General features: G+C 40.0%; 1 protein-coding gene across 2 annotated transcripts; it reads right to left on the reverse strand.

The window, feature by feature from the left end:
- Positions 1–36316: 36316 nt before the first annotated feature.
- Mid1ip1 (MID1 interacting protein 1) lies at positions 36317–38605 on the reverse strand. Of its 2 annotated transcripts, none has more exons than XM_051141000.1 (2): positions 38404–38605; positions 36317–38121 (listed from the first exon to the last, which is right to left on the reverse strand). In XM_051141000.1, the coding sequence occupies exon 2, from the start codon at positions 37875–37877 to the stop codon at positions 37326–37328; it is 552 nt and encodes a 183-aa protein (XP_050996957.1). In that variant the 5' UTR covers positions 37878–38121; positions 38404–38605; the 3' UTR covers positions 36317–37325. The 2 variants fall into 2 exon arrangements, with proteins under 2 accessions (XP_050996957.1, XP_050996956.1); XM_051140999.1 differs by having other exon boundaries at positions 36317–38124.
- Positions 38606–72089: the final 33484 nt, after the last annotated feature.

Consider the following 72089-nt stretch of genomic DNA (forward strand, 5'->3'; position numbering starts at 1 on the left):
GGGGGATGGAGAAATAGAAGGATCCAGGGGGTCCTAGAAACCTACAGGAAGAACATCAGGACGGGAGGAACTGAGCTCAGGGGTCCTGCTCAAACTACTGCACCAACCATGGACAATACATGCAGTAAACAGCGAACCCCTACTCAGATCTAGCCTATGAACAGGACGTTCTCCACACTTGAGTGGAGAGGGGGAACTGACTCTGACAAAAACTCTGATGCCCCATATTTGACCACTTCCCCGCTGGTTGGGAGGCCTGGTGGCATTCAGAGAAAGGATAGACAGGCTACCAAGATGAGACTTAATAGCCTATGATCATATAGTGGAGGAGGAGGAGGTCACCCTAGGTCACTGACATAGGGGAGGGGAGTAGGGTGAAAGCAGGAGGGAGGAAGGAATGGGTGAATACAAGGGATGGGATAACAGTTAAGATGTAATCTGAATAAATTAATTAAATTAAAAAATAAAGTGACCTGATACTGTGGGACCAATTGGTTTGTGTTACGTGACTGTTAGCAGGCTGGGCTCCCACCAGGATATGCCCGGATGGACCATGCTGAGTCATTCCTATGCAGAAGTGTTTACCAGAGACTGTTGCTGAAACTCAAGCCAGGCTCGGTTCTGTCCTCAAGGCCTCAGAGGGCTGACAGATTCGGCGATGGGGCCCAACACTCACTCACTAGCTATGATACATTCTCCTAGTTCTAAAATTCACAGGGGGAACGTCAAGAAGTACATGTCACTCATGTTGCCCACTGAACATATGGGACCAATTACCATGCAACATGGAGTAGACCTTGTGTTCAATAGGTCTGCTTGAAAGCATCCTAACCAGGTGTGGATTCAGCCATCTTACTCCCTAGGAATCAGAGGCAAAGAATCTGTCAGTGAGTCTAATCCAATGAAACACCAGATAGCTGTGAACAGAGAACTCCATGAAGTATAAATGTAGACAATTCCCTAATGATGATATTTCCTGATGATATTCCTAGGGTCTGAGATTTTGTTACCACCAGCTCTTGTTTAGACAGTCAGACTTGACAGGTAGTAGCCACAGCCTGATGAGGGTCTACAGAGCTGAGACACACTGTCAGGTCTGTGGTTTGAGGTTATCAGTTTAAATTGCTAGATTATGTCATATAAGGAAATTCAATGAACTCCTCTGAGACCATGTACTTAGTTCTTCCAAACTGCACTCTCATGAAAAGGCTCAAGAAAATCGTCATGTTTCATAGGAAATGAGAGATGGTTTGCCCGTGGCATTCTCCAAGCTTGTTTTTTTGTTTGTTTGTTTTTTTTGTGTGTTTTTTTGTTTGTTTTGTTTTGTTTTGTTTTTTTCAGAGCTTGGTTCAGGTAGTGTAGGCTCTTCCCCAATTAGCTTTGGTGGTCCTGTGGGGATTTCTAGGCCTTCTGGGGACTCTGTGAAGGCTTTAATTACAGCCCACTCTATGCTGTCACGGTCCATGTGTATAAATCAAATTGTCCATATCAGATTGGCACGTCCAGTGGTATGCCTATTGACAGCATTCTTCTGAGAGGATCATCATGATAGAAGACCTTTCAAAATCCCCCAAAGACACTAGCACTGTCCTGCTATTCATAGACGAAGCCCTCTGATGCTCCAAAACCCACATTCCAGCTGAATTCTCCTCTCTCTTCCAAGAGCTGTTGACTTCCAGTAATTTGTATCTGGGGTTTTTAGTTTTTAAATAAACTTTCCTTTTTCTAACTATTTTAGACTTAGAAAATTGCAACTACTGTGTTACAAATAATACAGAGTTCCCATGTATCTCATATCTAATTTCCTTTATTATATTTTCCATTAGTGTGGTATATTTGTGTGGTTATAGCTTATACACTGATGTTGATATATTAATGTTAATTGGTGGCATATTTTATTTAGATTTCCTTTTATTATTATAGAATCTCATCTATGATTACAGGTTACATTTAATTATTATGTATTATTTTGTGATTTTATTTCTACGTGTGTATTGGTGTGTGCATGAGTGTATGTGCACCTGTATGTGAATGTGTGTGCTTGTGTGTTCTCAGAGAGCAGAAGGGGACATCAGACTTTCTGAACTGGAGTATAGGCTTTTCTGAACTGCCCCACTTGTTATGTGACTTCTGAGATCTGAATCCAGGTTCCCATGTTTGCTCAGCAAGTGCTGTTAACCCTTGAGCCCTCTCTTCAGTTCACATCCCTCATGCACCTTTAAGTTCCTCTTGACTGAGCCAGGTTATCATATTTGTATTGACTCTCATGACCCTAGCAGTTTTGAAGACCAGTGGTTATGTATCATGCACAATGATCCTCTATAGAGAATTTGCCTGATGTTCTCTCATCAATAGACTGCAGTTCTAAGTTATAGGAGGATGACCACAGATGTTAATTGCATTGTTAGCACATCATATCACATCATCAAGGAGACTTATTAACATGATTGATCACTGTGGGTGTTGCCATTGATCACCTGGCGAAGATGATGTTAGGTGTCTACACTATAAAGTTACTCCCCTCCCCCACTTCTCCATATCACACTCTTTTAAAGGAAGTTATGCAACCTCCATCTAAAAAAGAGGGAATTGTGTTCTGTTCCTTTAAGGGAAGAGTATTCATGTAAGTTATTTGGAATTTATGCAGTAGATTTGTCTCTTCTCTCCCATTTATTTGTTTACTCAATTATTTATATCACCGTGGGCTCATGGATATTTATTTTATACTTTTGATTCCAATCAATATTATTTATCTTGTTGTTCAAATTTTCCCAGTTTGTCCACTGAGAGTTCTTTCAGTTGGCTTTGTTTCTCTTTGATGTACTCCCATAAATGGATTTTTTTTTAACATTTCATTTCAGTCTTTTTTTCCCCACCACAAAATGCTGTTCCCAGCTCAACTTGTACATTTCCTGTCCCACTCCAAGAGAACTCTTCTTCTCATTTCATTTCATTTTTGTGGGTTTTTTTTTTTATAATTCTAATTAGAAATGGAGATCTTGGCACTAGGTATGCTTTCACTCCTTGGGTTTCATTGTTTTAGATGAGAGGACAAACAAATTTAATGTACATGAAGCAATGTATATTTACATTTGTAAATATTTCTATTTGTAATCACACAGACAAACATATGTTTATATGAGAGAGAGAGGCGGGAGGGGGGGTGTAAAACATGAGTTCATGTTGAAATCACCAACTGTAACCTATTAGAACATGGATCATTTAGGTTTCTCTCTTTTTTCCCCTGTAGATTTCCAGTCCAACAGTGGCTTCCACCATCCACCATCAATTTGATAAGTCGCTATGTCCAGTTCTAGTACACACTAGAGCCAGAGTCAGAATTGTTAACTTAGATCACTGAGGACTCAGGGTTTATGTGTAATTCTTTATCCCTTTGTCCTATGGATTCCAGCCATTTTTAAGTGACTTAAAAAGCAACGCTTTCAATAAAGTCATTTTACACATTTGTAGTAGAGTTAGTGTGCTTCAGTGTTGACTCTCTCCCTAAATACCTTTCAACAGTGACTTAACTGGCACTTTTTAAAGACTGGCTCTTATTATTCTTAATATTTTATTTATTTGATCAAATGTAGAATGTACAAATAATTCTAAAATTGTTAACACAACTACATAAAACAAACCTACTATATAGAGTAAAATGCTTTGATGGCAAGGGTTTGGTTTTTTTCACTGGTTTTGGAGGTAAATTTGTTTAGACTAGACACAGTGAGCTTACATGCTTGATTGGATGAGGTTTTGACAAATGCAATGGATAATCACATTAAGATACAGAATATTTCCTACATTCCAGAAAGTTCTTTAGGCTTCTTCACAGTTAAGTTCTTGCTCTAAACATAGCCTCATCCTGACTTTTATTTTTTCAACACACTTCTAGAACTTGATGGAAATGGAAATAACACGGTGCAGGATATTTGGGACATGGCCCCTCTCACTTAAACTGTCTGTTACAGTCACCCATGGGTTTTTCTTTCTGCAGCCTTTTGATCCGTGGTTTCTGCAAATGAACTCCAGCCAGTGATATGCTGGCAATGTTTAACCACCATCTCTCTGAGAAGAAAAAAAAAAAAACCTGATTTGCAGCATTTGCTAATTTCTGCAGTGTAAATATTCTCACCACTGCCAGTTCTAGCTACTCGCAAATTTGTAACAAATGGCTCTTGAGAGCAAGTATAAGCCAGCTCTAGCACATTGCCTAAGGCACAAGCTAGTGCTATTGTGTTCTTTTCTGTAGTATTAGAGCAAAAGCGGTGGGAGAGGAGACGAATAAGAGAGGCAAACAGCGTAGGGAGCAAACATGATCAAAATACATTTCATACGTGTAGAAAGTGTCATAATGAAGCACATTATATGCACAACCAATCTATGCTAATAAAACATTTTTAAAGTTTGTAAGTCTAAAAATTCTTTTGCTACTAGTATACAGTCACACATTGAAGACCTACTATGTACCTACTAGCCTCAATTGGGTTCATAATTCTGAAAAGAAAAAAAAAAAGGTGTTCCTCTCTCTATTGGGTAGCTATTCAATTAAGAGTCAGACCCCTTTTTCTGTGAGATTCATAGAGAAGTTCAAAAACAAAACCACCTTGTCCCACTGAAATTCTTAGCCTTGCTTATATTGTTGGAGTTCTGTCTTTTATGAAGTCCGCAGCATCTACTTAGGAGGGTACTAATCCAAATGGGTGACATTAGGAAAATATATCTACTAGCTCCTGCTGTCAGACAAGTGACAAAATAAGGGCCAGGAACAGCTTCAGTCAGGTAAGAGGAAGAAAATACAGCATGGTTAAGTTGAGGAAAATTTCAAAGAAATCTTCCTAAATGAAATGCTCAGATACTTGAGCAAGCAAGGGTTCGATCTATGAGGCCTTAGCTCACTTAATACCTGCAGCTTTTAACAAAGAACACTCAGGAAAGACTTCCCCCTGGCTGCTTTTATTTAGTATTTTTCTAGGTGCTTTTCTGAAAGACGTTTAGAGTGAGGAAAGTGAAGGGAAAATAAATAGGAGAGGAGAATGCTTCAAGATCCTCCTTCAGCTCCAAGTCCCTTTCTGCTTGGGGGCATGCAAGAAATGGTCACTTGAGTTTGTCACACACTCTTCGTTATAGTAGCACAGGAAAATAAAACCCTCTTCTCTCCAACTCACCAATCCATTTGGCTTTTGTATGTTTATAGGTTAGTGTGTAACCAGGGCCTTCTGAAGTCTGGTTAAACAGTAGAATAAGCAGCTAATGCAATCCAGCGACCTTGGCCGTCTCCCAGGGATGCAGCTTGGTGAATACAAAGCAGTGGTTTCCTATCGTTGTGACTGAGACTTTACCAGCAGGCCTGCCTTGAATATAATCCTTCTTCTGGTTCTTTCATCACGATCTTTGCTGCCTGTCTCTTTCCTATTGTTGGTGACTCAGTCTCACATCAAACCACGTGTCTCTGTTTCCAGTCCAAGATCATACATTACGGTGTCAGGTCCCTGAGCGGCAACCTCTGTCTCTCTCACAATGGGGACTCTGCGTCCTAGAATTGCTTGTTGTCAAACCAGGTTTAATGTCCTCTGTTGTTCCTCTTGCCTTTAACCCTACATTGCACCTGGCCCCAAGCTTGGGCCAAGAACACTTTCTTTCCTCATTCATTTTAGTTCCCAAGATTTCTTCCTTTACTTTCACTGGGAAGGAGAGGGGGCTCTACTCTTCTCCAACCAAGGGGATGATTCCTAAACCGCCTTGTACAAACTCCCATTTTCTAGAGCCCAAAAAGATACCTTCCACTGGTCTTATGTAACAATTTCTAGTCACCTTTTCCTGTAACCATTATCCATCCCTCCTGCACTCCAAAAGCCACCAAAGAGGATCAGTGCTGGACCTCCAAGGCAACTCTAGGTTCTAAGGTTTATGAAATCAGAACTCATACTGAGTGGGAAGCAACTCAATAAAAGGTATAAAAGATGTCTTCAAAAGGAAAGTGCTAGCTCATGGTTATAATCCCAATACTTGAAGGCGGAAGCAGGAGGAGCACAAAGGAGATGCCAACCTGGGCTGTGGCTACATGCCATACACAGCGAGAGGATGGCAAGAAAGAAAGGGAGACAGGAAGAAAATCATCAGCAATAGGTGCTCGCTTGAATGTTGTCACTCATGAGGTTGTGTTTGTAGGGGCAGGGCTGTATCTGTGTACAGATTCACAGTCCAGAGGTGACTATTGCTATTTAGAGAAGTTCACATTCCAGCCCCCATCTGATAACCGAGCACAATCTGCACACTCCCTCTTCTGTTGATAGCATTGAGCTCCCGAGAGACGCAGTGGCAAAAGACCTGCCCTAAAGGTTTCCACAACAGGTCACACAGGGATTTTTTTTTTTAAATGCATCTCCCTCCCTAGTTTAATATATAGCAGACTTTTGCTGCAGTCCTGCGTGTTTCCATGATGAATTTTCATTTTGCCTCGGTTTCTACTGTACTTTTAAATTCATCATTTTTTTTGGCTGCAGCGCTAGCATATCCTTACATCGCATTTTCTGCATGAGTTTCTCGAGGGTTGTGCATAGGTTTTACCTGTCCTGAATCTTCATGATTTATCATAGGTCATCTTCTCTTCATTCACACACACATGTGCCAATAATGATGGAATGTTTCCATCAGGACTGTGTCTAGTTTTTTGTGTGTGAGTCCTCAAAAAAGAAGAGACTGCCTCTGTTTTATTTTTCCATCAAACCCAGCAGAGGCAATGAACTATGTAATCAGTGCTTCTGAAAACTGATGCTGTAAGTTGTCTTGGTTTTCACTACCTGTCTGTGTTTTGTGTGGGGCCTTCTTTGTTAGCCATACACATGTGCATAAAGGTGGAGAAAGCAGAAAGGTGGGGACATCTTGCCCGCTACCTTTGAAAGCCTAACAAGAACAAGCCAGTCAGCCTCTGTGGCATCACGGCTATCGCCTTGGAAAATGAACATCGAGGACCACAGGTTTAGATGAGAAGTGGGTGACATTAAGACCGGGAAAAGCCTTAATAGATGCTTGAGCCCATTTCACCAGCTCCCCCAGGCAGCATGAGAGAAGAACATGCAATAACCCTATCAGCCAGCTTCACAATTAGAATGAATTCATAAGAAACAAAAGATCTTGTTTTCATGGGAAAATATCCTTTGTGATATCCAACAAAGGGAGAATAATTTTGAAAGCATGTGACTTGGGGTCTCATCCTGCAGCTCTTGCACAGACAAAACTCTCATTGACTCTATCAATAGAATTGTTGCTACATAAAAAGTCTTTTTGCAAAATTCCCATGATGCTTCAAAGCGCATTTTAAGTGCATCAGCCCCAGTATCCCACACCCTCCCTATTTTAATAAAGCTGGAAAAGGTTTCTCTTAGATTGCCCTATTGTGCAGCAGGAGACAAATACGGATTGGAAGCCAATGGCCAACCTCACCCCACCCCCATCCCTGCATATATCATCATACCAAAATCCATGGCAATATAGAGGAAGGTCAAATTTCAACTGGATTTCTGAACTTGAATTTTCCATTTCAAATTGCTCTTGCCAGGTAGATAGAAAACGGATTTCTTACAGGCTTCAATAAATACCATCTCCAAGTAAAATCCACATTTTTCAAATAGATAACAGTATAATGATTGGTATTGCTATTCCAGCTATGGCTGAATAGCGAGCAGTCTGTTCCTTTTTATGTAGTATGCTCCTTAAGAGCCTCAAAAGATGAAATTGGGCCTTCAATGCTGCTGGAATGAAGGACAATGGGTCCCATCTCCTCTTTTGAATTCTCTTAGCAAATGTACTGCATAAAATAGAATGCAACTCTACGAAAGGCTTCTGTTCTCAGAAAAAAAATAGAGGGGACCATCTTTTGTAATAGGTTATCCATTCTCACCCTTCCCTGTGTTGCTCATTCAACTGATGCGATTTTAAGTACCACATTCTTAAACTGAGAAAAAAATAATTTAATCTATAAGCTTTTTCTCTGAGGGAAAAAAAGCTAATACTGATAATTTCGCAAATGGGCCCAAAAGTATATTGGGGAGTCCATTACCTTTCCATTAGAACTTTGAAGAAACAGAAAAACCTTCACCAGGACTGAGCTGATGACATGGTATAGGCCAGTGGCCAACCTCCATGGGAGATGTAAGCAAATCGTGTGTCTATTCAAAGGAGAAATTAAATGTCATTATGATACCTAAAGACATATTAGGTATTATGTCTCTGTCTCTGTCTCTGCCTCTCTGTCTCTGTCTCTGTCTCTGTCTCTCTGTCTCTGTCTCTCTCTCTCTCTCTGTCTGTCTCTCTCTCTCTCTCTCTCTCTCTCTCTCTCTCTCTCTCTCTCTCTCTCACACACACACACACACACACACACACACACACACAGAGGGAACTTTTCATTCTTTAGGTTCTTACAAAATGCACTCTATTGTGTGACATCTGGCTTTTAATGTATTCTTATTATAAACTTACTTCATGTCTCTCTTGCCTTGTCTGCCAAAAGAGAACAACTCAAGGTAGAAATTGAATCTTCAATCTCAACTTTATTCACCACATTAATCAGAGTAAACATGTATTGAGTAATTAATGTCTGTTTTTATTCCAAATAGTTTGCATTCATTTTCTCAATACCCATTTCAACTCTGTATCATAGCAGATACAGCTCCATTTTAATGAAGAAAAATTATGCAAATTCAGGTGACCTAAATAAATGGAGCCCAGTGAAAAGTTCCAAAAATTATAAGCAAAGGAGATGTAGCATGTTATGTTTTCTTAAATATTCTGTATTTTACTTACCTTTAGCCAATAGTATAATGGAGATCAGTATTAGCTTTCAATATCCATTTTCTCTTCTTTAAAACGGCTTTATGTATAAGTCTTTGCCAGTGAAATTTGTGTAAAGAAGCATTGCCTTGTGTTTATTGGAGGAAAATCATTTCAATTAATGTGGTATACCCAAATTCTTTTCCTTCCTCTTTTCTACTGCTCGAAATACACATGTAATACTAATATACAGTGACTATTTTGGATCACAAAGTGACCTTGGGCATTAAGACCACATACATCTGAACAGTATAAATTAGTGTTGGTACCTCATATTACAAAGCCACTATACTGCCTCTCATAGCCTACATCCAAACTTCTTTTACAGTATAGAAACTTAGAGTTCTGTTTTAAGCTATTGTCGATACCACTGAGTCTTGAGTAAACAAACAGTTGATACATATACAGTAACAAAAATGCCCTTTGAGATGTAATAAAAGGCTGTCAAGGCTTTCTCTTAAAACCTGACATTGGGTTTACTTTAAGATTAAATTTTCTTGTTTTAGAATAATACGTATTAATATCAGAAAACTTTAAAAATGGAGACAGTGTAAGTGGAAATTTGCACTTATCTTTAATTCTATCAACAAGAACTAGTGTTGCTGATCATTTTGATGTGCGCAAACCTTTAAAATGAGTACACAAGTCATCAATTCTTATTGTAGAAATGAATTTTAGAAGTCATATTGTCTTGCTAGGAGGTGGTGGCACACACCTTTAATCACAGCACTGGTGAGGCAAAGGTGGGTGGATCTCTGAGAGTCTGAAGTCAGCATGAACTACAGAGTAAATTCCAAAACAGCTAGCACTGTACTAAGAAACACTGTCTAGAAAAACCAAAAACCAAAAATAATAATAATAATAATAAATAAAAATAAAAAAGATTAAAATTTAAAAAAAGAAAAAAAAAGAATCATATTGCCTGGCATTTTAGAGAAGCCAGCACTCCTTCCCTGAGGCCTAGCCAGCCTCTTCTTGAATAGTTCCAATGACCAAGTGCTCAAAGATTCATGAAATGGTTGGCTCCATTTGGAGCCAATGTATTCAAAATTCGATATTTTATTAATGAAAATTTGCCACTTGATCTCTGAAGCAACCAAAATTGAATGTACTGTTTCTCTATCTTCGTGTTCAATTTAACATTTTTAGAAGCCAAAACTGTATGCCAAGCATTGTGGCAGGAATGAAAAGAACCCAGGTCACATTAATGAAAAACTTGGATGAGACACAAAGTTGGTATTTCCAAAAGATTTGGTGGCAGGGGGTGGGGGAGTGTGACCAACAAAATGTAGACTGTCAAAACATCACATAGCGAGTGATGATGTCTTCCTTGAAGAACCTATGGGTCATCGAAACAGAGACAGGAAATAGAGTTTTAAAATGTGTGTCTGAAGTAGAAAAGGATGTTCACTCATTCTGTCCTCTCAATGCAGCCGTTTGAGACCATAGACAGATTAGGGTACTCTGCTCTTGGTTAGTGTTCTGAGAAGAGTACATCCTACTTTAAACAGTGCCGTCAACACTGAAAAAGGGTCATAAAAGCAATGCAAGAACAGAAAAACTGAAATAAAGCCATAGAACTTTCTGATGCTCAGAGTGAAGCGGGACATTATCTTTTTCCGGCAGTTACTTAATCTAAGTGCCTCAGCCTATCTTCAAATCTGAGAGCTTACTGTGCTTTGGTCACACATAAAGGAAGAGTAGATTAGTTGGTTGAAAATGCTGAGAGAATGGCAAGAAGAGGAGAATAAGAGAGTCTCCTATGGAAGAATATGTCCTCAGCCTTTCTGCCTCAACAATGTTTCAAAGCCAGCCACACCCAAACATTGACCCATTAACACACAGTGAGTCTTGTACCTACTTGAAAAAGGAGCATGATTATATGCCGGAATCCAGTGACTCCAAAGCAATCTGCCTCTCTTTCCACAGACTACAAGAGACAACAGGCTTTTATGCTTTCACTAATTTATACAATAAAGCAATCATAGCATTTGGACACTTTGCAAACTTGCTGGTTTCTGTTTCGCTTGAGATCAATTAAATCCCCTACGTCATAGTCATAAGAACTTCTGCAATCTCCTCCATTTTATATTTACATAATTAGGATTATTAACCCTTGATGTGAAATTTCCACTTATCTCTGTCAGGCTTACTCCTGTTTCCTTTGCTTCCTAATTCTAATCTAGGACACTATCTTTGAATCTGCATGTTGTACTCTCCAACATCCAGTCTAAGCATCTCTCCAAATGTTAGTTCATTTCTAATTTTAATTCACATATTTTGGATATCTCTACCTAAATAAATGATGAAAGTGAGAAAGCAAGGCAGCTAAGGTAAGACCTTAGATCTCCTAAGAGCATTGGCTGATCTTCCAGAGGTCCTGGGTTCAATTCCCAGCAGGATGGCTCATAATCTCCAGTCTCAGAGGATCCAATATCCTCTTTTGGTCTCTTTGGCCACCGGGCACACACATGGTGCACAGATTTAGAGACAGAAAAAGCCACCCACTCACATAAAACAAAAATAAAGATGAAAATAAAACAACTACTACCCAAAACCCAAGTTAACTGAGATCAAATTGAAGTATGTCTAGTGTTTGTGTGCATTTTTTTTAAGTAGCTAGGAAAATCCTAAACAATAGAATTACTTGAACTTTATTCATTTATGTTGCTTACAAAGACATCTTGACTACCATACAGTACTTTAAATCACACTGTTCTAAATCATGCTGTTCTTTTTGGCCACCCCATTATTCTGTCAATCCTGGGACTACAGGCTTTTTTTTTTCTTCAAAGAAAGCTAAAACACTTTCCTTTTAATTATATATAAACACCATGTCAAAGAAATGTATTAATAAAATTGTTTGTTGCAATTCTTGTCTCCAAGAATCCACTTTTTTCTTTGGATATGTGACAGTTTATATCTCAGTCTGTATGCATCAAATCTGGAACAAAGAAATTTTATAACTAATAACAATATTTTCTTATGTCCACTTGCCACACAGAAGCTTGTATAAAAAAGCAGAGCAATTAGCAATTTTATCAGTTTGTTCACGTATTTGCGTTTTGTATATATTTGCATTTTATATGTGGCACCCCATAACTGTTAAAATTAACTAAACTTGCCACATAGTTTGGCTTACTAATATTCTAAATGATGTGCCCCTAAATTAATAATTCAATTTAAGATGTAATTATTAAACAGATAAACAAAAAGTACAATCAACTGGAAAATTGTTCTTCCATGCAGCTACTATTAAAATTGTTGTTAGTTCAGCATATACATGAAGAAACATGAGATAACGGCACCAAAATACAATATAGTATTAGTAAACATTTTAAATATATCTTATATTCCTTGAAGTATCACTCATTCTAATGAAATTTATAATATTTCTATAAGTACCTTTAAATACTTTTTTAAAACAAGATGTGGTTGTGCTGTGCTTACCACTGAGCATGGATACTGGAGAAGCCAATTTGGATTGTTTTTCTTTTCCTCTTTATTTACTCTTCTCTCATACAACCCAACCCATCCCAACTGCACTTTCTCCTCCCTCCACACCTCCCAGTTCCTCTGTACCTTCGTTCTCTTCCATTTCCACTGCTCCTGTTTCCCTCAGAATAGAGCAGGCCTCCTAAGGATATCAACTGAACACAGCATTAGCAAGATGCAATAAGACTAGGCACATACCCTCGTCTCAAAGCTGGACAAGGGATTTCAAAGGTTAGCCTTAAGTTATTTCATGAGCAACATTAGTGCATATACTGTAGAAAAGCTTAGGAGTAGATAGCTTATCAAAAGCCCATTCAGTGTCCAATCCAGCTAGCTCTGCTTTCCTCATCAATATGCTTGTCCCCTCATTCTCGGTTAAGTATTCGTTCCAGTGCTCATTCAGGCTTTCTCTTCTCCAAGCCTCAGTTTCCCTTATTTATCTCTATTCACATCTGGATAATGGTCTAGGATTCTTAGCGGAAGCAACAAGCCAAAGATATCACCAAGTCCCTTACTGTTTCTCTACCTGTGAGATGATTCCTACACTGCTGATATGTGTAGGATCAAGGTTAGAACAATAAAAGTGGTACCTGGAATTGGCCTCAAACATGAAATATTTGCCAATGTTACCTGTTTCTTAATCTCATCTTTCAACGTTGGTTCTTCAAATCCCCATTGTGTGTACTTAACCTTGGAAATATGCTTTTGAAGCAACTCTCCCTCTGCGCATCTAGAACTGAATTCTAGAGGGATCACAACTACTCCACTAAGACTAGAGTGCTCAGTGATATTTGCTAGTGCCTTGGAACTAAACTTTTTATGGCCCGTTTGCTTTGGGGGTAGTTTATCTACCTAGGATATACATACAGAAGCAGCATATAGTGGTGGTGAGGTGGAACTAGGACTTAAGAAGGCAAACAAAGACTCTCAAGATGGCCCAGGATGGAAAGGACAGGTGCTTTCCCCAAAGCCTGCCAGATTGAGTTTGACCCCAGGTTGGAAAGAAAGAACTGACTCAATCGGGTCTTCCTTTGCCCCTACATGCACTTCACCTGCACCCCATCTTGCCCCACATAATAAGTAATGTAAAAGTAATTAAATAAATGGGGGCAGATGCGGTAAAAATGAACTAAGAAGATTCTGTGTTCACCACACAAGAAATAAAGAAGGAGAGGAAAAATGGAAGCAGAGAAGATAGGAGGAAGGGGGGATTGTCTCAGTTTTTCCTACAATCTGTTCCTTCACCCTTGGCTCTTATTCCTGCTTAAGACACCCTTACAAAAATATGTAGAAAAATTTAAAGATTTCCATTCCCCCACATACCATTAATAAAAAGCAACTGTCATAAAAATGATGAATTTAATTGGGTGAAATGGCTGAGTAAGAAAAAACACTGGCTGTCAAACCTGGCAACTGGGTTAGATTCTAGGACATGCATGGTGCAAGGACAGGACGCAAGCAAGTTTTCCTCTGACTTCCATATACTGACCATGGCACAAGCCACCTCCACCTCAATATAAGTAAACAAATGAACAAAGGAATGAATGACCCAACAAATGAATGAATGACCCAATGAATGAATGAATGAATGAATGAATGAAAAGAAATTTAAAGAAATCATTCATCATATCAAACTTCTAGGATAGCCACAATTCCCTTTTCTTCATCCTCAAGTCATTCTTGAAATAAGGTGGAAGACACTTAGACTCATTACACACACACACATCCTCAGCAAACAATTAAGCCTCAAATGTTTTTGCTTCCTCCTCATTGCCAACAAGAAGCTGAGACAAAGAGCAAGATTAGCAGCATGGAAAAGAAAGCTCTTGGTGGACAGGACAGAAAAGACCTCAGCACTAGCTCTATATAGCTAATCACAAGTTCAGCCTAGGGAAGCCATGAAGCCTTCCTGAGCCTCAGTTTTCTCATCTATAACATGGATTTGGGACCCTGTTCTCTTTGTGAACCTCATGCTCAGACAGGCCATGGAAAGTGCAAACCAAACCTTCTCAATGACACTTAACTAGTCTATTGTCTTCATTCTAGTGACTCCACTTGTCTAGGTCCATCATGACCACACAAATGGTTGATTAGTATGGGCTAGAGATGAAAATCTCACTTTAGTGGAAATGCCTCTCATCTCCAAATCTCCTTGTTACTTTTTTTAACCTATCCCACACTTAGCTTATGCTAGTGAACCCTCCTGTATCTAAAGAGCACCTTCAACAAATTCCAGCTCTCAATAAACCTTCATCTTTCTTTTCCCTTTTTAAGACATGATCAAAGTAAGAAACTTCATTTTTTTCTCATCAAGGTGTTGCATCAACACATTTTGACTGCCAGCTTTTATAAGTCCCAGAATCACTGTATGAATGTGTGTAAAAAAAAAAAGTGTTAAGCACAGCTAGACATGGTGGCACATGCCTTTAATCCCAGCACTCGGGAGGCAGAGGCAGACGGATCACTGTGAGTTCGAGGCCAGCCTGGTCTACAAAGTGAGTCTAGGACAGCCAAGGCTACACAGAGAAACAAACAAAAACAAAAACAAAAACAAAAAAAGTGTTAAACACCATTAAGGCCAATGACATATCAAAAGGCTAGAAAAGTAGCTCTGTGGACAGGACATACTCAGGATATGACTCTGGATTCAAACCTAGGCACTACAAAATATACACATAAATGGATAGAATAAATATGAGCTAGTCACTGCTTCCTCTTGTAAGACGTCTTTGTAAAGAGTGGCAATATCTTGTGAAGTTTGTACTACCTTCCCTCCTTTTCTCCACTCCTCCCCCTCTTTTCTCTCTCTTGAGCAGAGAACACCTGAGATAATTCCGTCTCACCTATCTGTCTGTCCCATTTTGTGTACTTAGTTTTGCATTGATATTCCCTATTTTATGTATTTAGTCTGGCGTTTTGTATGAGGGCGGGGAGGAGTGCAAGTGGAGGACATGTAGCGGGCAAAGGAACACCTGCTGGAGTCAGTTCTCTCCTTATTGCCAGAAATCAAATTGAGCTTGGCAGGCTTGGAAGCAAGTGGCAGCCTTTAGCTGCTAGAGCATCATCACCTTGCCATCCTTAACCCCTACCCCTCTCATCACCCCTTCTTTCAGTATATCCTATTAAGATAAAATAACCCCAAATCAAAAGGACCATTAAGAGAAGTTTGGTCCAAAGTCACCAGTGTATTAAACCACTCAATGAAACTACTGGGAGATGTTCAGACATCCTACATATACCACTGAACATAAAAAGAGACTTTTCACCTCTGCTTCCTCTTGGACTCTTCTACTTGACTGAACTCCAGAGATGACAAAGCTACTACATCCAGTTGCCAAATTAAAGGTGATTTTTACTCTGGAATATAACTGTATGGTAGCTGTGGAGACAGGTAGCTACCACAAGGTGTCTACAGTTAAGTTACAAAATATAAAGCATACTTTTCCATCTAAGAATTCAAACCCCTTCATGTTTAAACCAACTGTACCTCCTTACAATCACTAAAATGGTTTAACTTGGCTTATATTTTTCAGAGACAGCTGGATACTCATCTTCCCTTTGCACCTTTTATAGCAATTATGTCCATGCATCTTGGTTTCAGATATCGATAGATAGATAGATAGATAGATAGATAGATAGATAGATAGATAGATATGAAATTTAAATTCATTTCATAAGGTCAGATGAGGTGGCAATACACCTGTAAGCTCAGCACTTGCGGGCGTGGGGAGGGGCAGCTACAGGTGGATCTCTGAGTTTGAGGCCAGCCTGATCTACTGAGAGAGTTCCAGGAGACTTTGTCTCAACAAAACAAAACAAAACAAAACAAAATGTATACCATGATGGTTCATTTATCTAGGGTATATAATATCTCATCCCACAACTCTGTTGAACGTGCCCTAAGTTAAGAAGTTGTCAAAGTGGTCTTCAGATTAGCTAAAAGAGGCTTAAAAGGTAGAATACTCAAAAGGATTAACTTTATACTAAGGTAGCCATTTGGTACCTAACAAGAGAAGCACGCTCAATAAAATGGTGTGCTAACAGATTTTGAGTCACACAAATTTACCTTCACCTCTCTGTACTCCCAAAATGTCTTAGCATAGATGTTATGTCTGCTGATGGTGTATGTTGGCTGATAGGCAGACTGTTCACAAAAGTAGACAAGCATATGAAAAAACATCGAAAGTTACTAGATAATCAGCCAAATTCATGTTTAAATAAGACACCAATAATAACCTATGGCAGTAGACAAATTATTAAAGTTAAGACATTGTCTCCAGGAGCTAGCTAAAGAGAGGGCTCAGTGGTTAAGGGGACAGACTGCTCTTCCAGAGGATATGAGTTCAATTCCCATTACCTATATGAGGCAGCTGACAAGCACCTATAAATCCAGCTTCAGAGGATCCAACTCCTCTGGTGTCTGAACATGGACATGGACATATACACAACATTTAAAATAATTAAAATTAAAATAAGAAACATTTGCTTTCAAGTGTAGAGCCAGATAATCACAGTACCAAATCACTGATGCCTGTAAGATTGAACAATCTAGAAAGATATTTGAACCAAGTCTTAACAAGGTTCATGTGTTATGTTTCACTGTAAGGAATTTCTCCCAAGAAAATAATCTAAATGCATGTAAACAATCATTCTCATACAAATATTGGAAACAGACTCCATTTCCATCAGCGATTGGGTACTAGTGAATCTATCTGCTTTCACACCTGCCATCTATGGAAACTACACAAGAGAACTGTAGCTCTCACCTAATTCATCCACAAACTATATGATACAGCCAACAATACATTTTGTAGAAAATGAAATTGATATCACTTGCCCTTTCACAGACATGGAAACTGGAGGAATGAGGTCAGCATTGCAATGTTTTTGACCCCAAGGCACTTAGTGCACATAGTACCTCTATTCTAGAGAACATTTCACAGTACAATTAACTTTCAATGGCAGTGTAAAATTTTAATGAATCATGATAGCCTAGAAAATTGGACATAATTGATTAAAATTGTGTCATGCCCACATATTGGGAAAAATGCTTTTATAAATTATACCAAGTACTAAATGTTTGTTTCTGGGGAGTTGCTTATGGAAACCATTATCATCTACTTTATAAGTTAGCCATTTTCCCTAAAGAGAAAGTCAGACATTTTGAGAAATGAAAGATAATAGAGTAGAAATAAAAGAAACTAAAAGAACTAAGTGAAAATGACCTTTGAGAGCCACCTGTGTCCTACAGAGACAAACATGGACGTAGACATTAGGAGCTAGGCTTTGTGTGCTATGCAGCCACCCTCAGAGAGTGCCACCATGACCTTTTGCTTTGTTTTGTTTTCAATTTTGTAGCAACATTTGTCAGTCCAGCATCAGGGTGCTTTTGTTGTTGCTGCCTGATGTACAACCCTACCTCTTGCTGCATAGATAACAAGGAGAAGCCAAAGGCCTCCCTCTTCATTCTAATAAGTGCTGCACACCTTCTGCAGCTTATAAAGTACTGCTTGGTCTTCTATCATCTCACATTAGAGACCCATGATGATGACCTTAACAACAGGGCCAAATTAAGCAGCTCAGACTCCCCAGTCTGAATCACGGCAGGCAAGGCATGTGGGAAGCACCTTCTCGCCAATACAACCAGAGCTAAAGAAATGCGGCAATGTGTTGAAGCCAAGTTCACACTAATGCATACAGTTTTTTTTTAATGATTAGTGTTCTCTTGGTTGCTTCAGAGGCTTGACCTGAACATGCCAGGAAAGGATAATTGTTAGGTAGAGGTTTGTGGCTCTGTTGTTACCACATTCTTCTAGAAGCTTCTACACTTGAGTCATAAAGATAAGGTATTAATTAAGCCATGGCAGAGAAAACATTCTCAACCAGTTGGAGACTGAGCAACAGAAACTGAGGATTGAATTGATTTTTTTCTTCTTTTTTCCTCACCAACACAACTGAGCTCTGTGCCCAAACCATTCATTCTGATTTACAAGGATTTCTCTACAGATGGTAGAGCCATCAATTAAACGTTTGTGACTATGGCCTTATCAGTTCACTACCCTTCCAGCTGCCAGTTGGCTACAAACAAATCTCACGTCTCATCCTGTTTCTAACTCAATGAATTGGGGTTGCTTTTAACCTCCATTGCTGCTCCCACTCAGTCTTATTGTACTTATTTGATGCAAATGTAGTTAACTACAGTTCTCTACATATTCATGAGATATTCAAGTTGGATAAGCTTTGTGAAATTGTAGGAAGAGAGTAGATGAAGAAAAACAGAATCAGCTCCGATTACTATAACAGGATCTAAACAAGACAACAAAAATAAGATGGCAGTGATTAAAGCCCTCATGTTCTCAAAAAACAGGAGAGACAGTTGGATAAATGTCATAACTTATGCAGATCAATATCCTACCTATAGGAAAAGAAATAGAAATCCTTCAGATGAGATCATTACAAATTCACCTCTCCCAAGTCTTCTGAAATTATGATATACTCCTTGTTCAGGAGGCCATCATTGGGTTCTCTGGAATCAGAAGACAAGACGTTTTTGTATCTCTGCCTCATCAAAGTCTATTCTTTCTTGTCTCTCCACAAGCATAGAGCAGCACTTTTTAAGGAATCTACCACCTCTTTTTTTTTCTTTTCTTTCTTTCTTTCTTTTTTTTTTTTTTTTTTTTTTTTTGCTTTTGTTAGTTTTTAATTCTACTGACTACAGATGTCGCAAAGACATTTATCATCATTGTCATTCACCCGTATTATTCTGAGCTCATAAATGTCCTTAAGATCAGATGTGAATGAATTGACTCTGAGTCATTAAAAGCAACAAATCTTAGATTTGAAGCTAAATTGAATAGATGGTTCAGATATGACAGCGCATTCTCATATCCACCTATGGAGTCTGTTATCTTACTGATCGTTTGCCTGTGTGGTGTGCATGTCACAGCTCATGAACAGATATGCTTTATATATTTTTTATGTTTCTTTGTGTTTTTAACCTATTGTTCCTTTTTTGCACCAGAATCGATGCCATCCAAGATACCTCATTATATTTGGTCATCACATCTGCTTAAGCTCTTCTTGGCAATGACAGTTTCTCAGGCTTGCCCTCTTCAAAGAACACCGATTGTGCATTTGCAGAGCACCTCTCTATTACACTTCATCTGCTTTACTCAACATTAGACTTAGGCTATGTGTTTTGGGGAGGAAGACCAGAGAAGTGAAGTGTCACCACATAGATTCAAGAGTGCCTAAAATTAATATTACTACTATTGTTGATGTAGACCTTGGCAATCTGTCAGATGTGGTGCTTGCTCAATTTTTTCTCTGTAAAATCAGTCTTTTGTTTACCTTGTAGAGATCCTTTTTATTTGCTTTATTTAAGTGTAAATTGCATGCAATAAAATGAGTGTTTCATCTTAAGTGTACATTTTGACAAGGGTCAGTGAACAAATAGTTCTTCACTAGGGCTGATTTTCACCAACCATTCAGAGGACATTTGGCATTTTGGGGTACAAAGAAAAGGAGTACTAGATAGATTATATGTACAAGGGTCATCAGTCTAGTAAGTCAATATAGTATGGAAATATATACTATGTAAATAAATAGAGTAGGTAAAACTAGTATGCAATACATAAGACAAAAAGAGTTATCTAACCCATAATACCAACTGTGTCAAGTTTGTACAACTTTGACATGCCAGCAGCATCTCAAACATCTCTTACATTTCTCTGTAATCCATTTTATCAGTGTTTCCCCCCTATGTACCACTATTCTGTAGTTTTGTTTTGTCTTGATTTTTAACTAGAGGGTAGTTTTTCCAGTTCTTAGATGTTGTAAAAATGGAAAAATACTTTAGTCCTTATTTTATTTCTGGCTCCTTTAATTCAGAAAAAAAGAAGGTAATGCTGAGATTAATTCATATTAACCTACTTAACAGTAATGTGTTTTTGTTGTTGTTGTTGTTGTTGTGTGTGTGTGTGTGTGTGTGTGTGTGTGTGTGTGTGTGTGTGTGTGTGCGTGTGTTTGCTTGTTGTTGCTGCTACTCTATTCTTTTTTTCTGGGCAGTTGGGTTTGTTCCAGTTTGAGAAATTTATAAATAAAATGAAAACCATGTAGAAATGTTTAGATAGTCATGTGTTTTTAGTTTTCTTGCATGCCTATTTAAAAATGGAGTTGCTGGGTCATATGATAAGTATAAATTTAACTCAATGTGTTTATAATTTTAAAATGAGAAAGTGAAAATAATGATAGTTTATCTTATTTTGACATCATGTTGATTCTTTTACTACTTCTACTTCTTTGCTGGGAAATAAGTTTTGAATAAAAGAGAAAGTGTTGTCAGAGACATGTCCTTCCATGCTTTCCATCCCAGGCAGCACTCCCTGGGATAGTTAGGTGGTCAGACTTCATCAATTCCTCTCTGACTTACACTTGCCCAAGAAAAAGTTGATGTCTCTGAAGATCAGAAACAAAACCAGCTGGATCTTTGGTTCTTTGGGTAATGTGTGTTTGATTTTTATTTTTATTTTTTTGAGAAGATGTTTCTAGAAAATGGCCTGCGGTATTGGAATTTGTGAAACAGATCTAACTCCTGCTTGGAACTGCTATAAATTTTTAAAACAAACCAAACCCTAGCATCACAATATGGCTATGTAAGGTACCTCCAAGCCAAATCCATTAGATGTGGAATGAAATATTTATTATGATCTGAATGAGGCAACAACAAAGAAAGGACTTTATGTTTTCCTTAAAGTTGTACTACCTAAACTTGGAATGTTGATATGCTTATAATGAGCTTGGTAGTATAATCTTGGATTATATAAAGACTTAAAATGGCCATCAAAAGGAAAAAACCCACAACGTTCCTAAAAGTAAAAAGTAAAATCTTTTTAAGATAATGAGAAGCAGCCTATTCTGCTGAGAGAAAACTTAAAAAGTATTTATTATTCACATTGTGAAAATATTCTTTACCATATAAAGTAGTGATATTCCTAATGCTTACAAACTCATTCCCAAGAATGAAAGCCTGCAAGAAGCATTGATAATATTTCTAATTTTAAGATGACATTAGACAATTTTAATAATGATAGCAAAAGGAGTGAAAGGAACAAAGATCCAGAAGATGAAAAAAATAAACTCTAGTCTTGTTTCTGTCACAAACCAGTTGATAAAAAATATACTATGTCCAGGCAAGGAGGCACTCACCTTTACTCCCAGCCCTCAGGAGGCAGAGGCAGGCCTATCTCTGTGACTTTGAAGCCAGTCTCGTCAATGGAGTTCTGGGCCAGTCAAGGCTACATAGTGACACCCTATCTCCAAAACAAACTAACAAACTAAAGCATCAACAAAAAATATGTATGTGCGCGCGCGCACACACACACACACACACACACACACACACACACACACACACACACTGAATCCTATGAGTCCATTTCAACTCAATTTGAGTCAAATTATCTGCTTTTTGAAAAAAATAATGCACTACACTCACAGAAGCAACCATTTTGTCAGAATTATTTTAATTTACCTTAAAGTGATCCTGGCAAGGAAAAGCATTAGATGAGACAGATATATTAAATTATATTCTTTTGTAGATTTCATGCCTCAACTTACAATAATTTTAATAATAATATATCCTTACTATTATTATCATTTAAACTAAAGTCTGGTGAAGATTTAGCAAACTCCTAGCATCTTATTTCCAGATAGATTTATCTTCCACTGTTGTAAGGTTAAATACTCACATGACACTTTCATGTTTACTAAGTGTTTACGCATCAGATGCAAGCTAATTCTCACAGGAGACTTTTTAAAGTCAGTCTAGATTATTTAAAAGGCTAGAAAATGCTTTGGGGAAAATTGTGTGCAAATGGAGTTAGCTTTGTAAGAAATAATTGCCACCTCAATCTGAAACCAGCAAGAGAAGCGAAGAAAGGACACACTATTGTGGGAGCTAACGTCCGGCAGCCCACCTTCATTCTTGTCCTAAGAGCTAAATCAGGACAGCTCAGGAGTCATTCTGTTCCATACACTCACGATTCTTCCTTTTGCCTCTTGTTATATCACATCTCTGTCCTTATAGCTGGGTCTTCAGTGTTTGGAATAGCTCTTCTCACACAACATGTCTTATTCAGGTGAACCATCTTTGTAGCTGAAGAAAAACACCTATGGGAAGCATATTGATGATGTGAGCCTAGTAGTTTGGATCTCAGCATCTTCTTAGTTTGAAGAGCTTTATACAAGCAATAATTCACCCTGGGAACAGACGGAAGTAAACAAGGCTATATGAAAACCATATTTCCTGTAAAAATGGAAGCTTAACTTGTTTGACTTAGGTGGTTAAAGTATTCACTTTGTAGAGCATGGTGGCTCATTTTTTTTCTGCATTTTAACTTTCATGATTTCAAAATGAAAGACACTGTCCTTTCACATCTGGTAGATTCTAGATGTAATATCTCCAAACACATGGGAATGAGCTAAATAACCATGGTGTCTAGAATAAAGAGATAATTATGTTAACAAAACGACCAAAAGAAATAAATTGCCTTTCTATTTGACATAAAGGTTTTAGCATTATGTCATTGACTCAAATCAAAGGGCTTCTTTGTGATATGACAATGATGTTTTTGATGCTATGGCCCATCTCACCATGATGTCACAACTCATTCATAAAATGCATGCTATTATAAGCTCATTTGGAAAAGGAAACTTCCAGAATAAATAAAAATTTAACCAGGCCTGGTGGCACATGACTGTAATCCTAGGGTTTAGGAGGTTAAGAAAAGATGATCAGAACTTTGAGACCAGTCTCCTATAAACAGTGAGTCCCGGTCTCAGAAAGAAATACAAATTTATAAATTTTAAACAAAAATCATTTTCTCTATAACAAGAAAAATGCATTCCCTAGAAAAAATACTTTGGACTAACACATATGAAAGTTCTTTTTTGTTGAAATAATCATCAGGCCTGTTTCTCCACGAGAAAAGAATTGTTAGTGAAAACTATTTATGTTTTTCAAGAAAAAGCTACAATTCCTAGCAAGCCATTAGGTCATAGAATTTAAGCTGTGTCTATAGAGATGGAAGCATCTATCTACAGAAAAAAAAAAGTAGTTTGCTGAGGTATTGAGGACTATGCATGGCCTAAAAAATCAGAATGATCTTCTGCCTTCTTTTGAAAGGTGTCTACATATAAAAGATATGCATGTGACCTCCACAGCAGGCTAGTCCTAGGCAGCTGTGTCTTGGGCTCCTCAAAGTGCCTTGCTATCTTTAGTGCTACTCTCTGTGTTAACCATGATACCTTATCTTTTGTCTTCATTTTCCCAAGTTTCAACATCTGCTTTTGTCTTTTGCTAAACACTGAGCATAATTTACAGGCTTTGAAAATATTCACAAAACTCTGGGCTTGAAATTTTTAGAACAGCCTTCATCTCCTAGTATTCTACAATGAAAAGAGCTCTATTTTTTCCCCAATCTTCCTCCAAATGGAAACATGCAAGACAAATCCTGATAAGAGTCAGAAACTGTAGAATAAATCATTTGTGTTGGCTGGGGACTGACTCTTGTACCCTGTGATTCTTAAAAGAGCAAACATAACCGCCTCCTGCTAAGTCATTATCCTCGCAGCAGAATGGAAAAGAATTCAACTACAGGGCTCCTCCCCCAAAGGAATTTTGGATTACGAGATGCCAAGTTAGAACAGAGTTTCTTGGTAACTCAAGACTTGGCATAAGCAGAAGATCCTCACTCCCAACACATGTGTCATTGCTGCAGTGCCACGGGCCAGAAAGTATTCCCAATATCCTTGGCTGAAAGCAGAGGAAGAACGTAAAATAGGAAAAAAGTATGAACAAGGATAAAGCTCACACTCAGGCTCTCCAGGGCCGTTAAGTCTTGTTCTGGCAATTCACACAGCGACCACCCTGGGTGTTTATGATCACAGGGAAGAAGAATGAGAAAAAAACATCAACAGCTCATCAAATCACTCTGTTCTTGCGCAATCATCAAAGGCAGAGCCCTGACCCCTGCATTTATTTTTTCTTCCGCCTTCCTACAAGTCTGTGAGTTACACACCATCTGTCCTGGCTGGCCCTTCCTTTCTTCTGCTAGCCGGTGTTGCTCAAAACCTAAGCTCTGCACCACTCATCTCCCACACTAAATTGAGCCATGTGGTACCAGACCAGCCTGTGATCTTCCTGGCAGACAGTAAGAGAAATGGTGAGCTCATCAACATCAGAAAGAAGTCAGCAAGCTACTGATGCTAGTATCCATGCCTCCGGTCTCCTTATTAACAGAACTCATTTTTAGTCAAGCAGGTTCAACTGGAAAGAAACAGCTGCCTTGTCCATCCTCTCTAGCTACTAAGTATGGTCTGCTAATGTCAAAGGGAAACTCTTTCCAGAAGTCTTCAAGTTGTTAAGTTGTGAATGATTTGTAACTGAATACTATACACAGAATTATTTGTGGAAAGACAGTGATTACTGTTTATAATGAAATCAACTCTGTTGTGAGCAACTGTTTAACACTTCAGTTTCTTTCTTCTTGCTGACATGACGGAAACATTTTAAGAAATGATTTATTTATTTGTAGTTTATGTTTGTTGGTGTTTTGCCTGTGTGTATGTCTGTGTGAGGGCATTAGACCCCCTAGAACTGGAGTTACAGAGAGGTGTGAGCCACCATGTAGGTGCTGGGAATTGAATCCAGGTCCTCTGGACGAGCAGCCAGGGCTCTTAAGCACTGAGCCATCTCTCCAGCCCCTACATTCTGGAAATGTAAGCATCAACTTGATATCTAAAATTCTGGCATTCAGCTTGTGCCATGAAGTGTTCATAAGGTGGCATGGCAAGGCCCTGTCAGCAAACTACCTGAGCCTGGGGCACTGCTATGGCACCATAGTATTTCTGGACATCATAACCTTCATATTTCCTTTATCCAAGAAAGAGTAATGATTCTATTTTGTTTAAGCCTTTTTTTTTTTTGGTTATTGATTGCAGTTTTCTGTTAGATTAATGCCAGAGGAAAGAACGTTACAGAAGACAGAACAGTGCAGGTGAGGATTTCAAAGCCCAGGCATAGCTGCCAAGTTCAGCATGCATTTAAAACATGATTGGTACAGCCTGGCCAAGGAGAAGAATATCACATAAGGACAGAGGAACAGCAGAAGCCTTTTCACACAAGGGCATGGTGGCCTTCAAAACACCTTGTAACAATATAGATGGATGGATGGATAGATAGATAGATAGATAGATAGATAGATAGAACGCTTTTTGTTTTAGAACCATACACTGTAGTATGGCTTTTGTGTTTCTAAGTCTCTAGACTTAGAACAGTTAACCTGCCATTATCATTCATGATCTTAACTAACCTTGGGAAAGTACGACCCGAGTAGTTGGTGGAATTTCTCACAATTTGAATCTGTATTTCCTCACAATGGAATCTAGGTTGTGCATTGGTACAGGAATATCACAGAAGTGGTGTATCCTCAACACATCATACATATCAGAGGGCAGATCTTTCACCATGGCAACATGCTCTTCATAATGTTGTTACTGGGCTTGTGAGAGGCTGAACCCTGACCTCGGCAGAACTAATAAGCTAGGTTGGGCCTCCCTATTCTCAATATGCCAATGAAAAGGACAAGGAAGTGAAAAGCAGAGAGAGGGCGGGGGTGGGGGGAGGGGGATTTTACCAGCTACCATGGGTGGCTGTATCAGAAGGAGGGTCAAGTAAGAGTTTGAGTGATGCGCTCCCTGCCCCATCTCAGTCTACATTCAGCATCCTGATTTGAGGTGCAGTTCTAGTCAAGGTGGTCTGCCCACCACTGACTGATCGTTGGCTGCCCTCTACCCCAAGACTCTCCTGCAAGGTAGAATGGCAAATTGTGAAAATTGTGGCAAATCTTTTCTTGGGAGACAAGTTCATCCTCCGGTGGGCACCAGCATTCGGCATTTTCCTTTTCCCAACATGAGATGCCTAAGAAAAATTCCAGTTTCTGGGGAATCTATTGTCTCAAGACTCTGATGGAGAAGGAAGGAGTACAAGTTGCTCTCTTTGGAGTATCTTCTCTCCTGCCCGGATAGTTAAAATGTTGGGCTATCTTAGCTTGCCTTTATTTCTTACCTCTATACATTTTTTTTTCTGAGACAGGGTCTCTCTACGTAATTCCAGATGTCCTGCAATGCCCTGTGTAGACCAGGATGGCCTTAAAATCTGCCTGCCTCTGTCTCTCAAGCGTTGGGATTAAAGGTGTGTGTCACTATGCCTGGCTCCTCCTGTTCCTCCATGCATTCTTGGCCCAAGGCTTTCAAACATGGTCCCAGAGATCTCATCCCAGCCCATGGTCACCCATCTAATTCAATTCTCTAAAATCTAACAGGGATCATCTTGTCGAAGAGACCATTCTTTAACTCCTAAGCCTGACTGAGGTCCCCTCGTGTGACCTGGCAGAGAACCATGAACTCAGCCACCACAGCACTTGTTAGTATTAGAGCTGTTGCTTTGTGTCTCCATTTCTCTGAACATTTGGATGTAAGAACTTGTCAATATTCACCTTTATCACCATCGCAAAGCCCAATGCTGGGTGGACTATAGGTGCCAATAAATCCTTCCTGAGTGAAGCAGTGAGCTTTCTACCTGCTCTTTGGGCCCTGCCTGACTCATTGACTCAGTTCTCCCACAGTGTTTGCAGAAGCTTTGTCTACATCTGGTCTTTGGTGGCTTCTGGATGTTCCTAGGTCCAGATATGTCCCAAATGTTAACACATTTGAAGAGAGGGAGGGATGGAGAGAGGGGAGGGAGGGAGGGAGGGAGGGAGGGAGGGAGGGAAGGAGGGAGGGGATCAGAAAGAAAGTGGGAAGCCAGGAGGTGACTAGTCTTTTGTAGTGGCTTCAGAGCTTGTGTTGAGCAGGTGAGAGACTGTTTCGGAGTGTGACTCTTAGTTACTTCTCCAGCTCCTGCTCCACTTCCTGTTTATTCTGCCTCCAAAACCACAATAGGGAGAGGTGGGGGGATGGGAAACTGTGCCGGCAGTTCTTTGTAGGAGCCTTCCTGCTCCCTGCAGGCCTTGTATAAATTGGAGTTTCAGCCCTTTGGAAATCCTTGCTTTGCAAAAGAAAAAACCGAGGAGCTGAGACCCTTGATTAACTCTCCCAGGAAGCAAAAAAGATCGGAGGAGCCTGTCTGACTGGGAAAGCATGGATTCTCCACTACTACTGACTGCAACCTTTCCCTCTAATTCCTTGGGCCACACCGCTTCCTTTATTCTGACCTTTGTATTCGTATTAACCTCATTAAATTCACTTCTCTTGGTGAAAAGCTTTTTCTTAGCTGCATCGCAGCACTAACTAAACTGCCATCCATCGGTGAGATGAAAGAGCTTTATGGAGGTACCACTAGTGAGGGTACCACTAATCAGAAGCGGCCTAGGAAATGGGATCACTCACCCACTGCCAGTGACAGGCTTAAAACTGTATAAACACTATGGAAAATGCTTTGGCAACTTTTGAGAAACACGTTATCTACTCTATGAACGAGCAATTTCATTTCCGTGTATGTGTTATTTTTTTTTTTTAAGGGTTGAACCAGAATGTCGTTTTGTTCGTATAGAACTAAAATCAACAATGAACTAATAAGTGACTTCAGTGTTTATCAGAAGGAGGCTAGATAGGCAAAGCGCGAGCATTCATACAAAGGAATGCTGGTGAGCAATGAAAGGACTAGTGAGGCTGACAAGACTACTCAGTAGGTACAAATGCTTGCCAAGCCTGAAGAACTTAGTTCCATTGCTAAGACCCACGGGGTAAAGTAGAAAACTGACTCCTAAAAGCTGTCTCTGACCTACACACACACACACACACACACACACACACACACACACACAAACACACACACACATACACACACACATTTGTGTGCACGCCCGTAAATGAAAATGTTTACATAATAGTGATATAGTGACTACCTGCTAACATATTCAAACATGTGCTTGAATCTCAGAAGTACATTGTGTGAAAGTGGTCAGACACAAAAGAGTGCATTCTCTAGACTTCCTTTCCAACAAAGGTCAAGAATGTACAAAACTAAATTTATAGAGCTAGAGATTAGAATTTGGATGCCTGCTGGAGAGGTCTCAGAGAAAGGAGATCAAGAGGTGAAATGTGACCGCTTTCCACGGTGATGATTCTGTTCTGTACCTTGCTGGAGATGCTGAGTACGACTTTATGTGCTTATTAAACCTTCAGCTGAATGCTTAGTATCTATGCATTTTCTTACATAAAATTATATGGCAAGAAGAATAATGAAACTGAGGGTACAATACCTCCTCCATAATATCACAAAATATTTTGGAAAGAGAAAATTTGGAAGCAGAGCCTAAGAAAAGAAAGGCTGAACTTAAGGCTTAATCACAAATTCAAAGTAAATTAATATTGTTACATTTAATACAATCCTGGTAAGTAATGCAATGGTGGTGTGGTATGTAAGGTATGTTCCATGCAAGTCCATTACCATATGCTAGAAGGCAAATATTTTTGTTTTCTAGTGCATCCACACCAATTCAATCATTTAAAACAATACAGAGGGCCTGGAGAAATAGCTCAGCACTGGCTGCTCTTCCAGAGGACCCAGGTTCAATTCCCAGCAACCACATGGCAGCTCAGAGCTGCCTATAACCCCAGTTCCAGGGGATATGACACCCTCATACAGACATACATGCAGGCAAAACATGAATGCACATAACATAAAAATTAATTTTAAAAAACCACAGAACTCTTAAAGTTCTAGAGATAATAGGTCCAAAATTGGTCTTGGTAGCCTAAGGTCAAGGTGTTGGCAGGGATGGTTCGTTCTGAAAGCTCTTGAGACATTCTGTTCCTGTGATTTCCTCAGTTTTAGACGAAATCCTTGCATTTTTGGCTTGGTGAAATTGTTACAGTCTTGATAGGGTTCATTTTCCATGCCAGTTAAAGCTATCACACCTAGACCCCCTCAGTACCTTCCTCCATCTTTACAGCCCCTTCATTCCTTCCATGAAAAACCTTTGTGATGACATTGAGTCCACCCATATAATCTGAATGTCAGGTGATCAGCGACCTTAATTCATCTGCATCCTTATTGGCCTTCCTCCCCACCCCCCGTACAAAAATATGTATTCTATGGAGTCTAGTGAATTAGCCAGGGGATCTGTGAAGCAGAGATACTATTTGGCCTACTCAACCAACAGTTCATAGAACTGTAAACTATAACATATAGCATCTTTCTAGTCTCTACATTTAGTTTGAGGTGGATATTTCAAAGATTTCAGGTCTGTTCTAAGCTGTTTCTCAGGTAAAAGGGATAAAACCAACTCTGCCCCAAGAATTCTATTCGAATTTTCATTTAGCGTCTCATACTTGACAATGAACCTCTGTTCCAGTTATCTATTACTGCATAACAAACCACTTAGTGGCAAGAAAAAAAAACAAAAATATTTTGCACACAATTCTGAAATTTGGGCAAGGCTCAATGAGGACAGCTTGTCTGCACTCTACTTGGCATTAGCTGGGCAGGCTTAAAGGCTGGGATGATGGTTGAAATCATCTTTGATGGCTTCCTCACATGTCTGGCAGTTAACCTTGATAACAGCAATGTCAGTAGTACTAAGGGCTGGAACACCTATGGGTCAGCTCTTCCTGTGGCTTGAGCTCCCTTTGAACATGGCAGTTGGATTGCAAGCATCTGGAGAAACAACTGTAAATGTCATGCTAGAAGATCCTCTATGTGCTGGTCGTGAGAGGAAAATTATCATGTCCTTAGTTAAGGTTGTTCCAATGCCCCACCTACATTCAAGGGGAGGAGACAGAGATCCTACCTCTTGAGAGAAGGTGGAAAGATTGTAGCAGAGGACTTATGATCAGAAAGAACTTCATAGGCATTTTCAGTGCCACACCTGCAATACTTCGGATGTGAATACAGGAGAATCCCCGGAGCTCTCTGTCCAGTTGCTCTTGCCAAATTATTTAGCTCCAGGTTCAGTGAGAGATGCTGTCTCAAAAATATAAGGTGCAGAGTGATAAAGGAAGATATTGAAAATTGAGTTCTGGCCTCCATGTGTACACACCCATATGCATGTGTCTCTGTACCCTCATGTCCACATTCATAAAGTATACTATACAAAAACAAATAAGACACATTAGGTACTCTAGTCTTGATGGCTGCCATAGTCCACACGGGATCAACCTGAGAGCAGATGTTTCTTGTGCTCTCAAGTTCTTCACTAGGAAAAGGGCTGCTAGGTCTGAGAATTCCTCTCAGACACCCAGCACTACAGTTAACCGTTTAAATGTCTTACACTTACTCTTCAGACATTTAAGCTATGAAGGAATTCTCAACTACTTATCACAACACACACACACACACACACACACACACACACACACACACACTCCTAAAGCATCTACGAATTTTATTTTGCAATTCCAATTAGATACCATGAAATACTACACCTTTTTTGAATGACTATTCTATACTAACTCTACTCCTTACATTTAATCATACCTGGACTCCTGAAGCATACATATGTTCTTTCATAATGTATGTTTCATTTTTTTAAAACACGAGACTTAAGCTATTAATTCATGTGAACAATTGGAAAACATTTAAGTATCTTGGTTAGAACCAATAATGTAGTACTTTCATTTTTCTTCTTTTCTTAACTACCAAACAAGAAATCTCCTCAAGTAAATGTCTGCTAAGGAAGAAAAAAAGAGGGGGCCATTATCCAAGGACATAGCAAGTTCTGTGAGGTATTTCAACATGGTGGAAGAGCAGTCAGGATTTAATTGGCCCTATTGAGCTCACCCACAAGCTGCCGCATTCTTTACCTCAGCACTGTGGTATTTAAAGGGGCGGGAGGAGGGGCTACCAAGTTAGTTTTTGCTTTTGAAAATATCAAGTGAATCATGTCCAGTTCATACTGTCGGCTGAATGCGCCTTGAAAGATGTGCCCATATCAGCACTAATAAAATCGATATTGAGAATTAAAGTAGACTGCAGAAAATGCCCCACCCTCAACGTTGTTTCTTTCGCTTGCCAGAATAAAAAAGTGAACTGGGCCTTGTTAGCAAGCCTACACTTCTAGCTAGTTCAGAGACTGAGGCAGAACAATCACAAATTCATGGTCTTCTGGAGACCGTGTGTAAACTAGTGTAAGGCCAGCCTGGACTTAGTGAGACCCTGTTTCAAAATAAAATATACAAAAAAGCCTTCAGTTCCTCCTTCAGTACCAAACAAACAAACAAAACTAGCATATTTTGCTAGTGTTTTCTCATTTTGTCTTATCTAAAATGTTAGAAAACACTTTTCCTTGACAATTCAAGTTCAGAAAGTTGCCATCTATTATGATGTTTATAACTGGGCAGTGCTACTGCCCACCTTTAATTTCAACACTGAGACCAGCCTGATCTACAGAGTGACAGGACAGCCAGGGCTGTTATACAGGGAAACCTTTTCTTGAAAAAAACAAAGCAAAACAAACAAATGAAGATGTTTATGAGTGGTTATGAAGATTCTCTAATGTTAATTTTTAGGAGTTTCAAGTTAGACACAGTGGTAGATATGCTGAAATTGCTAGGCAAAGGATACCATGAAAACAAAGTAGGAATAAAATGTAAAAAAAAAAAAAAAAAACATACATGCATGGTACAAAAGAATGCTCTTTTAACAATAGAGAATAACAAGACAGGAAAGACTGAGGAGATGGTTGTGGCTTTAGTTAATCTCATTTAGACTTTTATGCTTTAGCTGCATTGAAACCTTTGACACTAAAATGAAAACATCTAGTTAAATATAAAAGGACAGAGGAACTGGAGAAGTGAAATCTTCCGTTTCATAGAAGACATGTCTCTCTGAGTCATAAGGAAATCACTTTGCTGTACTCACCAGCACTGGAGCACCAAATGGCAGGCAGAGAGGTAGAGTCCTTCTGTGTACAGAGGAGAGTTTCCTTTGCCTTGTCTGTTACTGTCTAAAGTAAGCATCTTTCTTCAATGGAGCAAGGAGATTCCTAAATAAGGGAGCAATTAGGGAGAAAGTTGTGGCCTCTTCATTTGCTGAAACTGAAGAAGCCTTGAAGCTCAAGCTGCTTCCATCTTATTTCCTTTCTGGTGGTTTCACAGCTTTTCCTGAGGGCAAGGGAGGCAGAAAGAGAGAACAAATGGCATCCCTAATTGCTCTCTACCTCTTTATCTTCCCAGTTAAGATATGTCTTGCAATGAGAAGGGCCTATAGAAAGCCCTGTATGTGCACCCAAGCTCTTTCCACACAGCCCTGTCAAGCCTCAGACCTGGGTGCAAACACATACAGCCCAAGTACATAGGGAAAAAAACCCCAAGGTTGGTGTTTACAAAGATCCTTCAATGGGATTAGCGTCATATGCACAGGGAATCCTGGTAGTCTAAGCATCTGTATTATGGCCCGGAAGTAACATCATAAACTTTGAGCATTCTGTTGGCTCTCCAAAGAATTCTTGCTCCACAGAGAGTGGCAAGAGATAGTACCACGCCCCTCTAACATGGTGGGTCTAGGGCAAGGGTATGAGGAAAGGGGAGGGATTGACTTCCAGTTGTTCACAGTCTGAGCAAAGATGACACCAACAAACATGCCAAAGGGCTCAGGGAAAAGCCTATGAGGCCTCAAGCCTGCACACAGAATTTTAGACAATGGCGCAAAGCTAGGAGCAGGAGAGGTGGCACTCCTCATGGAAGAGCACACCGATTGGTTGTCCAGTGCTAGTCAGCCCTGAAATCATAATGCAAGCACCATTATATGGACTCAACAGGTTATATTTGGGAATATATATGTGTATATACAAATGCATGTACGCATGCAAAAACAATTCATTTAAAAAGAGGCCACGAATTTTAAGGAGAGCAGGGAAGGGTATATGGAAAGTAGAAATGTCATAATTAAATTACAATCTCAAAAATAAACAAAAACAAAAAAATATCATGAACCACAGAAACAAAGGAGTGGTTGTTGGCCATAGACTATCCTGATGTCTACTCTCTCAGTACATCCTACACAACTCCACATGACATAAAGGCCCAGGCCAAATATTTGGGGCCAATAAAGAACAACCTTTCCATTCCCTTGAGGTATTTTTTAAACTGACATGATCTTTTAAAAATTAATTTTCAGATTAAATGATCAAAATCTAAACTTCCCAACATAAAGAAAACCCTAGAAGGCCAACCATTATTCTCTGCTTTTATTAGTTGACAACAACAAAAAAAAAACTTCACCTCCAAAAAGTTTAAGAATGTGCTCCTTCTTCCATTATTTTATTTAAAATTCTTTTAAAATAAATCATGTTCCAGATGTGGTGGCACATTCCCGTAATCCCAGTGCTCAGGGAAGCAGAGGCAGGTGGATCTCTGTGAGTTCAAGGCTAGCCTGGTCTACAAAGTGAAACCAGCACAACCAGGACTACACAGAAAAACCCTGTCTCAAACAAACTAATAGATAAACAAATAAAGCAAGGACGTAATGGTGGATAAAAATTTATTAGATACGCCATAGAAAGATAAATTTCTTTATAAAGGTTTATGGTATAAAAATTAAGCCCTAAGTCAACTAGAGCTCTGTATGAACATTTGAGAAATGCTGGGGACATTACATAAGTCAGGAAGACCTAGAGAAGAGAAAGAGGGAGGAAAACATAATTTAAGAATGCTTTTTGTTCAAAACTAAAGTAAAGCAAGATGACAAGGAGGAGGAGGAGGCACATGCAAATGATCCAAAGTTTCAGTTTTTAAAAACTACAGATGTTTCCAGATTGGTCAGAGAATGAAGATTCCAATTGCGCCACGTTCTCTGACACAAGCAATAGGAGTGCACTAGGCAGACTGCTAAGGAATTAGATAAATGTACAATGTAAAACTGGCTACATGAACAAAGCTAGAAACTGGAGGGCCAAAACTAGTTTCTCAAAAGTTGAGGGGTGAAGTCTTGGGTGGACTATGATTACCAATTGTCAACATCTGTAGGGTGGTCAATCCTGTCCCTGCTGTTTCCTTCTGTCCAGCTCATCTCTTTCTGTCTTCTCTTCTGTCATAAACCGCCTTGGAGATGGACACTAAGAGGCAGACAGTTTTGCGGAGAGCTTGGGGGCAAATACTACTTCTTGTATTCAGCTTTCCAACGATAGTCTGCGAAATTGAAATCGCATATTACTTTTGCCTCAGGAAAGAAGTAAACCTACAGCTTGGGCACTTTAACAGGTGAGTCTTGTTTTGGGTCTGTCCTGGTTTTATTTCAAAACTAATGTTGAATAAAATAGTATCAATGGAATAGTGTTTACTGGGCCCAGAAAAGTTCTAAAAATGCCGTGCTCTTTAACAGCAAATCATATTCATATTAGTTGAGACTCACGAACATATGCATGCATACACACACACTTATATGAAAATATTTTGAAATAAAAATTAAAGTTAGTCCTTTTGCAAGTTGCATATGCTTTACTGCATTCTATTATTGCAGCATTTTTAAAATACACATTTCAATTAGCAGCTGATAAAGTTCTTGCCATCACTTGCTCAGAATGTGACTTGGCTTTAATCAAGTTCTCCTCATGACTATAGGGAAATGGATGAATCATTTCTGTATGTTACTTAAAATAATAGTTTTCCTTCTAGTAGTAGACATCTGCCCGAAGCCTCCAATTTTCATAAAGAATAAGGAGCAGAAAAGGAAGTGGAGGCACGAAAAATGTTTAGAGTAAAAGAGAAACCTAAAAGGGATTTTCTCTAGTGCTTAAAGAATCGTCCAAATATCAAACCAGTCTGCTTATTGTCTCATGATATCCCCACTGCAGGCCCTGAAAGCATTTTAAGTCTTATGCCGGACTTCCAGTGTGGTGGCAGACTAGGAGCGTTAACTATCTACAGTACACAGGAACAGAAAATTTAGACACACAAATTTTCTAGCTCCGAAGGCTTTGTTTCTTTTCACCCTCATTGCTTCCAGAGTTGTCTTGAAATGTTTGGTTCACATGTATTTCAAAGGGAAGAGAAAACAAGTACAGGTAGACCTGACATTTGGTGCTGGCTAGTTTATCTTCATGTATTAACGATTAACTTTCTCTGGCAACAGGCAGGCATACCAGTCTGGAGACTTTCCCCTCCTTTTTTTTCCACTGCTGCAAAAAGCTGATAATGGACTTGAGCTGCCCTGGCTGGCAGTGTACACATTATAAGCGCATGCGTGCGTGCACACACAGACACCCAGTTGGCATTTTTTTAACTGTAAAGTTGTATGTATTTTAAATTCAAGTCCTATGAATTTAGAAAATGCCCCTATGACTTCCTGTGAAAACTGAGGTTGGTCTGGCATTTATCCCCCAACATGGTGAAATAAACAAAATGCAGACTGCTGTGTTTCACCTGCCCCATCATTTCTCAGGAACATCATGACACTATCTTAAAAAAGCATTCCTAAGGGACTTAGGACAGCCTCCATCACATCTGCTGTCCACAAGTACAGAATGGGTCACCCTAAAGGGGGACAACGCTCAAGAGCTTAGTACTCTTGGGAAGTACTGAGGAAGGTCACAGGTTGTGTAATGATCTATTAAAATATCACTCATGATTAACATACATGATTTTAAAATAAAGGCCTGCAAGGTGAGTGCATTGCTATTCGATGAGTTTTGTTGTTGTTGTTGTTGTTGTTGCTGTTGCTAATTTTTCACCTCTCTATAATCAAGTGAAATTTCTGCTTTCAGTTTTTAGACTTCAAAATGCTTCAACTAAGCATTGCGATAAGCTAGTCAAATTGGTTGAAAGATACATTATATGTACTTTCACAAATACTTTGAATATTTATGAACATCTTGTTAGGGTATTTGATTCTATCTTGGAACTGAATTAGAACAGTAGCTTGTCAAAACTAAATAGTTGTAGAGAGGATTATCCACCAACTGGAACTATGAGAAAATAATATTTAACATCAGTGAAATAAAAAAAAATTATTTTTAATGATTTGGCCACTCATTGGTGGGTTAAAGAGCAACACACACGCTTATCCAGTTTAGTTAACACATCTGCTTTTTATTTTTTAGAATATAGTCTACATCTGGATTAAAAAAAGTTTTAAATAAACAAGACATAAAACAACAGTGGAACCCTTCATCATTCTGCATATGACACGACAGAATGTCAGTTGGTTCCACTTTAGATAAATCCACTTTCTCATAATAATGTCATTTTTGCTGACCGAGTGGCAAGCTTCATCCTAGCTGGCGTACCCGCCAGTTTACACACACGGGGTGGGGGAGGGGCGGTGTGAAAAGGATGGGGTGCCACAGGACTACTGTACAGTGTAACAGAAAATCATTAATAAAGTAGTACCGGTTACCAACAGTGCTGTTTGTGCGCTTATCACAATGGAATCGACGAAGTTTCAAAGCAGAGACATTTGAAATACTTAAGACAGGGTCACTGTTACAAAAAGAAATAGTGCAAACAGGAAAACTGACGCAATCCTAGCAACGCCAGGGCCTCCTCTTGCAGCTCAAAGCAGGGCAGGCAGGAGGCTGTGCCCCGCCTCCCAGAGCACCCAGCTTGAAGCTGCCCTCCCAAGTGTGGCAACCCCGTGCTGTGCCCTGGCATGGCCCTTTCTCAGGCCCTTCTCTTCCGGAAGAGGAAAAAGAGAAAACACAGAAAAGAAACCCCAAGAAAGGCACAGGCTGAATGAAGGACATTGGCCCAGTCTCCTTCCCACCAACAGAGAGTAGGCCCCCTCCAGAGGTCTTTGAACCCCCTTCTCTGGCGACTACTTTCCTTTGCTCTCGCGATGAGGCCCTCTTCTCGACACAATCCCCCCTCCCCCACGTACACAGCCCAGTTTTACAGTGTGCCCTTAGCGACCCACAACCAGGAAGAAAATAGCTTGGAGGAAAAGAGAGGGGTGGGAGAGCCGGCCCAAGAGGGTGCTGGGCAGTGGGGATAGCCCTGCCTCAGTGGCCCCAATTACTGAAGCCGATCTCCTGCTTGTATCTGTTGGTGAGGATGTTGGCTTTGCGGGTAAGTTTGGAGAGCACGGTGTGCAGCCCACGCAGGTGGTAGTGGAACTGCTGCTCCAGATCTTCCTCGCCGGCATCTGCGCTCTCCAAGTGACTCAGGCCCACAAGGATATCCTTGGACTTCCAGGTGCTCTCCTCGCTCCCGGCAGGCGGGGACGATGGCTGGTGCAGGACTCCCCACTCGATATCGTTGCGGATGGACTTGAGCAGCACGTAGTGGCTGTACATGTCCCGGGAGGGCGCGAAAAAGCTCCCATTAGCACTGCCCGGGCTGGGGGCAGGGGTCGTGCGCTCCTCCAGGCAGCTGCCACTGCCGCCTACCTCCACACCGACCTCGTTGTCTAGCTCCGGCTCGGACAGGGGCACGTCGCGCAGCAGACTGGGCACCATCACTGTCTGGTCCATGTTGTTCACCGCGCCAATGAAGCGATTCATGGCGTTAAAGAGCGAGTGCCTCTGGTTATAAGTGTCGCAGATTTGCATCATGGTGGCCGAGTGGGCTCCGAAACACGGTGAACGCTGATGCACCGAGATAGACCGCTGGCGATGCCCGCCTTCAAGCACTCTCAGACGCTGATGCCGGGAGCCTGCTTGTAGCTGGTGTGGCGGGATTCCCAGATCCTTCTCCGCCCTCTCTAACTGGTTTCTGTCGCAGCCCAGCCCTTCCTGATGCGCGGCTGCTCCCAGCTTTGACTCGCAATGACGGTGGGTGGTGGGGTCTATCCTTGACCTGCTTGGGAGACAGAGACACAAGAACTAATTACCCACCCAGTTAGGGTGCCCGGTACTCCTGTCCATGCGATGCTCCCACCCTGACCACTGCTGTCCAAAGACGGCGCCAGGGTGGCTCCCTGGGACCAGGCAGTATCACCTCCTCCAATGCTAACAGAGGACCTTTGAGAAAAAAGGGAAAAAGGAATTCCCCCAGCCTGGATTCTCCCGTTTCTCCCTTCTAAAACCTAAGCGAAAGCAACCATATTAGTCGGGGTAGCCAAAGGGCCGGGACACCCACCTCTTGCACTGCGAGATTCCCCTGGTTCTCAGTGTTTGCGTTGCAGACTGTGATTGCCCAAGGGCGCTGCTGCGGTCACTGATCGGACTGCGAGTGTTGAAGGCGGTGGCTGCTTCAGTCCCCTGCCCATCCCAGGTGCTCAATTTATAGTCCAGGAAAGGTGTCCCTGGCGCCCAGGACCACCCCTGATGTCTCCTCCTCCTCCCTCCTCCAGCAGCACAGATAAAAGGTCCCAGCCCTGACCGCGAGTAACACTCGCCCAGCCCTTTCCACCGCGGGGGCGGGGCACGCCGGGCGGCTCCGCCTCTCGCCTGATACCCGGGCTAAGGCTGGGCGACCCAGCAGGACAAGGCAGGGTAGGGGTGGGAGGATGGAGCAGCCGCGCCCCAGCACCAAGCCCTGAGCAAGCTGGCGGGGGAAGGGAGGGCGAGGCACTGAGCCCAAGGAGCCGCCGTCCAAACCAGAGGGCGGACTGGCGCGCGCGCGGGCTGGGCGGGTTTGGCGCGCACTCGCTGGGTGGGATGACCGGAATGCTTGTGGGTCCGCGTTGCAAAAGAACCCCTCAATCCCGAACCTAGAGAAGCTGCAGCCCGGAAATTTAGCTTCGGATGTATTATTAGAAGTCGGGTAATAGGGACTCACAGCTGGCCTGACTCCATACTGAGACTTATGTAAGAGTAGCAGGACATGCCGGATGCACGTGGACACCGAGTGCTCCCTCCACCATCCTGGTCGTGGTCAGCGGCTGGGGGATCCCAGTGCTGATGCTTTTGCTTCCCTCTTGGTAGAGTCTTCCCCACTGTTTCTTATGACTGCTGCCAGGTATGAATAGCACCCTTGTCATCTGATCTACAGATGTTCCCCCCCCCACACACACACCCAAGAGATCAGGGTGCGAACTTGAACCTTGTGGCCTTTTGGTTATCAAAAAGACTAGGAAAAGGTGCCAGAGGTTAGGCCAGGTGTTGGGTGTATCTCATCATTTAAGAGGAAAAAAAATGGGAGTATGTCCAATAAATTTCTGGTGTGTGTGTCAAGTGCTCCTTTCAAAAGCTAGTTCTTAAGCAAGGGTTACTTAAGAAGGCCTGAGCTGTGTGGCACATCCGTGGATGTAACTTTCAAATGTTTTACACTTTAAACTTCACTTGAGGGTTTCCAGCCTTCAGCCTATGCTCGTTTTCTATCTCACTTCCTTTGCCACATTCCGCATCCTCCCTTAACGTTCCTACAGATAATTATGACTCAGGCTTCTAAGTTTAGGTTTCTTTCCACCCAAGTCTCTGAGGGAGGTTTTAGAACACCATTGCCCTGCGGTACAAAAGTGACCCCCAACCCCTCAAACAAAGAGGGGTGTGTTTCTCTTTCTTGAAGGACCTACTGTCTCTCAAAACCCATGTTTCTTCCTAATTTTGAAGAACGGCTGACTTTGTGTAACAAGGCTTGATAAACAGACACGGAAAAATCATTGGTGACCCTAGAACCCGGTCTGGGGACTCTCCGTGTGGTGCACTAGTTCTAGATCATGCTTTCTTTGGTGTGTGTGTGTGTGTGTGTGTGTGTGTGTGTGTGTGTGTGTGTGTGTGTGTGTTTCTGGAGACAAGGTCCCTTCCAGCCAGATTGATTTTGGAACTAGTGCTAGAGCTGAATTTTTCATCCTTCTGCGTCAGTATCCCATGTTCTTTTAAAAGTGAAATAATGCTATCTGCCCACCAGAGAGGTAAGCAGCTCTGTGGAAAGACCGACCGACTGGAGGGGGAAAGATGCATTATGTAAACCCGAAATAGTAAAATCAACTTTTCCACCCTCCCTTTTGTCAACAAAATGGAGCGTCTGTCTCCCATGTGAGGAATTTTTCCCATGTTTTCTTAGCAATAAAAAGAAACTACTTGGATCATGGCAACGGCTTTTGTCAGGGTTCAATGAGATAATGAAGGTAAAACTCTCATTGTGTGCATTATAAAGTACAAAGATTACTTGTACTTGCTATAGGGTTTCTTCATAATCTAGAGGTATTTTATATGAAGAGTCTTAACCCTTAAGAAAATAGGGAACTGGGCTAAGATGAACCAGAGAGGGCCCCCACCCCCACCACATAGGCACAGGAGAGTATAAAACAGTCCAGGCTTAACCCTTTATGCCAAATGAGATCCAAGGAGAAGAGCTTTGGAAAGACAAATTGCCTGGTTTCCATCAGTTGACTTTCTTTTCCCTCATAACTTACAATGTATTTTGGCCCCATCTCAGACCCAGACCCTCTGGATAGTTCAAGTATACACCTTGATGAAAAGGAGTTATTAAATGCTGGAATCCTGCCTCCTTTTCTCTGCTACTTAGTACCAACAACGTGATTAACATCTCATAGAAAACGCAAATCCAAACTGCCTAGCAGTTTCTCTTTAAAAAAAGAAAAAAAGAAAAGAAAAGAAGAAGAAAAGAAGAAGCCCAGCCTGGGCGAAAGCCCCTAGCCCCTTCCCTTTGCCTTCCATCCTTCCTCTGGATCAACTTCCTTCCATCTGGCTCCTCCAGTGTCTTGACTCTCAGTTGCTGTTCTTACATATTTCTTAAACTCTGCCAGATGATGGCTCATGCACCTGCTGGCAAAACTTCCCAAACCGGGCCTCCCAGCTCCCCCTGCCCACACAATAACTCACACCCACCGGGTAACTCCAGAACGAAAAGGTCCTCAGGCCGGAGCTTCGGGCCCTTGGAATCACCCCACCGCCACCCCTCCTGCCCCAGCCAATCAGGAAGCTTCCGAGAGATTTATGCAAATGAACCTTTGGCCCTAGCCACTCAGAAGCCACAGACCCCTCCCCCCAAGTGTCCTCTTTCACCCGGGCTCCGAAGAGCTGATGGCAGGCGTCCCTGGCAACTGGCCTGCAGCCAGTTTTCCCCTAATGCAAGGTTGTAAAAAAATAAAAAACGATTCCCGGGGGTCACATGGGTACTAAACGGGTTGGGCCAGGCCCAGTAAAAAGTAGGCAGCTTCACTAGTTGCTCCAGGCACCTTCCCTATCTCGATCTGTAACTGACTAAAAGCTCCCAGCTGTCCAGGACTCATTTTGCCTAAAGAGAACCATACTAATCATCAGTTGGGTAAATGGCTTTTGAGTGCCGGCTTAAGGCAAGGTCCCCTGGTCTCTATTTTTCTAACCAGTGTGCTAGATTCCTGTTAGAAGCGTGGCCTGAGACTCTGCACCTGCTTTACTTTTTCCAAAGCTCTAACTCAGGAGCTCTTAAATGCTGAATGTTAGAATTTCTTCCTGACTTTAATCAGTAACCAGGAAATGATGCTTGGCTGGCTCATCATCCCCCTGGAACCCTCCCCCGCCCCAGACAATTCACAAATTACCCTTCCTGTTGCGCCTCCTTGATGGCTTAGGGAAGCCGGCATTTAAAACGTGAACAGAAATTGCTAAGCAAAGTAGTGACCAAAAGTAAACAGGGTGGAAGGAGGAGGACTGGAGAAATAAAAGGTCTGGCTCAGGGCCGAACAGAAAGTGGTATTTTCAGGCTAGAAACCAACCCAAGACAAGACAATGGAGAGCCTTGATCACATTGATATGGAACTCAGAAGCCATAGCTTCATGAAAACTGTCCTGGAAATACAATTGCACTCTCCTTTGAAAGGCCATGTAGTCCAACCATCTGTCTCTACTGAAATGGGTCACAATATCTCCACCAAGTGGTCACCCTGGCCTATGTCGTTGTGCTCCTCATCCTCTAGCGTCAGGCCAATGGTTTGGGAACTCTTCAGAAAGCCACGAGACACGTGGTGGCTGTTTGGTTCTAGCAGTTGTCTTCCTCGAGACAGTTACCTTTGGTTCTTGTAGCAATTGATGTCTTTGGGTGAGTTGCTCACTCATTCTGGTCACTTTCTTTGGAAGTTGTTTGGGTTTGTCTGTAAGTTTTGTATCTGGGCCTCATTCCAAGTACCACCTTACCTGGAACAAAAGGAACCTATTTTATTGTGAAGAACAACTTTTCTAGACGGAATTCTCCATTGCTAGAGCCAATGCTCTTTTACTACCTAACAAATACAGACTTCTTACAATGCTGTCCAGCATTTAATGGCCTGGTCTTAATGTTTGCACTGGTATGTTGTTACATATACAACAAAATTTGTGTATTCTATCCCTGAGCAGTAAAGACCTTTGTGGACCAAAACATAAAACTTTCTGTTACTATTACCTAAGTAGAGCTTGGATCATTGCTCCAGCCTGTTTTAGTAGTTTAGATGTGGATTTTATGCTCTAACACACTTGAATATTACCCACATGTCTGATAACTGTTCAGTGTAGTCATCCAAGCTACTGGTAATGGGTGCCTATGAGCACTGCACAAAGGGCAAAGTGCCATTATACATCTGGAGATATCATATTAATTGTACCACCATCCAGTAGACAGAATAGTATGAGAGACCTTGCTAAGTGTTTTACTGAGCTCTCAAGTTAATGGCCAGTTTCCTTCTTATAGAGTTAGAAAGTATCTTTGTACCATTACAAATGAACCACTGTCACAGGATATTAACTAGAAATAGGGTCTGGAGAGATGGCTCAGTGCTTAAGATCATTTGCTACTCTTCCATAGGATCCATGTTCTGAACCTAGCACCCACATCAGGTAACTTACAACTACCTGTAACTCCAGTTCAAGAGTGTTCTAATACACTCTTCTGGCCTCTGTGGACACACACACACACACACACACACACACACACACACACACACACACACACACAAATAAACCAGAAATAGTGTCATGATAGAAATTCTGAGTTCAGGGAAAGCTGACAATTTTTAACAGTAACTTTTGTTTCAGTCTCAGTAATTCTACTTATTTGAGGATTCTACATAGAAAAAGATGCATTCAATTTGAGTATAACCAGCAAAAAGAGCAAAACCCATTATAAGTTTTTTAATGCCATATAGGAACTTTTATATACACACAAACACATGTATGTAGCAACAATTCATGTAAAAAAAGCCAATGAATTTTAAAGAGAGCAAAGATATGGGAGGGCTTTCATAGAGGAAGGGAAGAGGGAAATGATGAAATTATAAATCTCAAAAAATTAAAACAATAAAAATTAAAACAATAAAATAAAATAAATTATTGGGTTTCTTCAAATGCCAAGATCTACTTTTAAAAAAAAATGAGAATGTTCCTTTTTCATTTTGATGGGTGACATTTTCGTTAACAAATTCTGAAATCAAATTCAAAGCTTGAAAATCTGGAACATAAACTTAACATAGGAAGTAAAGATACAATTATCCATGTGATATGTTCAAGCTCTGACATATATTTATTTGCATTTTGTTGAGAGTGTATAAATATAAATATATATATATATATATTACCCAGTGGACACATTCAAATGTTCCAACAGTAAGGATCTTATAAATAATTTATTTTTCTGACTCAAATAATGAAAGAAACTAAACCCAGATGCTGTAGTCTAGAGAATTCACCTTCATTTTATTAGACTGTCCAGATAGAATGTGTAGGCTAATCTCATAATCATGAGTAAGAGGTCAAAGTAGGATGCAAAATTAATAGGCTAAAATTGACAGCCAGTAAGTCTGGACAAAAGCATGACCCACAGAACAAATAACTATAGAAGAATTTGGTAAGAGTAGCAAAATAATAAATCCTCAGGAAGATTTATAAAATGAAAGTGCCATGTTAAAGAAGCAGACATTGAATCAAAACATTACTACAAAGCTAATAAACTAAGTGGAAGCAACAAAGAGCAAAACAGGCATGCCAAACCATTAGTTATGATAGAGTACAGGCAACTCTAAGAGACACAGGAGTTCATGGAAATGCATGAACAAATAAACAAAAAGAGTTAAGAAAAATACTATGGAAGACAAAGATCATAATTTAAGAATAATGGATGTTTCTGGACAAGAGGCTCAGGGAATGTGGTAGAATATACAAATGGGCGGGGGAGGGGAGATGGTTCAGCAGTGAAGAGTATGTACTATTCTTGCAGAGTCCCAGCACTTCCATCAAGGGGCTCACAATTAACTGTAACACTAGCTTCAGGGGTTCCAATGCCCTTTTCTGGGCTCTGCAAGTACCTGAATTCACAATCACACACACACACACACACACACACACACAGAGAGAGAGAGAGAGAGAGAGAGAGAGAGAGAGAGAGAGAGAGAGAGAGAGAGAGAGAGAGAGAGAGAGAGAGAGAGAGAGAGAGAGAATGAAAATCTTACAAGAAAAAAAATAAGGAAAGGAACAGAAAGATAGCCTTGAAAAAAGTTGCTCATTTACATGTTTAATAGACATGCTGAGTATTCGTTAAATTTATTCAGAAAAGAGGAAATACAAGCTCATTGCCTTTTTCAAATTCAAGGAAAAATTAATATTCAGACAAGAAAAGAAGTCAACAGAACTGTGGTAGGGTAGGGAGACTCATTCTGTGGATAAGACACACAAATGGAGCAATAAGAAAGACTGTAATTCAAGACTATCGAAGTACAAATCGACAGTTCAGCATTCTCAGACATGAACCGAGGACTCTTCTTGAAAACCTTAGTGATAAATTTCTGCCAGCGCACCAACAGCAACAGCTGAATCAAAATAGGAACAGAGAAGCTCTCAAGAAAAGGATCATGGTAATTGAAACCAATTAGTATGAGAATAACCAGTGTGGGCACTAAGGTTGCAGATCAAAAAGTAAATATTTTGCTGGGTGCTGGTGGCGCATGCCTTTAATCCCAGCACTCACTCGAGAGTCAGAGGCAGGCAGATCTCTGTGAGTTCGAGGCCAACCTGGTCTACAAAGCAAGTCCAAGACAGCGAGGGTTACACAGAGAAACTCCATCTTTAAAAAAAAAGAGTAAATATTTTAAACCCTAAGTAAACCAAGTAATAAGAGCAACAGAATTCAAAGATAGAGGGATAGCAGCAGAGTTCATCAAATTTTACTGTTGTCAGTGATGTCTAAAATCAAATTGAGCCAGTTTAAAAAGGAAGATATTAAGAGCTCACTATTTTCCAGATGTTTTTCTTGGCTTAGAAGGACCTTTAGGGATTGATGTTTTCTATAGCAAAGAGTCTCTTTTCTTGAGTTCATGATTTCTTTCAGTACTATTTCACTTACTACCAAAAAAAAAATCAACTCAGTTAATTTTTGACATTAAAAAAAAAAAGTAGTATGTATGAACCAGGTTTTGGTGATACATCCCTTTAACCTCAGAACTCAAGAGGCAGAGGCAGGTGGATCTCTGTGAATTCAAGGTCATCTTTGTCCACAAGGTCAGCTTAGGCCACTCAGTTACATGGCGAGACCGTGTCTCAAAACAACACAAACAACAACAAAAATGTAATGTTCCATTTCTTCAGCAGGATGTAGATGCTTGTCAAATGGGTGTGTTTCAGTCTGTGAAAATATGTCAGGCTGACACATTTGATGGAATGGTTCTTTTGGATATATGTTATGCTTGATTAATTTTTTTCTGTGCATGATTCTCGATGGGAGTTGGGGAAAGCAGGGCAAAGGGAAGAGTCAACTGAACTCACTGCTGTAATTTGGAATTCCATGCTCTCAGTATTTGGAGGGTAAAACTGACCTGAACTAAAATGAAAGTAGAAAAATAGTAAGCTCTCTGACCTGTGGAACCATAGTATGGACCATCCTTCTTTCTTTGAAGGTGGATGGGTTTCAAGACAGGGTTTCACTGTGCAGCTCTAGCTGTCCTGGACTCTCTTTGTAACCTGGCTGGCCACAAACTCACAGAGATGCACCTGCTTCTGCCCATTGAGTGCTGGGATTCAAGCCATGGGGGCACTGTGGCTGACTAAGCCATGCTTTTTATGTTCTGCTCCTGTCAACTACAATATGGAAAGTCTGGCAAGGCATGTAGTTCAGTGGTAGCGCCCTTAACTGGTATGTGTGAAACTCTAGGTTCCATCCTATCATAGAGAGGAAAATTATGATTCTTATTGGCTTTTACACCTTAGTGTTAGAGAGATGACATTCTTGGAGGTGATACTAATAAATCTAGTTAAATGAATGTTTTTCTACAACCCCCTAAATGTTATTTCTAAGTATTCATTTGTATATCACATTTATGTATGGCTGTTCACCTTTGTCATTCTGATTGCTTGCTTATGATTGGAAATACCTAAAAATATCTGATATTGGTTATCCTTTCTGTGAAGTCTCTCCTTTTAACACACACACACACACACACACACACACACACACACACACACACACACACACATACAGAGTACATTCCTGGAGTTGTGACTTTCCCTATGTCTTCATCTATCCCCTAAATCCGATCAGAGGCCTATGCTATCTATGTAAGCTTTTAGCTAGGTTGCAATGTGCACAGTATCTTAGCCCACTTAGTTTACAAAGATTGCATTTTGTGTTAGCATTACTCTTGGGCAGACCAAAATCTAACTGAAACACATGATCAGTTTCTTTGTCCCCTAAATGATTCCACAATTAGTAGAAATTTGAAAATAAATTTATGAGTATGCCATTAATGGGTACTTTGATTTTACTCTAATTATAATTTTGTTCTTGGAAAAAATATTAAGCAAGAAAACACACTTTCCAATTTTTAAAACTCTGAGTGCCTTGTGTAATTTCATTTGGTGCAAAGTGAGTGATTATCTTGGCCAGGATTATAAAAACATTCATGTGTAGCATAATTTGTTCAGCAGTATTTGTTGTAAATATTTATCTGGTACTACACATTGTCCATAGAAATGATCCCTTGGTTTCCTCTGGACAGATTCAAATATCTTTTCAATTCTGAGTTACACGAGTTGCAAATATAAGTGGGATTGCTGGAGTGATTTATGTAGTCATTGGATCTTGGTTTTCAGAAAGAGCAACCTTGATTTGCTTAGCAAAAATCTGTTAAGTAAGATGGGGAAAAACAGAATACTGTGGCCAGATAGTAAAGCACATCACTCCCATTTAGTCTCTTCCTTTACCAGAAGGAGACGATCTGAATCACAGCATTTAGGATGCAGAATCCAGAATATTTCAAATTGAAGATTTTTGGGACTCTGTAATATGTTTTAAATTGAGAAATCCTAAACCAAGGTTTAGTGTTTGTTCATTCTATTCTCAGGTTTTTTTTTTTTTTTCATTTAATTTCAGGCAACACATTCTGTTTCATTATATCCAAGTTGAAGCAAATTTGCTGCCATTCTAACAGCCAGGTCAGCTGCTTTTATAATGTTGTTCTTGACCTACTGCTGGGACCATAACTTTCATACATTCAACCAATTGCTTCAAGTGTTTCACATTTCTTTGTACCATTTATGCAATGCCTTCCTGGCTAGAAATGAGAGTATTTGAGTTATTACTACCTAATGCCATGTTTAGTCAAAATTCTCTCATTTTTGCTTGTCTGTTTAAGTATAAGGCAATTATTTGACTACCTTCTAAAACCCAGCTCCAAGATCTTCTAGACAGTAAATAGTCAATCCCCCCTTCTCTCTCCTATTCTCCATTTCTCCCTTTCTAGGCCTTCTCCCCTTTCTTCTCTTTTTTATACACAGTAAAAGATCAATTCTTCATTCTCTTTTTAAAAATATGTATATATATGTGTGTGTGTATATATATGCATATATACATATATATGAATGCTCTATTTGCATGCATTTCTGCATGACAGAAGAGGGCATCAGATTATTATAGATAATAATGTCTGAGCCACCATGTGGGTGCTGGGAGTTGAACTCAGGGCCTCTGGAAGTGCAGCTGGTTCTCTTAACCACTAAGCAATCTCTCCAGGCCCAGTTCTGCATTCGTATAAAGACCATTGTCGCATTTATTTTGCTTATACATTTATTGGTTTCATACTCATTTTGATAATGTTTTATTATGACATACCCACAAAAAGCACCATAGAAACATCTGAGTAATTTTGTGTATCAAATTTAAATAGAAATCCATTTCTCTAATGAACTTTCTATTTATTCAAGAGGGTGGAGTAGTACACCCAATGCAATGAAAAGAGCAAAAAGGCTGAAGTCATAATTGTTTGTCTTCCATCCCATCAAGCCCTCTGTGAATTACTGTCATTTTGTTGTTGTTGTTTGGCTTGTGTGCTCAGAAGCCCTATGTACCCTTTGTAAGCCTCAATTCCTTCACCCTACCTTACACGGTTAATGAAAGGGTTAAAGGTGGGTGTGGTGGTTTGAATACTATCATCCCTCCCATAGGCTCAAGTATTTGAATGTTTTGTCATCAGAGAGTGGGACTAGGAGGATTAGGATTAGGAGGTGTGGCCTTGTTGGAGGAAGTGTGTCACTGGAGATGGGCCTTGAGATTTCAGAAGGCCAAGCTAGCTCCAGTGGCTCTGTCTCTTTCTGCTGCCTTTGGATCCATTTGTAGAACTTAGCTATTTCTCTAGCAGCGTGTCTGCCTGAGTTGTGCTGTCCCTGCCACCCGTCACCCCTACCATAATAATGATGATGGACTAAACTTCTGAGACTGTAAACAAGTTCCCAATTAAATGCTTTCCTTTATATAAATGTGTCCATGGTCTTGGCATTCCTTTACTGCAGTACAACACTGACTAAGACAGTGAGACAAATTTCTGATAGAATACTAGGATCATGTTAGGTTGTCATGAGAGTTTTGGCTTTTTTACCAACCCACTTATGTTATGTTTTTGTTTTAATCCCAAGTATGGGATATGGGGCTGCTTTTAGTTTGTCCACCGATAATTGCCTTGTGTGGCTTACAGAGGAGCATGGTCTTTGCCAGGTGCAGATAGTTTAATTCTGAGGACTCTGGGAAGAATAATACCAGAGCCCAGAGAGAGAAAGGAGGGTGCTTTGACAAGATGGTCAGAAAACACTCCGAGAAAGGACCTTCAAGGGACTCTTCAAGGAGATGGTTGGAGGAGGAAGAAAGCTGTTGGCTTGCTCTCCTAATGTCTGAGATTGGTATTGCCCCCAAAGAACTTGACAACCCTAAACATCTGTAAGTAGTCAAAGAGAAACTCTGCCCTCTTCCCCTTCTAGCCTTCTTTTTCTCCTACCAAGGGCTGAGGGTTGTAAGAGAGGTCGAGACATTAAGAAACACAAACAAAATAGAGTTAAAAGGTAACATCCACAGTAGGTAGTAAATATAAAGGTGTTGCTGGCTGTGATTGTGTGTTATGCTAATATGCAGTACAATATGCTGCATATGAGGACTGTAATTGAAAAGAAATATTTACATTCATTTGTCTTTTATAATGTAAGACATTACTTGGGAACTTGATTTTTTTTTTCTAACTTGAAATTTTGGGGGATTCTCAATTATATTGCTTAACTTTTCTTGTTATGTTGATAATTACCTTCCTCCAGATAGGCTCTGCCTCCCAAAATTAGCACTACCAGCTGGGGGCTAAGTGTTCAAATTAGGTCCCATTCAAAATATATTCTTTCTTTCCCTCTTTTATTACTTCCTTTCTTTCTCATTTCCTGTCTTTCTTTCCCCCTTTAACTCTCTCAGTGTGCTTCCCATGTTAATCCATATCATCATCATCATTATTATTTATTACTATTTTATTTTTATTATTTAAAATTTTAATTTAAATATATTTTGATCATATTTTTCTCCCCCAGACCCTCTCTCCATCTCAACCCACCCAACTTTAAGTTCTTTCTCAAAAAAACAAGTTAAAAACCCAATATAAGAACAAAACTTCCCCAAACCAAGAGAAGAAAGTAGCCCCCCCCAAAAAAACCCACCAAACTGTAATCAAATAAAAGCATACAAAAAACTGTGGGATCTAGTATATGTTGATCAACTATTCCTAAATATGAGGCCTGCCCTGGAGTGATTATGCACCCAGTGTCACTCCATTGAAGAAAACTGTCGGTATTCTTACTTCATAAATCCCTAATTATACGTAATGTGAGTATTTTTAGCAAATCTCTCAATCTTTGTAGACCAAGGAAAACTGGTATTTAAAGAACAAGTGATTTAGAACTCAGAAAAGGAAGTAGTGGAAGTAAATGATGCAGATGGGGTAAGAGGGTGGGCAAGTAAGGAACAGGGAGTGGCCAGTGCAAAGGCCCTACCTAAAGCAAAAGCAAGCTTGGAGGAGCAAAGAGACCAGCAAGGCTGGAACAAAGATTAGCATTTAGGAGATGAAATCAGATAGGCTACTGGGTCAGATCCCATTGGAATTTGTAAGTTGTCTTAAAGATTGTCATTTCACTAGGGAAAGATATCATTGGCATGCATGGAGGAAAGGCACACCAATAACTGATTTAAATTTTAGATGAAGTCCTGTGCTATTCTCTGGGCTGAGAACTTTTGAAGAGTTAGGTGAGCAGTCTTGGAGCAATTGCGAAAAGAGGCAACAAAGTGGATTAAAGTAGCAAGTGGTGATCAGGAGCTTTGTTCTGTGTATATTTTGAAAGTGCAGCCAATATAATTGAGGGCATTTTATTTAGGGACAAGCATGAATGATGTCAAGATTTCAAAAGCCAACAGAGGTAGCATTGAGGTGTTTAAGTGAGAAAACTGAGAATTTCCTTTGGACTGTGTTTGAGATTTCTATTTCTCACCAAGAGGGGACACTGTAGAGGTGATCAGATATGGAAATTGGAATCACAGTAAACTAGGAAAAAAAAGTAGTAAAATCATTTGTTTTAAGGTGTTGCCCCCAATTCTAGTTCTTGTAAGATACAATTCACTTCAAGGGTCTTGAGTATAAAACATGTACTGCACCCTCAACAATAAATTTCCTTGCTCACCTCCTCAGCTACCCAAACTCTCTCTTTTCCTTCACAGCCTACCCCCTCCCACTGGTTTCTTCCACTTCCCATGCATTCCTCAGTTCTCTGCATCAGACTTAATGCCGTCATCCCCACCCCACCCCCCGCCAATTGCCCTTCCTCATGTTACTCAGCACTCTCTGTTGTCAATCCTCATTTGACACTGTTTTCCCAGAAGTGGACTCCTTCCTTAGCTCTTGTTTTCCCATTTTCCAATCTTTCATTTGTGATTAATGGAAAAAAAAATATGTATCTTGCTCGACGACATCATGGTGGATTCTGGCACTTACATCATTTCCACTTGTTGATCCTTCCCAGGCATCTCACACTCGACATATCCAAAACTAGACTTTCACTTTAACAAACCTGCTGCCTACTGATGTTACCTTTCTCCAGATGTGGCACTTGTATCAGATTCACTGCTGATACTTGGAAGTCATCCTAATACAACTTTCTTCTTCATGCCTCACATCTATAACTTTGCCTGACTCTATCACCTTCAATGCCTGTGTCTTTGTCTGGTATCCTATTAATGCTTTGTGTACGACTGCTTTAGTCTTTGTCTTTAGATTACAAATCACAGAGATATTTTCTTTCCTTCTTTCTACCTGTTTGTCTTTGTTGTTGTTTGTTGTTTGTTTGTTGGTTTGTTTTTGAGACAGGGTTTCTCTGTGTAGCCCTGGCTGTGCTGAAACTTGCTCTTGAACTGGCTGGTCTTGAACTCAGAGATCTGCCTGCCTCTGCCTCCCAAGTGCTGGCATTAAATGCTTGTGTCACCACCACCTGAGTACAGAGGTCTTTTCCAACCACCTTATTAAAACCAAAACTCCATTAGCATTATTGAGGATCCCATTATCTTTTCTTTTCTTTTTCTTTTCTTTTCTTTTTTTCAAGACAGAGTTTCTCTGTATAACAGCCCTGCTTGTCCTGGACTCACTTTGTAGACCAGGCTGGCCTCGAACTCACAGAGATCCGCCTGCCTCTGTCTACTGAGTGCTGGGATTAAAGGTGTGAGCCACTATGCCTGGCTTCCCATTATCCTCTTACTATCGCTTGTCATAGTAATCACAGTCTTATTATCTTTACTATCTTATACAATTTTTTATTTGTCTTTCCACAAACAGAGTATAGGAAAATAGGCAACTTCTCTTTTCTATTAATTGCTTTCTACCCAACACTTTATATATGGTTTAATATATGCAGGGCTTAATACATATCAACTAGATCAGTGGCTCTCAACTTTCCTAATGTTGTGACCCTTTAATACAGTGCCTCATGTTGTGGTGACCCCCAACCATAAAGATTAATTTTGTTGCTACTTCATAACTGCAGTCTTGCTACTATTACGAATTTTAATGTAAATATTTAATATGCAAGATGTAATATTTGATATGTGACCCCTATGAGAATTCCTGAATTAGATGAATGAAATATTTCTGTATTAAGTATAGCTTGATGCTAATAAATGTGTCCTATGGTTTTAAAAATCAAGAATAATTTCACTCAAATGTCTTGATAGCAACTCTTGAGATGATTTAGGAGTTTCTCTTTTGTGATCTGTTAGTATGGGAAACTATATTAATAGACTTTGCAGTATTCAACCATTCCTAATTTCTACATGAAAAATTATGTTTGATGGGCACTGTCACTTAATACATGGGCGGATTCTCTTTCTCAAACATCAACCTCACAGAGGGGCTTTAAGCCTCACTACGACCTAGTCTCACTGATGAATAGAGATTTGAACATAACACACACTCACATACATATGTACACACACACACATGCACACACACATGCACACACACACACACACACACACACACACACACACACACACACACACACGCACAAATAGAATCGGCCAACTTCAACTTCTCAACTGTAGCCTGCTGGGCTTCCAGTCAAGTGTTAGCAATAGCAAGAGAAACTGGAGGAAAACTGAAGTGTGAGCTCACGGAAGATGGGCTTCTTTCATGTTTTCTTCTGTTCCTGTCATTTTCTGTTGCAGCAGCAGGTCACTCCAGCAGCAGCATGGAGGTTCAGTCTGCATCTTCTTTTAGTAATCTCAGAATCAGACTCATGGTGTCTCCTAAGATGGAGCAGCCACACTAGTGACTTTCTGCAGAAGTCTGGGTCCCAGCTCTGACCATAAGCAGGAACAGTTGGGCAAGGCATGCCAATGACTAAAGCGTGAGCATTTTAAGGCCTCTGCTATGGACTCTTAGATTTGGCTAACAGCAACCTCTTCTTTCTTCATTTCCTGACCCAAGGGTGCAGTATTGGCCACTTCTTATAGGTATTATGCCCATATTATTCCTAATGCCTCTCTCTCTTCATTCTTTCACTATATCAGTACCTGGATTGTTACTTCTTGACATTAAATTTGTGTCTTAGAAGTTTTTGTCTCTTGGAAGGATACTTAGTGATACACTAATCTTGGATATTAGTCCATTTGGGTTTGTAAACGTTCCCTTCTACCAAAGAATATACATTTGATCCATAGAGCTAGGTCATTTTTTAAAACTTTTAATATTTACTTCTAACTCTTTTAAGTGCTCTATAGATCATTCTAATCTCATATGTAGATTTCAGCTTTTATTAACCTTTTTCTTGTTTTTATTTTTTTTGGTTTTTCAAGACAGAGTCTCTCTGTGGATCCTTGGATGTCCTGAGACTCACTCTGTAGACCGGCCTCGAACTCAGAGATCCGTTTGCCTCCCTGAGTTCTGAGATTAAAGGTGTGTGACCTTACACTTGACTTTTTTCTTGTTTACACTTTCCTTTGAGGTCTTTTTTCCTAGAAAATAAATTGCTATTGCATTTATCTATGAATGTCTTAATTGTCCTATTTGCTAGAACTGTATTTATCTAATGAATCAATTCTGTTTTTCTCTTTTCTTTGCTGATTTTTGACATCTTAGGTGAGTTACCTAATCACGTGTTCCCATCTTTCATATTTAGTTGAGAAGGATGTTTAAAAATATCACATTTTCTCTGATTATTGCTTTAGTTGTTTTAATAATTCATTGAATAGAATCTACCCATTACTTTTATATACTCATTGGGCTAACAGCTACTTTGGTGTTTTACAACTCCTGTGTTATACTCTTTTCTTGGCCATAGTGTTGTTTTCCAAACTTTCTTTTATTTTTTAATTTTTATTTAAGTAATTTATTCAGATTACATCTCACTTGTTGTCCCCTCACTTGTATCTTCCCATTCCCCCTCCCTCCCTCTTTCATCCTATCCCTCTCCCCTAGGTCTCTGAGAGAAGGGGACCTTGTCCCTCACTATAAGATCACAGCCTATCAAGTCTCTTTCTGGTAGCCTGCTCTGAGTTTCCTCTGAGTTTCCCAGGTCTCCCCACCAAGGGGAAGTGGTCAAATAGGGGGCACCAGAGTTCGTGTCTGAGTCAGTCAGTGCTTTCCACACAATTGTGGAGAATGTAGTGTCCACTGGCTAGATCTGGATAGGGGTTCTAGGTTGACTGCATGCATTGACGTTGGTTGCTACAGTAGTTTGAACTGACCTACCTGGGTCTAGATCCGCCAGCCTTAATTGTCTTCTTGTAGGTTTCTAGGACCTTCTGGATCCTTCTATTTCCCCATTCTTCCTTACCTCTCTCACATAGAGTCCCGATAGGAAGTCCCAATATCTATCCCAATCTCCAGCTAAGTGAAGAGTTTCAGGGGACATCTCTGTTGGGCTAGTGTCCAATTATAAGTGAGTATATGCCATGTGTATCTTTCTGGGTCTGGGTTAACTCACTCAGGATGATAATTTCTAGTTCCATTCATTTGCCTGCAAATTTCAGGATTTCCTTTTTAATAGCTGCATAGTATTCCATATTGTAAATGTGTCAGTTTCTTTATCCATTCTTCAACTGAGGGTTATCTAGGTTGTTTCCCAGTTCTGGCTATTACAAATAAGGTTGCTATGAACATGGTTGAGCATATGTCCTTGTTGTGTGGTGGAGCATCTCCTGAGTGTATTCCAAGGAGTGGAATAGCTGGGTCTTGAGGTAGTCCTATTCCCAGTTTTCTGAGAAAGTGCCAGATAGATTTCCAAAGTGGCTGTACAAGTTTGCACTCCCACCAGCATTGAAGGAGTGTTCCTCTTTCTCCACATCCACACCAGCATATGCTGACATTGAGTGTTTGATCATAGCCGTCCTGATTGGTGTAAGATGGAATCTCAGAGTCGTTTTGATTTGCATTTCTCTAATGACTAAGGAGGTTGAGCATTTCTTTAACTGTCTCAGCCATTCAATATTCCTCTTTTGGCCAAACTTTCAGTCAACTGCTTTTAGTCAGCCATGGATGGAAAATACTAAATGAAAAAATTCCCACCATAACAATTGTTGCCATTCTGGACGGCTTTCTGAAATCTCATGCCTTCCTCTCCATTCCTCCTGAGCTGCCAGTCATCCCTATGCGTAGTTCATCCATACTGTGACTAACCTTTCTTTTACTCTTTTATTAACTATCCATCTTGGCTATCAGATGAAAGGCTACAGTGTTTCAGTTCCTGTATTTTACTAGAAATGAGCCAGTCTGCAAGTTCATGAGTGGTCATGCTTGCTGGCAACTTGATTATAGTCTGCTGTTCTATTTCATCATTTCTTATTATAGTTAATCTTCTTGCAGTAACTTATAAATTAAACTCGACCATAGCTGTATATGTATATGAGAAAGATAGTATGTAGAGAGTTCAGAACCCTCTGAGATTTTAAGCATCCACCGAGGATCGTAGAACATTTCTCACAGGTGAAAGAAGGTAGCTGTAATAAAAGTGAGCTCAACTTGTTTGTTATCAACAGGTTTTTATCATATACCACATGATTTCTATTTTAGGGTGTTTATTAACATTGTCCTCTGTTCTAATTCTATATTCATTTTATTGAACATAAGACATATTGTGATACCTCTGGAATAGGACATATTCTCAATAGTTAACTAAAATTGGCAAAACTTTCACTTTCCTATTGCAACATAAGTTTATTTAGATCCTACAACCTGATTACAGTTTGACTCAGTAAGTGTGTTGTATTTAAGTTATTCCAAACTTTTATTGTACCTCACTTTTTCTATTAAAAGAGTGGGAGTAAATGTTAGTTCTGCTTGTACATCTACTATTGGATCATCAGTAATATACATCTGATTTTGGACAATATATTGGAATTGAGGACATACTTATTAAGATCTTATTAAGAATGTTTCTCTCATAAGGGCATCAGTCTTGTCTTCTGAGCTCATGACTTAATTAAATACCAAATGTAATATTACCAACCACTTTAGCTATTAGGATTTCAACACAGAAATCTTATGGGGGAGAGAACACAATAACTCAGCTCATATCAATAGAAGTCCATATTTTATCATTGAAAATTCGCTTTACCATCTTAATGTTTTTGTTTGTCTTGTTTGGTTTTAACCCTGGATTAGCAGATTTTAATCTTGGTGACTTTTCTCCCCACTTTGTTTCCATTCTTCTGCAATGTTGTAAACTAAATAGCTTAATTTAAATTTATACATGTCAATTTTTTTTTTTTTGCAATTGGATTTTATCAGATCCCACATTCCTTAAGTCTCTTAGTTCATTTTATCTCTTGGTCAGCTGGATTTTTTCATCAGATAAATTTTTGAAAAAAGAGCTTTGTGGTATCTTCCTAGTTCAAATGTGTGTGTGTGTGTGTATGTGTGTATGTGTGTGTGTAAATGTGTGTTTATATGTGTGTATGTATGTATATATGTATAAGCTCACAGAGATCCACCTGCCTCTGCATCCCAAATGTTGGCATTAATGGTATGTGTCACCACACCTGCTGTTATATTATATTTTAGAACACCTTTTAAAGCACATCCAGACAATATGTAGGCTGGCTAGAACGTTGCTGGGTCACATTTTCCTTCAGAAGATCAAAAGCAATATCTACACTGGCTGAAGGGTGCTGCAGAGAACTCTGAAGGCTCCCTGTGTTGTTCCAGCTTGGTTTTGTGGATGTCTATAAGGGTGAATATAGTCACTGAAGTTGAGTAACTTGAGCCATAGATTATATTTACCAGGCTTTCCCAGCTTCACCCTTGAACTGACATACCTTTGAAAAACCTATAGATTGATGGCTTCCTTTATTCCAAAATCATTTCCTTTATAATTGTATCACTGAGTATTTTTCTACTTTAGACATGTTATTCTTTTATTACAAATTTCTCTTCTTTTTCCTTTTATGGTTTTGTCTCTGTCTAATATTGCACATTTCCCGCATTCCCATATTTCTACTCTATTTTTCCTTTTTCAAGTCAACTGTGTTTTTGTTTGTTTGTTTGTTTGTTTGTTTGTTTGTCTTTTGAGACAAGGTTTCTCTGTGTAGCCTTGGCTGTCCTGGACTAACTTTGTAGACCAGGCTGGCCTTGAACTTACAGCGATCCGCCTGCCTCTGCCTCCCGAGTGCTGGGATTAAAGGCGTGCGCCACCACCACCCACCTAAGTCAACTGTGTTTTAATTTTTTCTAGATTTATTTGTTGGTATGTGTGTGTGTGAGTGGTTTGCTTGCATGTGTGTCTATCCTGGTACCCAAGGAGGCCTGAAGAGATCAGATCCTCCCAGAGCTGGAGTTATGGATGGCTGTGAGCCACCATATGGGTGCTGGAAATCAAACCTGGGTTTTGCTGAGCCATCTCTCAGCTCACAAGAATAATTAACATTTTTTTCCCTGACGCATAGTCTCACTATATATCCCTGGCTGCCCTGGAATTCATTAGACCAGGCTGGATTCGAAGCCAACTTTAATTTGAACAATTCAAAAGACTTTGTTTATTGGAGATTTTTTTTTTTTTAAATCATGGAAAAGGTGCTAACACTTGCTAAAAGCAATCTGTGGGTACATGAATGGTATTAGCATGCTTTTGTTTACTTTCTTTTCTTTTTCTTTTTTTTTTTTCTGTGGCTCCCTGTTTGTATGTTTTTTGAGACAAAGTTTCTTTTTGTAGCCCTGGCTATTCTTGATCTCATTTTGTAGACCAAGCCGGCCTCGAACTCAGAGATCTACCTGTCTCTGCCTGCCGAGTGCTGGGATTAAAGGTCCATGTTATCACCCTCAGGCGCCATTGTGTGTATTAAAGCAGACTTCATTTTTTTTCAAGCAATGTTAGGCTCTCAGAATAACTGGATAGAAATTACAATTTCCACATATCACTGTGTCCACAATCCGCAGTTTCTCTTGATAGAAACATCTCTGACTGCTGCGGCACATTTGTTACAATCACTGAACCTACACTGATGATCATTATCACCCACAATCCATTGTGACCATTGTGAGTGTGGTTTGGATTTCTCTATTTGTTTTGTTATTAGCCATATTGCCTGAGGTCTGCAGACATCCCTTCATTTCTTTCTCAGCATCTTATTGTCCCTATGTTCTTGAGCCCCCTTTCTACTCCCCTTTGCAATCCTTCCATGCAACTTATTTCTCTTGTGGTTTCCTTTTAACTGAGGCTAGCTGCATTTTCCACTGTGCACCCTTGGTGCCTGTCTATCCTAACTTTTCATCTACCTCACCATGAAACTACGCTGGCTGGAATCACCAACTCTTGAGGTCCTGCTGTGGCTCAGTGAGTAAATACACCTGCCGTGGAGCTAAGTGAGCTGCATTCAATCCCCAGGACCCATGTGGTAGAAGAAGAGAATTGACTCTAGGATGTTGACTCTCAAGCTCTATCTTCATGCGTGTACCCACACCTGGACATGCGCATGTTCACACACACAATACAAAAGCAAATAAAAACGGAACACAAATTGAAAGACAATTCAACCCATTTTCTGTCACTTTGCTACTCAGAGACATCATGTCTGGCCAGTGAGATGAAAAAAAGCAATTTCTTTGTGGTTTTCAAGGGAAAAAAAAACCTTGTAAAACAGGACAAACAATGCTGGAAGATATCCGTTGTTGTCGTTCCATCCTACTGTCAATAAATCAGCTGCATATTTCAGGTGCAAGACCCATTTATCATCATAAAGAAAATAGCCACACATATGGAAAAGAAAGCACAAATCTCCCACAAACCTGAGTCTAAATGACATCTATGAGCAGTCCTACCAGCCAAGAGCTGTCTACATTTATCTGTCTTGTTATATTAGAATATTTCATCTCTATTTATTTAGGCTACCATGCTTCATTTTCTGAGACATACAGCTGAACAGCATACTGACTGATGAATGTCTCATGTATATAGTCTGTACGAGTTCTTTAGAGTTGCCATAAGAAAGTACATAACATGGGTAACTTTATTCCCTCAACATTGTGAGGGCCAAAGGTTACAATTGAAGTTTTCAATATTTTTTCTTCTGTTAGGTTCTAAGGGAGAATCTATTCTGGTTTTCTCCTTCCCGGTTCTGGTTCTGGTGGCTTATATGTGCATCACCTTAACACTATTTCTGTTGTCACATGGCTTTGCCCTCTGTTTCTATTTCCTTGATTATTGTGTCTTATAGGGAGCTAGCAATTGGATTCAGGGATCCATGTTAGTTTGAGATAACCTCATATGGAGATTTTTGCCTTAATTATGTCTGTAAATATCCTTATATCAAATAAGCTCATATCAAGTGAGTGGATGCATAGAGGATAGTGTTCAACCCATTACACAGTATATACTTATAGATGGGATTTTATTTATATAAACTTTATTTTTGAGAAGTCTTCTTATTTCTAAATTGATTTATCTAGCTTTTACATTTTGCTTGACTTTGCTTTCATCTCTTTCCAACATACATAATATCCACACAACCCAGGCTAACCTGCTAGGTATCCTTTCACTTTGTTCACACTTAACCCTACAAAGACAGAATTCACAGACACAGATGCTGTACACACACACACACACACACACACACACACACACACACACACACACACGGGGTGGGGAGAGGGAGGGAGGAAGGGAGAGAGGGAGAGAGAGAGAGAGAAATCAACTAATAAGTTTGCATAACAAATTATCCTCAAACTGAGTGACTTAATATGGTAATTGCCTAACTTATAATTCATAAGTCATGCAACTGATATTTGGTCACTCTCAGCTGGTCACTTTCAGGATAGGCTCCAGCCTTTCCTCCAGGGTTAGTCTATGTGAGTTCGGCAGCTCTGCTTCACGATGTTTCTTTTTCCGGTAGGCAGTTGGCTAGACAAAGAACAGCCATTCCATGTAGAGGTAGGAAGTGGGAGCTGGCAAGTTAAATGATGCACTTTTCCTACTTGTGTGACACTTCTGCTAACACCCTACTGTCTAAATACATAAGCAATTGGTGAAAAAGTATATTCTGGCTCTTGATGAAAGCAATTGTGTGGTTCAGTGGCAAAGTCATAGAAACAGAAAGGGGCACAAAGTTGGGACCGTCAGTGTAATGTATCTCATAGACAGGAAAAAGAAATGTCTGTAACTTCACTTGATCAGTGTTTGCTTTATAAAAATGAAACCCTACTATGTAACTTGTGCCTTCCTTCTTTAAAAATACTTTGCACATATATTAAGTCATCTTTCTCATCCCTTCTTAAAATTTTTGACTGGCTGCATCTTATTTCATGTTGGAAATTTTCTATAATTATTTAGCTACCCATCTACCCTCGATGTATATTTAATACTTTATTTGTCTCTGCATGCCTGTGTGTCTGTCTCTGTCTCTCTTTTCTTCCCCCTTCAGTGTTTTAAGTACAAAATAAGTCCCAATCATTAAATTTTGCCAATAAAGGCTCAGGAGCCAGATGCTAGGGTGAAAACCTACAAGGTCAGAGAGGCAGAGAAAGTATGCAGCTGATCTTCCTACTTAGCCTATGTTTTAAAAGGAAAAAGCCAAAAGCCCTTTCTTCTTTTCCATGCTGTCTGAAAGACCCTTCCCTCCTTTCTGTTTAATACCTGCAGCTGGTTGTTTGCTATGGCTCTTAACCTAGGGTTAACTTTATTTAATCCTGTTTACAGAAAGCTCTTGGATTAAAGGTGTGTGTTAGGGCTGAGCCACACCAAATAAGAAACAGGTTTTTGTTTGGTTTGGTTTGTTCCCACTCTGGCCCGCGAGTCAGGGTTTCTCTGTGTAACCTTGGAAGTCCTTACTCAATGTATTGACCAGTCTGGCCTTGAACTCACAGCAATCCACCTGCTTCTGCCTTCTAGAGTGCTGGGATTACATGTGCGTACCACTGTGCCTGGCCTAAGAAATAGATTTTTACAGTTCACAATCTTGGGATTCACAATGGGATCAAATATTCTGCAGCACCCTTCCCATTGCTTTATTTTCACTCCTGTAATCCCAGAACTCAGGAGGCAGAGACAGGTGGATCTCTGTGAGTTTGAGGTCAGCCTGGTCTACAAAGCAAGTTCTCAGGCAGGCAGGGATGTTGCACAGAGAAATCCTGTCTCAAAAAACAAACAAACAAAACACCCCAAAAATGTAAATATTAATTGAATTAAATGATTCTAGAAACATTAGTAGTGTAGTGAATCCGAAGTAATCAAGATGCTGAGTCATGGAGGGAGACCTTTGGCCTTGTCTGGAGCTTCCTCCTGTCTCCTAGCTCATGCAAAAATGGTATATTTCAGCCTCGATAATGTTGAAAAGTAGAGTACATGTGACTGAGGCCTTGGCAAATCTTATCTACTAGAAGAAAGCCTACTTGGGTTAACTAGGACTACAGGTAGAGCTATGTCCAAGCAATGCATGTGTTTCCTAGGGTGATAATAAAATGTTGTAGACTCAGTTGTTGATAAGAAGAGAAAATTTCTCTCAGTTCTGGAAGCCAGAGGTCCAAAGTCAAGCTACTGGAGAAGGAGCCCTAATATTGTCTGATTCTATCATATCAGAAGTGAGCATTTCACAACACTCCTCATCCTCCAGCTCTCACATTCTTTCTGCTTCCTCTTCCTTAATTGATGCTCCTTGTGCCTTGGGGTGGGGCTAGGTGAGGATTGAGAGGTTGACAAAGATCTCATTAATGGATGGCACACACTCACTCATTCTCAGTGCTTTGACTAGTTATAAATCTCTGTATTGACTTCTGTACAGTAAATTTCTCTGACAGAGATAAAGAACAGCTTGTGTCACAACATAACTATTCAGCAAAATAACAGTAATAAATTTAATCCTTAGGCCTATGACCTCCAAAGTTATGGAGTCTTAAAACTTTTTTTTTTTTAGATTTATGTGCATGAATGATTTTGTTGCATGTACATGTACCACACACATGTGCCTGGTGCCTGGTGCACATGGAGGTCAGAAGAGGGCATTGGATTCTTGCAACTGGAATTAGGGGTGGTTATTAGCTACCATGTGGTTACTTTGAACCAAACCTAGGTCCTTGGCAAAAACAGGTGCTGTTAACTGCCATGCTCTGTTTCCAGCCCTCACCCAACCATTACAGCAGTGGCCTTTTTAAAAATATCCAGACCCAGACCACAATTTCCCATCCTTCTCCTCCTCCAAGTCCCCTCTTCCTGTACCTCCCCTCTGTACCTCCCACTCACTCCTCCTTAGTTTCACTTCAGAAAAGGGGTGGTCTCCCATAGCTAGCAATCAAACATGGCATATCAAGTTGCAGTTGGACTAAACACCTCCCCTCATGTTAAGGATGGACAAGGCAACGCAGTAGGAGGAAGAGGTTCCCAAAGGCAGGCAACAGAGTCAGAGACAACCTCTGTTGCCATTGTTAGGAGTCCCACAAAAAGACCAAGCTACACCATTGTAGCATATATGAAGATGGCTTAGGTCAGTCACATGCAGGGTTCCTGCTTTTTGGTTCAGTCTATTTGAGCCTCAGTGAACCCAAATTAGTTTATTCTGTGAGTTCTCTTTGGTGTCCTTGACCCCCTCTGGCAGCCATGAACTTTTGACCAGGCTTATAGTACAAGGCATAAATTCTCTCTAGTGAAGCAGGCCTCAAATCCAAAAAGAAATAGATTGGCTACCCTACAACAGTCCTGTCACTATGGCACTACTGGGAACATCATCCCTTTAAGGACGCTAAAGGATGTTATTTTACAATTCAAGAACAACTGCTAGCTATGACCATTGATTTCTTTTCTCTTTCAGCAGCCTGTATAGCACCTTCCAAAACTATGGAAGCTAGATAGTAGGGAGGAAGTTTCCTAATCAATTTCAGATTGATTTCCTCTATGTCCTGTAGCCAAAGTGTGTGTATCCTTAGCAATAGGGTCTTACAATCCTGTTATGGCAGGTAAAACTGTCTTAGTCAAGGTTCTATTGCTGTGAAGATACACCATGGCAAAGGCAACTCTTATAAAGGAAAACATTTAACTGGGGCTGGCTTACAGTTTCAGAGGTTTAGTCTATTATCCTTGTGGCAGAAAGCATGGCAGCATGCAGGCAGACACAGTGCTGGAGAGGTAGTTGAGAGTTCTACAACTGGATCTACAGGCAGCAGGAAGAGAGAGCAACATTGGGCCTAGCTTGAGCATCTGAAACCTCAAAGCCCACCCCTAGTGACATACTTCCTCCAACAAGGTCTCATCTACTCCAACAAGGCCACGCCTCCTAATGCCATTTTCTAAGCATTCAAATATGGATCTATGGGGACTATTCTTATTCAAACCATCAAATACAGGCTATTACCATTGCTATCACAGTAAGCAATAGCTGATAGCCTGTATTGTTTGGAAGACCACTGGTGCTTCCTTGATTACACATACGGAGTATCCCTTGCCTGGAGCTGTGACTTTTATTTACTAACCCATGTATTCTAGAAGCAACATTGTCTACTCATGTAGGGTACCAGCATTTAAACTCATTTTAAAATTAAGCTGATTTCAAAATCCATTTCTTGATTTGTTGTTCTGAATGTCTATTTTTGTTGTTGTCATTTTATAATTGTTAAGCTTTATTTTTATTTTATGTGTATGGGTGTGTGGTTTGCATGTTTGTCTATCTTTGCACCATGTATATGCAGTGTCTTTAGAGGCCAGAAAGAGATGGTGCCAGATTCCCTGGTATGGGAATTATGGGTCATTGTGAACCACTGTGTGGATTCTGGGAATTGAATTCAGGCCCTCTGAAAGAGCAGTTTTCTTAACTGCTGAGCCATCTCTCTTGCCCCCTACTGTTTTTAATTCCCCAAAGTCTATGTAGTCTCCAGTTGGCAGTCACTAACCTAGATTAAAATGGGATAAAATTTAGAATTTAGTTTTTTTTAGTCATAGAAGTCACAACTTAACTGCTCAACTGCTACGAAGGGCACTGGTAACTATGTTTAATATCACAGAAGCTGAGCATTTCCGGGATTGTAGAAAATTCTAATAGGCAAAGCTAATATAGCTATGTTTTATTTCCTTGTTTCTAAGGATGATTCTTCTGATGTATATTTTTCCTTTAATTAGTGTTAGATTTCTGTTTTCATCTTTCCCTCTTTTATAGGTGAAAGAGTGATGGGAGGGCTAATGACTATTTTGTAAGTCACGTAGGGTTTTTTTTTTTCCTTCATTTTCCTGTCTTTAAATGGTAGAAGTTTGGAAAGGACTATAGCTTAACATGAGTGTGAAAGTTCTGCTTGTAGCCATGTCAATAACAAACATATGTAAGTGGAGTTATCTTCCCCACCCCCCACCCCCCCCCCCCGTAAACTGGACAAAATACATGAGACAACTGCTTTAGACATTAAAGCAAAAGGAATGCAGCAAAAGGAATGTATGATCCTTGAGAGATAGGAAACCCACACAATGAGACTTGTATTTACACCACCTTTGTTCTTTAGCCACCTTTTGATTATGGTGCTAGAAATTGACTGTACAAATCTCACTAAACTGAAGAAGTCAGTTTTGGTCAACTGATGCACATGGAACTTTTTGAGGGAACTGAATGAAATAGGCCACAGAGCATCAGTTTTCAACATGTGGGTCAGATGACCCTTTCATATCGGATATTTATACTATGACTCACATCAGTAGCAAAATTACAGTCATGAAGTAGAAACAAAAATAAATTTGTGGTTGGTGGTCATCACAACACAAGGAACTGTATTAAAGGCTTGCGGTAGTAAGAATGTTGAGACCCATGGCCCTATAGTAACCGATATTGTCTTAGGACACAGACAAGGACAACCAAGTTGGAAAACACACCGATTTCAAGGGTTACTTTAAAGTTACTCACATGAAAACAGAAAATAAGGCACAGCAAAAAAGACAAATAAGTTACTGAAGAGGGAAACACAAATAGATACAGATGCAGTCAATCAATTTTCAGTAAAGAGGCCATGACAATGTAATGGGGAAAAGACAAGTTTTAAAAAGCCTTGCCAGAACAAGGTGTCATTCATATGCTAAAAATAAGCTTACCTCACACCCTATATAAAAAGTACTTGAAGATAAATCGTAGGTCTAAGCAAACAAGATAAAAAATATAAATTTTAAAATTGAACATAGGGAAGGAACTACTTTAGGGAAGGCGCAAAAGACACTAATCAAAAAAAAAAAAATGGAAAAAAATTGAGGTATGGTGGGACATGCCTATAGTCCCAGCTCCTCAGAAAGCTGAGGTAGGAGGACCTTTGAATCCAGGAGTTCTGGACTGTAGTGTGCTATGCAGATCTATTAGGTGTCCTCACTAAATCGGCCATCAGTATGGTGGCTTTCTAGGAGTCAAGGACCACTAGGTTTCCTAAGAAAAAGTATATATTACTGAGCTTTATGAAAATGAAAACTGCTCATCCAATATCAATTAAGAAAATAAAAAGGCAAGTCAGCCTGGGAGAAGATATTCACAATACATTTGTTTCACAAGGGGCTTACACCCAGAATTCATCAAGAATGCTCTCAATAATAAAATGAAAAACAGTCCAATTTAAGTCTGCATGAAAAATTGAAAAGAATGGTTGTTAGCTGGGGGTTGGGGACTGGGGAGAAATTAGTCAAAAAGATATAAAATTTTAGTTAGGAGGAATAAGTTCAAGAGATTTATTGTGCAACATGGTGACAATAGCTAACAATATATTATTCCCTTGGAAAATTCTAAAATTACATATAAATTGTTCTCACTACAAAATGATAGCTGTGAGAGGTAATAAATATGTTAATTAGCTAGACCACTCATTCTACGATGTGTATATACTTCAAAACTGTATGTGTACATAGTAAACACATACAATTTAGTTAAAAATTAAAATGAATACACAAATTAATAAAACATGAAAAGACCCTCATGAAAGAAAATATATGAAGACCAGTAAACACATGAAAAGGTGTTCACCATCAAATGCGAATTAAAGCTACAATACGATGCCACTCCACAAACACTAAAATAGGTTATATTAAGTCTAGTAGTATTACATCTTGGTGAGGATGTAGATGCACTGAAAGAGCTGTCATGATGGAGTGTAGAATTGTACAACCATTCTTTGGTTGAGGGACATCTAGTTGTTTCCAGATTCTGGCTATTATGAAGAAGGCTGCTATGAACATAGTTGAGCAAATGGCCTTGTTATATGGTGGAACATCTTTCGGGTATATATGCCCAGAAATAGTATAGCTGGGTCTCGAGGTAGAGCTATTCCCAATTTTCTGAGAAAGCACCAGATTGATTTCAAAAGTTGCTGTAAAAGTACGCACTCCCACCAGCAATGGAGGAGTGTTCCCCTTTCTCTGTATCCTCCACAGCATTTGTTGTCACTTGAGTTTTTGATCTTAGCCATTCTGATAGGTGTAAGATGGAATATCAGAGTCATATTGATTTGATGATTAAGGACATTGAGTATTTATTTAAAAGTTTCTAGGCCATTTGATATTCTTCTGTTGAGAATTCTCTGTTTAGTTCTGTACCCCATTTTTTTATTTGTCGGTGTTTAATTTTTTGAGGTCTTTATATATTTTGGATATTAGCCCTCTGTTGGATGTAGGGTTGGTAAACATCTTTTCCCAGTCTGTGGAATGGATAAACTGTGGTACATTTACACAATGGAATACTCAGCTATTAAAAACAAGACCATATTGATGTTTGCAGGCAAATGGATGGAACTAGAAATTATCATCCTGAGTGATATAACCCAGACTCAGAAAGATACACATGGTATATACTCACTTAAAAGCAGATATTAGCCACATAATACGGGATAAATGCACTACAATACACAGACCAAAAGAAACTAAATAACAAGGAGGACCTTAGGGAGAATATTTAACTCTCATTCAGAAGGGCAAATACAATAGACACCAGAAGCAATTGAAGAGAAGGAACAGACAGGACATTCTCCAAAAGACTCCACCCAGAGGAGGATCAAAGCAGATGCTGAGACTCACAGCCAAACTTTTGGGTGGAGGCAGGGAATCTCATGGAAGACTTGGTAGATAGAGGGACCTGAAGGGAACAGGAGCACCACAAGGAGACCAATGGAGCCAACAAATCTGGGAAGGGGTGAGCGTGTGTGGATGGATGGGTGCTGCAGAGACTAATGCACCAACCAAGGTCAGTGCATAGCGGGAACCTAGACCCTCTGCTCAGATGTAGTAGACAGGCAGCACAGTCTTCTTGTAGATCCCATAATATATGGAGTAAGGGCTACTTCTGGCATGGACTCTGGCCCCCAAACTTTGATCACTTCCCCCTGGCAGGGCAGCCTTACCAGGCCACAGAGGCAGAGGATGCAACTTAATAGGCTGAAACTTAATAGGTTAGGGTCAGATTATAGGGGAGGAGGGTTCTCCCTTTCTGAGGACTAGAGGAGGGAGGGAGAGGGCATAAGGGTGGGAGGATGGGACTCGGAGGCGATAAGGGAGGAATACATTTTTAAAAATGTAAAAATAATTGTACAACCACTTTGAAAAAATGTCATTTTTCCTATGAAGTGCAAATTAGTAACTGTTGTGTAACCATCGATTCCACTCCACTGTTCCACAGACCTGTTAAGAATGGTCTTACCCACTCTATTCATAACACTCTCAAATGAGAGCAACCAAATGCAGATTGACAGCGGATTGGGTAACCCTCACTAAAACTTAGGGAACCTCGATGCCAAGGAGGCAGAAAGATTTTCAGAGTCAGAGTCAGAGGGGAGTACTGCTATGAAATGCTGTCTTTTCAACATGACACAGACAGCATTGCACCCATGAACTCACAGCAGCTGTGGTCACCTGCAGAGGCCCCCCACACAAGATGAAGCCAGCCAAAGCTCTGGAGTAGATGGGGTAGATGATTTCCAGGTCCCACCCCTTAGTGTGAAACTCTTGGTAGTTGATAGCAGATGAGGAAGAGAGAAACATTCTTCAAAGATGTCACCCTGGATTCTTGTGTGCCACACCCATGCACATATGGGCAGCACTCACTATTCTTACAGGGCTATCAAAAGAGAACAAAGACACAAAGTTGCAACAGAACACATTGCAGGAATAGTTGGAGAAAGGTATGGGAGTAGATATGATCATATTTTATTGCATACATGCATGGAATCTCTAGAATAAAGAAATGATTAAATAAATAAGTTGCAGCACATTCACAAAATGAAATAACAACAAATTGGATAATTTATTATACATTGTGCTGACTAGCTTTTAATGTCACCTTGATATAAGCTAGAGTCATCTGAGCAGAGGGAGCCTCAATTGAGAAAATGACATTTTCTTAATTAATGATCTACAGGGGAGGGCATAGCCCATGATAGGTGGTGCCATCCCTGGGCTAGTGGTCTTGGATTTTATAAGAAGGCAGGCTGAGCAAGCCATGGGGAGCAGGCCAGTAAGCAGCACCCCTCCATGGCCCTGCCTCCAGGTTCTTGAATTTCTGCCTTGGCTTACTTTGATGGACTGTGATTCAGGATATGTAAGCCAAATAAACCCTTTCCTCGCTATGTTTCTTTTGGGCATGGTGTTTCTTTCATCAGAACAGTAGAAAAGTAACTAGCATATACATAAAACAACATATAGAAATAAAGAAAATAAATTAAAATACACCCATCATTTGTTTCCTTGATATTCAGTTACGAGTTTTATTTTTAAAACCACTTTCTTAATTTTTTAAAAAATTGTGTGTATGGGAGTGTGGTTAGGTGCATACAATTGGAGGTGTACACAGAGGCCAGAAGAAGGCATTGAACCCTTGGGATCTGGAGTTAGAAACATTTATGATCTGCCAGACATGAGTGCTGGGAATCAAACTGGTCCTCTGCAAGAGCATTAGGCACTCTTTCCCACTGAACAATTCCTCCAGTTCTCCTCTGTACTCATCAGATACTTTCTTATCACATAGGTAGTTTGCAAGTATTTTCTCTTACACTATAGAGTTTTGTTTTCTCCCTATCTGCTTATTCTTTGGTGAGGAGCAGACTTTTACTTTGTCACAGTCCCATTTGTTTATTTCTCCCTTTCCTACTGTATGTTTGAGGTCATAGTTACGAAACCATTGCCAGGTCAATGTCAGGGAGTTTATCCTGTGGTTCTTTAGGTTTGACACTTTCAGATCTGACACTGGAGTCTTTAATCCATTCCAGGCTAATTTCCGGATCCGGTGCCAGACAAAGGTCAATTGTTTTCTTTTACACATGAGCATCTACTTTTCTCAGCTGCACAGAAACACAACTAATTTTTGTATGCTTACTTTGCGAATCCAAGTAGAACTTTGCTTGCTAGTTCTAACAGTATCTCAGGTGTTTTTTGGGGTTTCTGTATGCTAGATCATGCCACTATCAAGTAGAAAGCTTCGCTTTCTCTTTTCCACTTTGTACGCCCTTTGCTCATTGCTCTCACTAGAACTTTCTGCACTGTGAGAAATAAAGTGCTGAGAATGCATGCTTTTGCATTATTTCTTATCTAGAAGAAAGACATTTAATTCCTCCCCCTTAATCATGATGTGAACTGTGGATTGGTCATCCATGGCTTTTATAACCTCTGTATACTTACTTTTCTAAGACTTTTTAATCATTGAAAGGCAATTCTCTACTAAAAAGGCAAGTAATATGATTTTTAAAATGTGCATAGTATCTAAGTAGTTGTCCATCCCCAAAAGGCATGCAAATGACCAGCAGATATATGAAAAAGGAGTTAACATGATTGGTCATCAGGGATATGCAAATCAAATCATAATGAGGTATGTCATACCTGTTGTGGTGGCTGTTATCGAAAGTTAAGAGGTAGTAGCAGTAAGGATATGGAGAAAGGATATAATAGATATTTATGGAATTTGGTATGGAAATTCTTCAAAAGTTAAATTTGAATTATCCTTTGTTTGTCAGCTTAACACATGCTGAAGTCATCTAGGAAGGGGGGGTCCTCAATTGAGGAAGTGCCTCCATCAGATTGCCTGGAAACACACATGAGGGTATTTGATTGATTAATGGCTGATGCAGGAGGGCCTAGCACACCGTGGATATTGCCATCGGTCTTAGTTACTTTTCTATTGCTGTGAAGAGACACCATGGCCAAAGCAACTTATGAAAACATGTTGAAAATGAGATTCACAGTTCCAGAGGGTTAGTGTCCATAACCATCATGTTGGGGTGAGGAGAGTATGGCAGTCGGTAGGTGCGTATGGCACTGAAGTAGTAGTAGCTGAGCACTTACATCTTGATCCACAAGCATGAGGCAGAGAGAGCTAACTGGGAATTGCTTGGGCTTTTGAAACCTCAAAGCTTGCCCTTAGTGATGTACTTCCTTCAACAAAGCCACACCTTCTAACCAGTCACAAATCGTTCCAACAACTAGAGACCACGCATTCAAATATATGAGCTTATGGGGGCCATTCTCATTCTGATCATCACACTATTCTTGGGCAAGTGATCCTGGGTAATATAAGAAAAGAGGCTGAGCAAGCCATGGGGAGTAAACCAACAAGCAATGGTCCTCTATGATTCCTGCTTAATTCAGTTTCTGCCTTGAGTTCTTGCCCTGGTTTCACTCAGTGATGGACTGTGGCAGGAATGTGTAAGCTGAATAAACCTTTCCCCCTCCTAAGTTGGTTATGCTCAGTGTATTATGACAACAACAGAAAAAAACCAACTAGGATGCATGCAATCCATCAGTTCTAGTTCTGTTATATATTCAAAAGAAGGAAAACAAGTATCTCCAAGAGACATTTCCATTCACATGCTCTTTGTGTCATTATTCACTGTAGCCAGGATTTGGAAAACAACCTAAGTGTCTTCTGATAGATACTTTAGGGCAGGTAAAGAAATGATGGTATATGTAATTGAATATGATTTAAGATTAAAAAGAAAGAAATTCTGGCATTGATGAAATGGAATAAAAGGCATTATGCTTAATGGAATAATCCAGAATTAGAAAAGAAATATTACATGATTTCATTTGTATATATAACCTAAACATTCTCAATGTTTTATAAATAAAGAGTTGAACAGTGAGTCTAACAGCAGGAAGTTGGAGAAAATGGGAAAATGTTGGGCAAAGGGTATGATTGTGAAGGTTATATCACGACCAAGTCTGGGGTAGCTAACATCAGCATGGTTGCTGGTGGCCATATTCATTTCAAGTAGTAAGCACAACACATTGCATATGCTTATTAAAGTATGCATGCTGTCTCATGCTATTTCCCTCATCTTATTTTGTTATAAATGAACATTACCAAGCACTTACTATAAACCCAATTTTAAGCATTTTCTATGTGTTTTCTCATTTGATCTTTACAACCACCCATCAAGTAGGTATTTCAATGTTGTGTCAAAAATAAGGAAGTTTGGGTTGCAGAGATGGTTTATGGTTAAGAGCACCAGCTGCTCTTCCAGAGGACCCTGGTTCAATTCCCAGCACCCACATTAGGCAGCATAGTACTACCTCTGTAACTCCAGCTCCAGGGGATCCAATACCCTCTCCTTACACAGACATACATGCAGGCAAAAACACCAATGTGCATAAGATAAAAATATACATTTTCTTAAAAATAAGGAAGTTAAGGAAAAGAAAGCTTAAATAGCTTGCTCTGGACCT

The sequence above is a fragment of the Acomys russatus genome, chromosome X (genome assembly GCF_903995435.1).
Source record: "Acomys russatus chromosome X, mAcoRus1.1, whole genome shotgun sequence".
NCBI lineage: Eukaryota > Metazoa > Chordata > Mammalia > Rodentia > Muridae > Acomys > Acomys russatus.

Coding starts and splice junctions, on each gene's coding strand:
- Mid1ip1 (XM_051141000.1), bottom strand. CDS start 37,877: ATGATGCAAATCTGCGACACTTATAACCAGAGGCACTCGCTCTTTAAC.